General features: G+C 49.3%; 1 protein-coding gene across 1 annotated transcript; it reads right to left on the bottom strand.

The window, feature by feature from the left end:
* Positions 1 to 4023: 4023 nt before the first annotated feature.
* ATP7B (ATPase copper transporting beta) lies at positions 4024 to 59799 on the bottom strand. The gene is given in 22 exon segments (XM_082675750.1): positions 4024 to 6241; positions 6244 to 6460; positions 6929 to 7031; positions 8104 to 8221; positions 8320 to 8523; positions 9973 to 10115; positions 11397 to 11540; positions 12709 to 12877; positions 14215 to 14397; positions 16380 to 16574; positions 19573 to 19707; positions 20279 to 20433; positions 20535 to 20662; positions 27005 to 27096; positions 27819 to 28052; positions 29139 to 29313; positions 31018 to 31094; positions 33127 to 33288; positions 34824 to 34987; positions 36770 to 37027; positions 42656 to 43844; positions 59688 to 59799. Coding segments are annotated over 21 exon segments (4371 nt in total). The 5' UTR covers positions 43800 to 43844; positions 59688 to 59799; the 3' UTR covers positions 4024 to 6070.
* Between the last annotated feature and the right edge of the window lie 6853 nt (positions 59800 to 66652).

The raw sequence follows: 66652 nt of genomic DNA on the forward strand, positions 1-66652 counted from the left end.
GCAGTGAGAAGCCCGCGCACCACAACAAAGAGTAGCCCCTGCTCAACATGACTAGAGAAAGCCCGCATGCAGCAACCAAGACCCAATGCCACATTTCCCCAAAGAAGATACAGACTGCCAACAAACACATGAAAGGATGCTCAACATCATTAATGATTAGAGAAATGCAAATCAAACTACAGTGAGATATCATCTCACACCAGTCAGAATGGCCATCATCAAAAAATTCTACAAACAATAAATGCTGGAGAGGGTGTGGAGAAAAGGGAACCCTCTTGTACTGTTGGTGGGAATGTAAATTGATACAGCCACTATGGAGAACAGTATGGAGGTTCCTTAAAAAACTAAAAATAGAACTACCATACGACCCAGCAATCCCACTACTGGGCATATACCCTAAGAAAACCATAATTCAAAAAAAGTCATGTACCAAAATGTTCATCGCAGCTCAGGACATGGAAGCAACCTAAGTGTCCATCAACAGATGAATGGATAAAGACGTGGCACATATATACAATGGAATATTACTCAGCCATAAAAAGAAAAGAAATTGAGTTATTTGTAGTGAGGTGGATGGACATAGAGTCTGTCATACAGAGTGAAGTAGGTCAGAAAGAGAAAAACAAATACCGTATGCTAACACATATATATGCAATCTCAAAAAAAATAAAAAGGTCATGAAGAACATAGGGGCAAGATGGGAATAAAGATGCAGACCTACTAGAGAATGGACTTGAGGACATGGGGAGGGGGAAGGGTAAGCTGGGACGAAGTGAGAGAGTGGCATGGACATACATACACTACCAAATGTAAAATAGCTAGTGGGAAGCAGCCACATAGCACAGGGAGATCAGCTCGGTGCTTTGTGACCACCTAGAGGGGTGGGATAGGGAGGGTGGGAGGGAGGGAGATGCAACAGGGAAGAGATATGGGGATATATGTATATGTATAGCTGATTCACTCTGTTATAAAGCAGAAACTAACACACCATTGTAAAGCAATTATACTCCAATAAAGATGTTAAAAAAAAAAAGACCCAATGCAGCCATAAATAAATAAATAAATAACTCTATTTTTTTAAAAAAGATCTAAACTTGCAGGAATATTATATGACGCTAAGGCACACGTGACAACAAAGGAATGTCACTGCTGAGTCATCCCACTGATGTACTCTGCACCACTAAGAGCAAATTTGAGAAGGCTCAAACCCTGGGCTGCAAGTACAGATATAAACACATCGTAGAGGCACCCAGTGCCAGAGCTAACTCCAGCCTCCCGCTCTGCCCCATCACCCACATTTTCATTATGATGATGTCTATTTGAATTTCCAGATGCTTCCAAAAACTGACCAGGAGAATGTGGGCTCTGGCTATAGACTGGGAAGTTGTTTTGGTCAGAGAGACACCTGGTGGCTCTTGAGATAAACCACACTGGCCTGCCAAAGAACACTTCTCGTGTCCCACGCCAGGCACCAAGGGGGGGAGGCGAGGAAGCCCAGCCTCTCCTGCTAAGGAGAGTACCCAGCATCACCTTTGCAGGGAGTGGGTAGCCCAGAGGGGCACACGGGCTTTGCGGCCGGAGCAAATGGGCTTGAACACTCAGCCTGACTCTTGTCTCCTGGACAGTCAGCTTGACTGTTGAAATGGGGCAGGGACGCAAGTATCTCTTCACACCACTGTGAGCACCAGCTGGGCCAAAAGTGATGGCCCCAACTGTGACACCCACAGTATTTGAACGCTGTCTGTCCCCTGAACTTCCGGGTACCTGGGTGGCCATCAGTTCACAACAGGGCCCCTACAGCACCTCTGTGCTCAGACGGTTTTAACGTGGTCAGGGAGCTGGGTCCCCCATGAGCAGATAGGCTTCGCTCTCTCAGTGCCCCAGTGCTGTCCCCTCACAAAGGACACCCCTCCATGAAATCATGTCCATGGGGTTTCCTTTTTGGGGGTGGTGGTATTATGGCAGCCTCTTCCCCCCTTTATAAATTTCTGCATGCTTCAGTTTTTGCTACAAGCAGTTTCATGTTTATATAAAGAAGAAATGATTGCCATTTCCTTTTCAGTGGAAAAAAATGTTAAATTTCCATTAGCTCTTGTTTTCATCTTAGCCCTTAGGTGATTTTCCATCAGTTTATTTATTTTTTTAATCTTTTTGAACAGAGTAAAGGAGACTCTGGGATTTCACAGCGTTATTTAACATTCTCATATTCTATCCTGTAATTTCAGCCGTTGTCATTGTCTTTACACAAAGGAACACGGCAGACAAGCAGACATCTCCCTCTGGAAGGCACCAAAACAGTGGTGCTCATGTCTCTGCCCAAGCGGAGGTTGAAAATGAAGAAGGGAGGGTGGTTTCATTCCTAAGAGCTCCGCAATCCTTTCCAATACCAACTCAGCTTTCCCACACATCAAGGTAATCTGAAGGGGAAACCGAGCGTCAGCACGACTGGCTGCCTAAAGCATTTCTTCGTGTATGCTACTCCTTACTTTCTTTTAAAACAAAAGATGCAGTGAAGAAAAAGTTGTATGCAAATAAAACTTTTCTCACTCCAGAAGAATTTTATACACATTAGGGAACTTAGCTGCTGAAGTATCATCATGAATTTTTCAAAGCAAAAAAAAAAAATCCTTCTGTAATTCAAACCTTTTTCTAATCCACCTATTTGATTGGCTGAGTTTGGCTTACGCTGGATTTTCTTAAAATAAAGGTCATTTTTTTATTAGTCTTGGTTCCACAGTAAACCAGCAAAACAATTTGGGGACCGATTTTTGGACATGTCAATTTCCAGGTGCCGTTGTTTAAGAGAAAGAGAAAATCTAGAATTATTACATTCATTTATTTAATAGGTGATCCTATCACAATTCTTCACTAAGGTCTTAAAGGCTGAAAAGTTATCAGGAATGGACAGATGTTATGATTTATTCGGGTGCATGTGGAATCCTATCAGGGAAATTTGCTCAAGTTTTAGAAAACATCTATTTTCTAAAGAAATGGACTCAATCTTCCCTTTCCACAACGGGACGTGCATACGACATGAAATTCCCATAGCCAGGCCTCCAGAAAAGGCGTCCAGCAAGCCGGGTGTCAAGTCCTAAGGCTGTGCTGGAGGGCACTTAGCGTAGCCCGTGCCTGGCTCTCCAGCTGTGCACTGACACCAAGCTGCCAGACAGTCACCTTAATGACTCTACAGAGAAGTGCTGGTATCAGGATGTGACAGAGGGGGAAATCTCTCAGTCTGATGAAGGATTAGGTCACCAGCATGTCTGTGGAACCTACAATCGGGGCAAAGTTCTGAAGTGTTACAGTTTCTGTTGGTGATGACAGCAAAATGTCTATTTCCCTTTTAAGGCAGGTGACCACACGTCCCAGTTTGCCTGGGTAGTCCCAGTTCAGGCCAGTTGCCCTGTCATAATTGTTAATAGCACCTCCTGTCACTCTTAAAAGTATCCTGGTTTGGATGACGAATGACACTGTCACTTCACCTCTAGGTACAGCTCCCCCCCCACACACACACAAGATGCCCACAGAGCCTTCCCAGCAGAGCACTTTGGTCCAGACTTTTCTACTACCCCTCCCACCCGATTCCTTCAGGGCCAAGGATCCCAAAATATAGCCGTTCTGATTAAATGTGTGCATTTGAGACCAGCCATTTGTAGACAATCGCCCTCAACCAGGGAAGTGCATATGATGGGGTCACCTAGGCCCGTGTCCGAACCAGCGGGACAGGTACCCTGAGGCGGTGCTTTCCAGAGCTCTCCCCACAGACCACTGAGGAAGGCCTTCGGGAGAGGGGCTCACACAGTGCTGGGATGGCCCATCAGAGGGCTCGGGCCACCCTCCTGGCCTCTCCACTGTTAAACCGCATTCTTTTCTCCCCCTGAAAAGGCACTGAGCAAAGCCAGCACCTCGAGGTTCTCACCAAAGATGGCGCTGCACTGGCTCCTACACGCTTCCCACTCGGAGCCAGCCAAAGGCAAATTTTTAGATGAATAGAAAAAGAAACTTTATTCTAATATAGCATGGGAAAGTTTTTGAAATAGGAATTCTTCTTTTCTGACCAAAACAAACTTATACTTTGAACATCTCTGAAAGGTTATTTTCTGTACAATTATATAAATATTTCCATGTCCCTATAAACATGACATCTATGGTCCTAAAAGCTTTTTGAAAAATCAATACAATTAGATTCTTTAGACAATGATTAGCCCAGTTAGAAAACAGGACACATTCCCCAAGCACAGCCAGGAGTAAAGAGAGGACACAATTGGGAACACAGAGCAGGAAGGGGCTGGGGAGGGGAGGGAAGACTGGAAACCATAAAAACACAACAAAACCCTGCACATCAACTTTAGAGGCTAAGACCCAGCAAAAACTAAATTATATGCAAATGGAAAGGAACCATCCAAAGGGAACATGACATGACCTCGCGGTCAGATCTCACCCCAAGTCAGCAAATATATCACCCGGCAGGTTCGGTCTTCCGGGAGCGCAAGGGCCTTTTTCTCGTTTATTCTTATCGAGCAAAATATTCAAGGTAGGGCCAAGTTAGAGAAAAGACTTCAGAGCCAACAGACGTAAATTCAGATCCCTCTTCTGCCACGTATACTGGCTGTGTGATCCTGGGTGGGATTCCTAGCTTCTCTGAGCCTGTTTCCCGCCTGTGAATTATCTAACTTCGCTGGCTTGTTGGGAGGATTAGAGGTAACTTATAAAAAGTGCTTATATCCCCCTGGAAAATAACTGACAATAACTAACTAAAATGCGTGTGATAAGGGCTTCACCTTGGAACTTAGAACAGGCTCTGCACTGCCTAGTCTAAGATTCTGATAGTACTAGTCTACCCCGCGTGGTCTGCCAATCACCACCAAGCTGAGTCCGCCATGGGCCCCACTGCTGCCCCTCCGATGCTGTGCAACCACAAAGGCCACTTAAAGTTCGAAACAGATGTTCTCTTGGGAAACTGTGGTCACCCCCTTCCCTAAGGCACCAGCTCTGCGTGCAGAAGTCAATGCGTGTGGAGGACTGAGATTTCCTCTCTTGTTTGGGTATCGTTTCCCCGGAGTGCTGTAGGCACTGGGGCAGCACTGACCTGACTCCCACAATGCACCACGTGGGGTGACAATCACATAGTGGGCCACGTAACTGAAGCCCCTGGAACGGAGCAAGCAGGTTCCTGCACCACATGCCTCCCTGGGTCCCCCCGGACCACCCCCACCCCACCCCAAGAAGCCGAATTTCTCAAGTCTCGGGCTCTGAGACCCTCCCTCCAGCTGGGCAGCGACAGTCAGCAACAGCACTGGATTCGGCGGCGTTGAGAAGCCAGGACTCCACGGAGAAGAGGGTCGTAAGCAACAAAGACCTCTCCTCACCCCGAGGACAAAGAAGCATGGCGGCTCTCTGGTGGCCGTGTGGGCAAGGGGTTCAGGAAGGAGCACATGAGCCCCCTGCAGAGCAGCCACGGGGACGTGAGGACATCAGCCCGGCCCTCAGACGACGGGGTGCCACAGTCCCAGGGTCAAGGACAGAAAAGGAAGAGATGGCGCCAGCAGAAAAGACGGGGACACCTGAGGTAAGTGGTGGTCTCGGATACGCGATGCACGTGGGTGTCGTCAAAAAGCGCCAGAGGGCTTCCCTGGTGGCGCAGTGGTTGAGAGTCCGCCTGCCGATGCAGGGGGCACAGGTTCGTGGCCCGGTCCGGGAGGATCCCACGTGCCGCAGAGCGGCTGGGCCCGTGAGCCATGGCCGCTGAGCCTGCGCATCTGGAGCCTGTGCTCCGCAACGGGAGAGGCCACAACAGTGAGAGACCCACGTACCGCAAAAAAAAAACCCAAAAAAACAAAAACCAAAAGAAACAAAAAGCGCCGGAGCCCGAGGTTTTAATGAATTCTGTGGACAGGCCCAGCTAAGTTTTTGGACCCAACGAAATCGTCCTCGTTTCACAGGCAGTCATCCCAAACGCTACGGCACAGGATGCGAGGAGGGCTGGCTGTCCCTTCTCGAGGCCAGCAAGGTTTCCAATGAGCCCGTGGAACCCCGGCAGCGTGGTCCACAAGCCGCGGGGAGGGGTGATCTAGAACGTCCAGGGCTGGCGAGGGGCTCTGCCGCCTGCTGCTGCTGCTGTCAGGCTGGAGCCTCGGCCACACAGGGAGGGGGGCCGGGCGGGGGCCACAACCGCCTGCGGCTTTCGGACGCACGGCTCCTCGTCCCGGTCACTCAGGAGCGGAGGCCACTTGCTCCCCGCTCGTCGCCGGCCGCGGTGCCGTGCCGGGACAGCCCGTCAGACTTGAGGGAGGACAGGGACACTTGGCTGATGTAGCGGACCTGGTCCCAGGGCGCGGCCCGTGGGGAGTCGCGCCGCCGGTTGTCCATGCCGATGTGCACACTGACCTGGGACTCGGTCAGGGGCTTCATGCGGCCGTGCGCCTGCGCCTCATACCACGCCAGCTCCGGCTTCCTGTAGCTGCAAAGCAAGAATCCAAGAGCACCTGAGCCATTCTGGACACACAGCCTTTTTCTGTAAAGCCCGGTGAAGGCCTCTCATGAAGTCTTTAATGACACGCAGTATCAGGGCCTCAAGGCTTTTAAAGGAAAGAAAGGCCACCAAATTCCCATGGCTCAGGGCAAGTTCCCAACTTAGAAGCTTTCTAGCCAAATGCCTGGTACACAGTAGGCTGTCATTAACTTTGTTAACTGAAAGCGTAAGTAAATAAAGATCCCTTTTAAAAAAGGAAAAATGATCACAGACAGGGATCCTACAGCTACCTCTCGACACAGACAGCCGTCGAGCAGAGTAACGGGAAGAAGCAGTGCGAGGTGACTGATCAGAGGCAAACTTGGCTCGCGGTGGACAAGCCGTTACACAAACACACGCCGGGCCCCGCTCGGGGCGCACACCCACCCCGCCCCCGGGCCCGCCGCGGGGACTCACCACTTGAGCTGCAGTGACGAGAGGACCACGGACACGGAGGAGGCAGCCATGGCCGCCGAGCCCATCCACGGCTGCAGCACGACGCCGATGGGCATGAAGACGCCTGGCCAAGAGGGGGACTACACTCAGGCCGCAGCCCAGGGCGGACAGCGAGGGGGGCCCAGCCTCGCCGCCCACCAGAAGCTCTCCTCAGGGCGGCTCGGAAGCCCCTGGGCTGGCCGCTGACTGCGTGCCCGTGGGCCTGAGGCGGGCGGTCTCAGAGCTGGGCGGGGGGGCGGGGGCACCGTCAAGGGGACTGTGGTCCCCTACCCACCCTGACCTTCCTGGGACCATCCAGACGTGCCCTCACCTGTTTGGGGGAAGCGCCAGGGGACAGGGCGCCCCAGGGACTTGCAGGTGCCACCATGTGGGGGCACCTCGGGGGTGTGAGCACCAGGGCAACACGCTGGCGACGACGGGCCCTCTCTCCACGGAAGGTCCTCCCTCAAGGGCGTCAAAGCACCTTGATGAGGGGCAACAAGACCAGGTCCTGGGACAGAGCCGCAAGCCCGGGAGGGGACCAGGTCCTGAGCCAGCCGCAGGGCAGGAATGCACCTGCCGGAGCCGGGCTGTGGCGGACACGCTGATCCACCGCGAGAGGCAGTGCCGACCGCTCGGACCCAACAGGGGAACGTGGGGTGCGGCAGTCACGTTTAAAAATAGGTCTTGGCCCATGTAGGCGCTTTCCTTGCAGGAGTCTTTGGAACAACTCTTCCCTCTCTGGTGACACAAGATACAGTGGGGGAGGGAGGACTTAGGGAGCAGACAATATCCATCTCTTCCCATGATTATTTCCGAGTCAGGATAAAACCTAGGCGGGATTAATTCTTAAGACAAAGTTCTAAAGCACTGATCCCGGGCTTAGCGTGTAACGGGTGCCCCATAACTGTTAATATTGATTATTTTTCAGACTGTATGTCTTAATAATGTTCCAGAAAACAGGGCCAAGGTAAATAGGGTTGAGCAACTTGGCCAGCTTTTCAGAGAGGCCAGCAGTGAACAGAAGGCTTGGGTTCTCCCTGCAGTTTCTCATTTACCTTTGGAGACTTACAAAGCGGAACATAATAAAATCAACTCTTTCTTCAAGGCTTCTGGCCACAACTAGGGCCAGAGGCAACAGGGCAGCGAGGGCCTACCTGCTGCAATGGGGATCCCGACCAGGTTGTAGATCAGTGCCAGCACCAGATTGAGTCGTATCCTCTGGACGGTCCTCTTGGAGAGGTGAATGCTGGCCACCACGTCGAGCAAGTCATTCTGCAGGAGAGGAGCACACGGTGAACTGCGAGCTCCGCTCTGCGGCCCTCGGCACTCCTGCTACGGGCAACAGCAAGGGGAGACGCAGCAGAGCTCACTCTGATGAGGACGACGTCAGCTGCCTCGATGGCCACGTCCGTGCCCGTCCCAATGGCGATGCCCACGTCGGCCTGGGCCAGGGCTGGGGAGTCGTTCACACCATCGCCCACCATGGCCACTCTCTTCCCCTCGTTCTGGAGCTCCTGGACCTTGGCCACCTTATGAGAAGGCAGCACCTCCGCAAAGACTTTGTTGATGCCAACCTGAAAGGAAAGAACAGCAGTCAATAAAAAAGCAAATGTACAATAACATCCGGTGTTGCCGAGCGGCAGGAACAGGAGCAGAAGCCCAGGAGCCCTCAGCCTCCAGGTCCCGTCACCAAGTCCTGCAGATGCCAGGTCGCACGGCAAATGTACCCCCTGCTCCCATCCCAACACCCTGCGGTGGTCTGGGACCCTCGCTGGCCTCCTGCCCACATCCTGCCCTCCCAGCACTCTTCTCCAGATGCCGTCCCGGTGACCTTTCCGAAACAGTAATCATTGGTCACGTTACTCTCCTGCTTCAAGGCCTCCAGCGGATCCCACTTCCCTTAGGACAACGTCCAAACTCCTCTGCCTGCCTCCCAAGATCCCCAGGTCAGGTCCTGCCTGTGCCCAGCTCCCTGCACCCCACCCCCCGGCCCCAGCGGGTCCCGCCTTGGCCTCTCCAACTCGCTGCTACCTTGCACCCGCAGGCGGTGCTCGTGCTGCCTGCTCTGTCCTGCAAAGGTCACTTTTCCTACCCCCAGCACCCCTTCTTCTTCATCTGACTCCTGCAGGCCTCCTCTCCCCTGGAAGGTGTCCCCGGCCCCCGCCAGGCTGAGGGGTAAGCTGGCAGCTCCCATGCGTCCCGTGCACTCTTCCACTGGAGCGCCCAGCACCTGGTTTACACTCGGTCCCTGGGCCACCCTCCCCACGGGACCGTGAGCTCCTCGAGGGCGGTGCCCTCTTCACTCCTCTCTGTCACAGGGGTGGCGCTTAGTAAGTGCTTGCTGAATGCAGGAACAAGTTTTAACGCGGGAGTGGGTGTACTCTCAGAAGGACGACTGACGGGGCACTGCCGCTCCCTTCCCAAGGAGCAATTCCTTCCCAAAAGCAGACAGCTTTACACACATGTCCGCAAGGGGTGGTATACAGTTGTCTGGAGTTTGCACTGGAGCCCTCCCCGCGAGGCAGGGCAGGCAGGCATGCGGTCGTGCTGCCCTCGTGGCCCAAAGTCAGACCCTAGCGCCGCAGAAGAACTGCCGGGACCCAGGGGCTTATCTGGTGCAGAGTGAGAAGAGCTGGGCCGGCAAAACACTCCCTTAATATAAAGGCTACAAGATTGTTTATTTCAGCCCTCAAGCCATGGTCTTTTATCCTCAGTGCAGCGGCTGGAAAATAAAGAATGCTGGGACAGCCTTTCCGGGGCTGCAGCCACCGTGCAGGGATGAATGCTGGCACCCAGGCCCCAGCAGCGTGATCTTTGGGGCAGCAGCAAGGTGGTCCCCTGTGGGACGTGCACGGCTCCGAGATCAAAGCGTGTGGAGAGAAAAGCCCCAGCGGGGGGGAGGACCAGAGCAAAGCTGAGTGCTCAACGCACTAGTGCTTACCTATCTTCCTTAAACTGCTTCTGCCAGCTTGAAATCGCTTGCAGTTTCAGATGTGGGAGACATCCCGGCCCCCAGCCCTTACCTGGGTGGCAATGGCTCTGGCTGTCTTGCGGTTGTCCCCCGTGATCAGAACCACATCCACGCCCATGCTCTTCAGTGTGTGCACGGCCAGGGCGGCCTCCTGCTTGACCGCATCTGCGATGGCGATCATGCCACAGAGCACACCTGTAGGAGACACCGCAGGTGAGCACACGTGGCAGCGCCCTGGGCAGCCTGAGAAGCAAGTAAGACTTCGTGATGCGGAACAGTTTTCCTAATACCGTGTTACACGCCCAAAGCAAAACACCAAATTGTACAACAGAATACGGTTTTGATTTTGTTTTTTTTTTTTTAATTTACATACATTTCCAGATGCGTACAAAAGTCTGGAAGGACTGTTAAAAAGTTAACAGTGGCTCTCTGAGGGGTAGGATAATGAGGGATTCCATTTTTTTTTTACAGCTCTCGGAATTTTCCAGATTTTCTGCAAGGAACATCTCTTCCTTTGCAGAGTGCCTGACTCATAATAACTCAATACCTGTTAGCTATTAAAACATGAGAAATACAACAAATGCTACTTAAAAAGTGACACATGTCCAAACAGCTAGAAAATCAATCCTTCCTTTCTGTCTCTTCCTACAGAAAACACTCTGTAGAATTTTTTTTTTTTTTTTTTTTTTGAGTGACTCTTTGGGTACTGACACAGGAAGGCATTCGAGGACTGGGGACTGAGGCATGACGGGAGCAGTGAGGGTGAGGATGTGTAAGAGGCACTTTTAATTGAGCCATTTCCAGCTTGACAAGCTGAGGGGGTGGTGCGTTTAAAGGACTCGGGGGAAGGCATGGCAGTGGGAGCCGGAAAAAAAGAGAGAGAGAGAGAGAGAGAGAGAGAGAGAGAGAATGAATATGGGAAAAGAGGAGCATTCAAAATACAGCAATTAAATTATTTCTTATTTGCATGTAGTTTTTACTTCTATTAGCAGAAACTAACAGTTACAAAGTGATTCTAATCTACCTGAGATGTAAAGCCCAGGATATAACCTGAGTACTAAGATACACACAATCTTGAGAAGCTCTGTGAAGGCTGCAGGGGATGTCAGTGTGTAAAGCATCTTAGAGTTAAACCTCTCAGGAAGTCAACTGCTGTTTCGCCTGCAGTGATGAATGAGAAAGGATGACTTTCAACTGCCAACCTGGGCAGATGCAAACGATGGTGGGGAAGACAGTTTAGAATCCCAAGAGCAAAGAGGCTGAAGCCATCTTCACTCTGGCGGCAAAGATGGAGGTGGCCAGAGGGGGCCTCAGGATTGACAATGAAGTGAAAAAAACGGCAAGACAGCCTTTTCGAAAATAGAACTAAAATTAACAGTGAGGAAGATTTACTTTAAAAAAAAAAAAAAGGACTCTATTTCTGCCTGACGTCTCCAGCTTCACTTGAGAGCAGAGGACAGGGGAGCAGAGCAGTACCGTCGATGGCCACCAGGATGGCCGTCTGGCCTTTCGTCTCGTGATCGGTCATCGCGTCGCTGACGTCGCTGGTGACGGTCAAGCCGTTGCGCCTCATCCACTCTCGGCTGCCGATCAGCACAGAGAAGGTCTGCGGGACCGCATCTGCTCAAGGGAGTGTGTGGTTATTCCCAAAGAGGCCAAGTTCACTGTGAGAAAGCACTAAAAACCATGGGATGGTTTCAACAGCAAAACGTCCACTTGATGGTTCTGGAAAAACCACAACCTAATAAACACCTCTTGAAAAACCACCCTTAAAGAACCAGGGGAAAAAGAATAACTAACATGCAGAACCGCGGTATGAATTAAAACATGTAAAGATGTTACAAACATATTACCGCATAGTGTACCTACTGGCCTTTAGGGGTATCTGCTGCTGCTGTTAGATTGGATTAGAATTAGGATTAGAAGCGGTTAGTTATTTGGTCAGCGCCGAAAGCCAGTGTGGACTAGACCCATCACTGCTTGGTACAGATGATGCAAGTGAATCAGCTAACAACCGGCCACCGTGTATGAAAGGTCTTGAAGCTATACCTCCTAAGAGGTCAGCTGAGTCCTGCACCTGTCACCTCTACCTTAGGTGTCACAGATAGACCAGTCCCTGGAAGGCAAAGGAAAGGTCATCCCAGGGCTTTAACTTGCCATAAGGTGGTAATAGCTTCTAACAAAATCTAAATCAAGATTTAACTACTAACATACTTAAGAGCAAACACTAGACATGGGTTTTTTGGTTTGGGGGCATTTCCACTCTCTTATGCTGATGGCTAGCACCCTTTGAATAAGAAAGGCCGTTATTCAAAGAGCAGCTGTCCCTCCAGTGCCCCTTCTTGACTTGGGCAGACCATTTCCGTTCACTTTCCCTGATGGCTGCCAGCTCTGTAAATACGTCACGTCCCATCAGAGTTGACCACATGGAGGTTTCCTGTTTAGGAGGAACAAAAGGAAGACTCCCATCTGCCTACTCTGTAGCTTACGAGTCTTATCCCAAGACTAACCTGGGCTAAGAAAGAGGAGACTCGAGACTAGGGAGCAGGTAAGCAATACTCCGTGACTCTAAGTCACACACTGCTTTTGCCTGCCATTAGCGTCAAGATTCAGTCACATCGAAGAACACGAGAGAAGCTGCAGGCTTCCCTGGGAGATGGCGTGCGGCGCACCAGCCCTGAGCCACCTTCTCCGCAGTCGGGAACACGGGGCAAGCCTGGCATGGCGCTCTCCATGGCTGGGTCCAGCCCCCGGCGGGCCAGGCAGCGGAAACCGAGGCCAGGGATACCTGTTTCCATGGGGATGCTGCTGACCCCGTTCAGGTGGGCGGTCGGTTGGCCACGTGGGCGCTCGCCCTGGGCCAGGATGCCCTCCACGTTGCTGACTTTACAGCCGATCCCACAGCCGGGCACCGCCTGGAAGTCCGTGCAGTATCCCAAGGTCTCTGTGCCAAGTTCCTGGGAAGGAAAGTGGGGGAGAGGAAGCAGAAAACAGGTGAGTCGAGAGGGAGTCAGGACAGAGGTGGGGGTGAGGCGGGGGGAGAGCAGCAGACACCAGGAATTTAGAGGGAAGGGAGGGACGGGAGGAGAACTTCCGGGAAAGGCGGAGAGATCGACGCTCAAGTCAGCTACTCTTTCTCTCTCATAGGACACAGTCATTTAAAACAGCCTCAACCCTCTCCTAGAGTTTGGATGCCTGGGGAGAGTGGACAGGTTGCAGTCCAGAAAGGAGAAAGGCAATTCACATCCAACACCCCAAATTAAGGGCTGGGGTCGGCGGGTGGGGTGGCGGGGATGAAGGTGCCAAAGGGAGGAAAGATTTTCTTTTTCTGTTGCAAATAATTCCATAAAAACGATGGAATAGGTAAGTGGTAACAAACTATTTTAAGGCCATCAAGGGATAATCGCCCATGGCCAGACCCTGGTGGGGAGGGCCGACGTGGCAGGAGAAGGGGAAGGGCTGGGTTTATTTGGGTAACAGAACCCAAAGGAAGGATGCCTGGGGGTGAGCAGAATTCTTTCTGAAACATCAGAAGGATGAGAGGGGAAATAGCCGCACCCTACTGTCCGGGAAGACTTGTCAGCTCTTCCCCAAGGCATCCATGTCACCTTCTACATTTACTGATAATTGTCCTGTTCAGACAGTTGACATGTTTTCAGGGCAGTATTCTGGCACGTCCTGCTGCCTCCACGCACAGACTGAAAACAGAGAAAGCTAACTAGGCCCTCTCACCTGCAGAGGTCAGAGGGGAAGGCTCCCCACTAACTGTGCCAACAGCCCACAGTCCTCTGGTCACTTCTGCTGCTTCCTCTCCGTCTCAGGAGTCCCCAGTGGATGGATTTCTCCCGACCTGGCTCCGAGACCCCCTTCGTTTTTGTATCCCTTTGCACGAAGCGCTCGTGCGGGACTGAATACGCCTGTCTTCCCCACCCGACCATCAACTCCCAGCCGGCAGAGCTCGCCTCTTATGAATTCTTACTCCCCTGAGCTCGAGATGCTCAGGAAATGCCTAATGAATGGCCATTAGCTCATAACACTGAACTGCTTTGTGAAGATCTGGAAACGTGACGAGGGACCTGCCGCTGTGCGCTGCATCCCCACCTGCTCCAGGGGGCCTGCTCAGCAGTTTCCAGACCACACGAGCCAAGCCCTCTGTGGAGGCAGCTGACGTGGGGGCCAGGGGCAGCGAGGAGGAAAGGCGTGTGAGGAGGAAGGAGCCCGGAGTCTTCCAGCCCAGCTGAGGAGAGCGGGGGAGCCGGGGAAGCGAGGGCCCAGCAACGCCCAGTCCACCTACCTCTTTACAGTATCTGGCGACTGCCACGCCCAGGGGGTGCTCACTGCTGGCCTCCGCAGTCCCCACCACAGCGAGCACCTTCCGGAGGGGCAGCGTGGCCACGTCCACGAGCAGAAGGACCCGCATGACTTTGGGGACCCCGTGGGTGATGGTGCCAGTTTTGTCAAACATCACAGTCTTTATCTGCCCAAAAAAACCACATCTCAGTGACCAAAACACAGATGGAAGGGACTCTCAGAGTCCTCACAATCTCGAGGCAGAACTTCACTCAACCCACCCCAAGCAGGTCACAATACACTCCTTCATGACACGCTACAGAATCCTCTGCGTCCATCCCAAGGCTCAACCACTCCCTCTGCCAAAACATTGTTTCCCTCTCTGCCCAGTTAAAAAAAAAAAATCCGCACTCCGGCTTAACCTGGACCAGGGTGAGCCAGAAGCTCTCACTCTGATGTAACAGGGAGGCATCACCGTGCAGTAACGCCGTGCGGCCTCCTCCTCGGGTCGGGTCAGGAGCGTGACCCTGAGGGGTCTGCCCACCTCCCGGTCCACCTCTATCTGCCGGGTCAACCACTGTTTCCTCCGGCCTGCATCAGTGCAAAAGCCTACGGAGAATAGTGTTCTCGAATTCCAAGTTCACAAAAGGAAGGGAGTGTTCCTTGGCCGTAGTAACAAGCAACCACAGAGCTAGTCTGGGGACCTGTCCCCCTCGGTCAGCGGCAGCTTGGCACTGGTCCCCACGGGTCTGGGCTCAGCCAGTCGGAAGCCGCCACACTCGGCGCCTGAGCTTGCGTGGCCGGAGCCCAGCAGTTCCCTCGCTCCACGCGCCCCTGGACCTGGTACAAGGTCAGCCCTTGTTGCACTCAGACTGCGTGCTGCAGGCTCGGTTCTCCCTCATTTAGCGAACAACAGCTCCGCTTCTTGTTTCTGACTGAGTGGGGCCTCCTCACCACGATTAACCAGCCTTCCTCTGACAGTCCTGGCCAGCTTCTAGTCCAGCCCCCGCTCCGCCGCCAGGACGGTCTTCCTGCAGGCGCTTCACCCCCGCCCCTGCCCCCGTGTGTCCCTGCTGCTCTTGGTTAAGCTCTGGACCGGGACTGAATAACCCTCCGAAGCCCTTCAGGGCCCCTCTCTCCCCTCCTTCCTCCTTCAGGACCCTCATCTCCTGTCAGTTTCTCTCTCTTTCTGGCCCTCATTTAGTTATTGAGAAAATAACTGTGGAGTGACTCCAACGTGCCAGGAGCGGGGCAAGATGCCGGGGACACAATGGCGGGGACATGTTCACGGTCTCCAGTCCTACGGAGTCTGGGACCAGGCAGCACGGCCCCCCCCCCGGGTCCTTTCCACGTGCTGGTCCCACGGCCGGGACACCCCTCCCAACCTCTGTTGTCAGCTGACAGGTCTCAGACCTCCCCTGAGCACCTGCACCAGCGCCCACCCCATCCAACACACACGGGTCTACGGTTAGGCCCCTGAGGAACTGTCCTCACGGCGTCTCACACTCTCCACGGTGCCTGCTGCTTGCTTGCTCCGTGTCTGTCTTTCCTGCCGGACAGGAAGGTCCTTGAGAGCCAGGGCCCAGCACAGGACCCACGCAGAGTAAACGCTCAACAGATACCGAAGAAATAAAGGGAGGATGGAAGGCTGGGGACTGCTGGGCTGAAGGGAGATTCTCCATAGACACTGCTACCTGCTACTCCACCCGAGGTCCCAGGACCCTCCCCGATCACGCGGAGACAGCGCAGCTCCTTTCCCCAGAGCCCGGCCCCCTGGCTGTGAGCCCGGAGCTGCACATCTTAGCTGCAGGCCTTTGGCAAGTCGCCCAGCCCACTCCTGCTGCGCTTCCCTCACCTGTAAAGTGGAAACAACCAGCACCCGCCTCAGGGCTGTCGATGAGATTAAATCAATATTTATACAGCACTTAGGTCTCTGACCGTGAGCTGCTGCCGGTCCTGTTGTCATTCCCCGTTAGTCCTGGCTTCCTGTTTTACTTAATTAGTAGTGCTACCCTCAGTCCTCTTTCAGGTTTTTCTCTGAATATGAAATTTAAACAGGTACTATTTTCACTAGGACTCTCTAAGTCAAAAAAGAAAAAAAAAAAATCATGCAGCATATACAGCTACAGAATCACCCCAGCCAAGACCTCGAAGGAAGCGGGGGCCAACCTTGTGGGCCAGCTCCAGAGGCTTGCCTCCCTTGATGAGTATGCCGTTCTGGGCGGCCACCCCCGTGCCCACCATGACGGCCGTGGGCGTGGCCAGGCCCAGAGAGCAGGGGCAGGCGATGCACAGCACCGTGATGGACGTCTGGAACGCAAACCGGAGGACCACCTCTGCCTGGGAGATATGCTTGCTGGACGTCTGACGAGAGGAAAGAGACAGAGGCAGGGTGGGAGTTAGAGGAGGCACCACACGTAATTCTGATCATATGAGAACATTCCACTCTGTCGGGGCCTATATGGGAGTAGTATCTAGAGAAGAGTGATACATGTAACTGATTCACTTTGCTGTACAGCAGAAAATGACACAACCATGTAAATCAACTCTACTCCAATAAAAATTAATTAAAAAAGAAAAAAAAAAAGAACATTCCAGTGCAGGTGGGGGACCTGAACTGGCGTGATGAGCTGGGCTCCAGGAGACACGGTGCGGCCCGCTCTGCTTTGCAGGTATCACGTGGTTCACTTTACTGCTCCAACCTGATCCTACAGGCTTTCCTCAGGGAAAGGCATTATGAGAGGAGAGAGGCACGTAAAAATTCCCGATAGGGGAAGAGCACAGGCTCTAGAATCGGACCACGTAGGTCTACATCCTGGCTCTGACACTCCGTGTCTTAGCTTCCTCACGTACAACATGGAGGTAATAATACCCAGCTCACAGGTTTTTGTAAGGATGAAATGAGGTAACATACATACAAATACATACAAACATAAATATACACAGTACAACACCTGACGTAGTAGGAGAGAGGAGTCTGAGAAAGTATAGCTATTACATTACCATTATTATTTTTATTATTATGAAAGCTTAAAAAAACTATAGCTCTCCAAGGAATCAACTCTAAGGTAATAATCATGTAGGAAAAGATACAAGGATATTTCTCACAGTGCTTTTTTCATAAAGGGAAAAAACTGGAAACAACCAATGGGGGATTGGTTAATTAAACTGCAGGTATGGTGTGCATAATGGAATATTATGCACATGTTAAAATGATGATGTATACATATTGACATGGAAAGATATCAGTAGGATTGCTGAATTTAAAAAAACAAGCATAAAATGGCATGTGTTGTGATTCAATTAGTGCAAAATTATCTGCCTATATCTCTAGATAGCCTTTCAACAATACTGGAAAGATGTTCACCAAAGTGCAGAAAAGTGCATATAGGGATGGGATTTGGAGCCATCTTTATTTTCTTCTATTTTCCACCACTGTTTCCTTTATAAAAATCCAAAACCAAAAAAATACAGGTCTCCTTCCCAGTTACCTGGTGACACATATTGGTATGATTATTTGCATCCTAACATCTTGAGTTACCTTGGTTTATCTTTCAAAATGGCTAGTATCTCTAGAGAAAAACTGAGAGATGCTGTATTCACTTAATTACAGTAAAATGCATGTTTTCTAAATCGAGGATATAGACCACAATCTCTTTAGATCCATCTACCCTCTATTCTTTGACTTTGAGAGGCAGATTCTAAAATAAGCTACATGATTAAGGGTCATTCAATTTTCACAGAAACAGTTTGATTTCGGTAGAAGGACATGCTGTTTAACACATAATGTGATTTTGTAGAGGTAAGGATGAAGTGTTGTGTTGTGTTTTGTTTTGTTTTTAACCTCCAGAGATTCTTGTCAAAATCACACCTGGCATTCTGAGAGGAGTGGGGTGGACTTCTAGAGGTTGACACGAACCCTGTCCCTACAGATGACTTGTACAGAGCAGAGTGACAACAATGTCTTAAAGGAACATGCAGTACCTCATTTGTCCGCATCCTCCCTGATATTGCAGATAAAAACAAAAGAAGTGAAAGTAAGATGGAAAGGTAGGGAACAGCAGGAAGCCAGATATTCCAACTTGTTTAGGATTGAGTTTCCCACAGCCACATGCCAATGAGCTGCTCTCCCACAAAAGCCAAAATTTTTGGCGGTCAGGTGCCATAAAAGCCACCGGCAAATTCTAGGAATACAGTCATAGGCTACTCTTAAAACACTGAAATCTCCCTAGATGTCAGAAAGTGTTTCACTTGGACATTTTAAGATAGGAAATTTGAGGGAGGAAAATCATATCTAAGTGAATGACAAGTACACCAAGAACATATGATATGCCTTTAACTACGGATAAAAAATTTTTTAAAAAGGAAAAAATGATCTATTCTGTATTTCCAGTTTCTTATTTTATGGCTCTAAGGTAAAATACATATTAGACTGTGCTAAGTATGAGATATTTTAAAAAATAAGGTAAAACAATTGTTCTACTCACTGGGCAGTTATCAAATACTACTCCAAGTGGGCCATTAGCTTTTTATGTCTCTCCAGGTTTCTCCAACTCAGCACTATTGACGTTTGGGGCCAGATAATTCTTTGTTGTGGGGACCTGTCCTGTGTGTTGTAGGATGTTTAACAGCATCCCTGGCTCCTATCATACACACTAAAGGCCAAGCAGCACCCCTCCTCAGCCACGACAACCAAAAGCATCTCCAGACGTCACCAAATCAAAACCACTGCCAGCTGCCAATCACTGATGTATGTGAGTTCTTACTGCTGAAGCAGAAAAGTTTTGTATTTTTTTTTGAATTTTGATAAAACTGTATTTCCTAAGATAGTATTCTTCGTCCACTTTTTAAACTCAAAGCTATATATTCCATTGCTTCATCTATAATGTTTAATAAATAATTATTAAAAAGCTATTAGTGTTACTTGGGAAGCTGCAAGGTTAGATGGTCTATATGGAGGTAGCCAGCAAAAAATCTATTTTTCTTAAAACTGGTCAAATAATATTATCATGCTATTGTGACTGACGTGACCTATCTTCTGTGATGTGTGCCTCATCACCTCAAAAATGGCCAATAGTGCAAAATGTAAATGCTTTAAGCATTACGCCTGAGAGCCACTGGTGTTTGAAATGATCTAACCAGAAAGCAAAAGGCATCTTTAGTGAAAACCCGCAGGAGTTGCGTAGTTGCATAGCCAGGATTGTCCTACCCTGGCTGAGGCTTTGCTGCCAATAAGTGAAGCAAGCAAATGAGATGTAATGGGTAATTAAAGCCCAATGAATTTAAGACATGAAAAAATAGGATTAATGGCAATCGATTATTTAAAACCCAACAAGCACGCTGCCCACAGCGTTCAACTTACAGGGAAGTATTTCTGAACAACACCGAAATCGATAAAGCCGATTGCAATCCATACCACCAACGTCAGAGTTGAAACGATGACAATAAATGGGACAAAGTACCCACTAAACCGGTCAGCCAGTTGCTGAATGGGTGCCTATGGAAACAAAACACGAAGACCGCGGGAAATTACAATCTCCAAAGACGCAAACCGCCGCAAGCATGGACAGGGACTGGGATTCCTGGCTCCCTCATTAACTACATTTATGAGTCAATCTCTCTACTCAGTAAAATCTGCCTGATTCTACGGGACTCTTGGAATAATTTCTAGAGAGAGGCAGCTGAAGTTATATTGCCTTTAAAATTCCTTCACGGGACTTCTCTCGTGGCGCAGTGGTTAAGCATCCACCTGCCGATGCAGGGGACACGAGTTCGAGCCCTGGTCCGGGAAGATCCCACATGCCGCGGAGCAACGAAGCCTGTGTGCCACAACGACTGAGCTCTGCGCTCTAGAGCCCGCGAGCCACAGCTACTGAAGCCCACGCGCCTAGAGCCCGCGCTCCACAACAGGAGAAGCCACTGCAATGAGGAGCCCATGCACCGCAACAAAGAGTAGCCCCCGCTCGTCGCAACTAGAGAAAGCTTGCGCGCAGCAACGAAGACCCAACATAAAAAATAAATGAATTTTTAAAATAAATAATAAATAAAAAATAAAATCCCTTCATTACCTTGGACATCTGAGCCTCTTCTACCAGCTTCACAATTTGAGCCAAGGTGGTGTCGTTGCCCACGTGGGTGGCAGTGATGAGCACGGAGCCGTGGGCGTTCATGGACCCGGCGATCACCGTGCTGCCGGGCTTCTTCGTGACGGGCATGGCCTCTCCTAGAGGTGGAGAGGAGACCAACGCCACGCGCTGAGCCCCGTCGGCATCCCTGGGGCCTGGCCAGGGTGCTGACGCCCACCCAGAGGGACGGAGTCCTCACCTGTGATGAGGGACTCGTCGGCCATGGTGCTGCCTTCCAGGACTCTCCCGTCCACTGGGAACTTGCCCCCGGGGACGACCTTGATGATGTCGTCACGCTGCACCAGCTCCATGGGCACCTGCTCCTCTCTGCAACAGACGCCACTCGGGTAACACTCGGGGACCGCGCACGGGAGCTCATCCTCCTGGCCTGTCACCCAGGTCGGGTTCTAGACAAACCGCCTGCTTTACACTGAGCGGCAGTAACCACTTTATCCGCCGTTTACAGACTGAGTCAAAACTGTGCAGCTGCTAAGTACCAGGTGCTGTCCTAGTTCCTGGGAAGCCGGCTGTGAGCAGGACAGCCAAGTCCCAACGCTCACGAGGGCAATTCTGTGGAGCTAACAGACAACAAGCAAGATGGTCCCGGGTCTTAAATAAGTGCTGTGCTGGCAACGATGTGACCGGAGGGCTTCCCTCGGTGGTGGCGGAGGAGGAGAGAAGTGGGAAGGCCCCATGCGAAGATGACATTTGAGCGGGACGACAAGAGGGCCCCATACACGGGGAAGGAAAACTCAAGAGAGAGGAAACAGCTAATGCAAAGGCCCAGAGGCGGGACAGAGGGGGCCTCTGATAAACAGGAAGCCAGCAAGCATGGCTGGAGGGACACGAGTGAAGCAGGCAGAACCCGGACCATGTCGGGTCTTGCAGGGCAAAGTGCAGGCTTTGGGCGTGAAGGTTTTCAGTGGGAAAGTAACATAAGCTGGTTCGCATTTTCAAGTCAGCTCTCTGGTTGCTGCATGAGAATGGGCTGTAGGGGCAACAGCAGAAACTGACAGAAGAGTTCGGCTGTGGCAGCAGTGGCCTGGGCTGGAGACAGAGGGAAGAGATGCCCGGGAACTCTGGGGGGCGTGATGTGTCAGCAAGATGTGTGTGTGCGCTGAGCGCATAAGAGGAGCAAGCATGAGCTCTTCGTTTCAGTTTGAGCAACTGGGTGGATGAGAAGTTGTTTAATGAGATGGAGACGCCTCAGAAGCGGCCACGGGAGGGAGAGGGAAGAGAAGGAGTGGAGAGGAGATGAAGATCTCTGTTCTCACGTGTCAGGTCCAAGATGCCTACTTGACTTCCAGTAGACATGTCAAGTCGGGAGAGCAGGGAGCTGAAGACTGGATTCGGGCTGAGACTAGAGGTCAAATGGGGAAGCTGTCACAATATAGATAGGATCTAAAGCCTGAAATGGTACGAGCTTCCTCAGGAGTGTGCCTGGAAGAGAGACCTGGGCCCTGGGACACGCGCATGTCGGGAGGCTGATCAGGCGGAAGGGCCAGCGAGGGATGGGGGCGGAAAAGGAGAGAGCGGGGCCTTCGGGAGGGAGCACCCATCGCACCGCATCGCATACGGCGAGGTCGTTACCTAGACGCAGATACGTGTAAAACTCATCACGCCGTACACTTGGGATTCGTGTACTTCAGTGAAGGTAAGTTATCTCTTAATAAAAAAAAAAAAAAGAGTATTTTAAAGGGACAGAAAAGGGGGTAGATGCTGGTGAGAGGCTGCAATGAGGATTAAATAAGAGCAGTGGTCGATTTGGTTCATGGAAATGACGTGATGTCTTTGGCAAAAGGGATCTCAGAGACCGGTGGAGGGACAAGGTTGGCTGGAACGGGCTGAGGAGAGGCTGGGAGGTGAGGAAACAAGAAAGCAGACGAAGACAACGTTCAAAAGAAGTTCTGTGTGAAAGAGAAGAGAAAACCAGCAGTAGAAGAGCGTGTGCATTAAGACAGGAAATTGTGAATTGTGAGTATGTGTGAACTGCCTGCTGGGGAGAACGGTCCCACAGAGAGCGAGAGAGACAGATGGGGGGACAGGAGGGGACGACAGGAATAGAGTCATCCAGGGAGCGAGGACGGCTTTGGCAGCATCTCTCTGACAGCGTCACAGGGACCAAATTTACTTAACTGTATATGTAACGCTGGCTCATGAACCAATGGGGAGAAAGTCAGACAAGCAGGGGCGTAGAGCAAGCGGGGCTCTGAGGTTATTTTATGCCTTCCTTTCATTCTACAAAGACTACATTTAAACTATCACAGAGAGAGGGTACAAAAAAGCCACCTTACTTGAGAAGGAAAACCAGACATGTATTGAGTGCAGGTGCTGTGCTCGATATTGACATGAATCCTCCCCAAACCACGTGAGGTAGGTGACAGTCACCCCTATTTGTTCCCAGGTTGACCTGAGATGCTGCCTGTGGGCACCGAGGGCAGGGCCCGCTGCACAGTCAGTGCTGGTGACTTTGACCATCACCTGACGGACGTGTTCACTGGTGACCGGCCTCTATGTACCAGGCACTGTGCTGGGCTGTGGTTACACACAGGACAAAACTCTCAGGTCTATGACCTAGTAACTAAAGTCAAGCTGGTTTATTTAAGTTCAGTAATGGCCACAATAAAAGAAAGGGAGCACGGAAAAGGAGAGACCTTTAAAGGGGAAGCAGGCAGCAGCCTGAGTCTTGAGTGCTGGGAACAGATGTGTAAATCTGTTTGGTGGCTGGGGGGACAATAAATGAAAAGAAGGGGAGGAGCTCTACAACTGAGAATATCCTCTGCTTCTTTTTAAAGTCTCCCAGAGATGGAGACGCCCAGGCTCCAAAACTCCCCTCCGAGGCCCATCTGCACAGCCTGGAGTTTACCGTCCACAGAGGTCTCCACGGCAAGAGAAGCCTGTGTTAACGAAGGAGCAACTGCTCCCGTAGAAAGGAGGTGACGACGGGGCTGTGGGCAGAGCCTCCTCTCCCATAACCTGACTCCTAAGCTTTAAAATGTTTGCTTAAAAATCGTGATTCTTGCCTCAAATGTCCACTGGGTGTCTTTCTAAGAAATCGTTAGTGAGGCTCATCTCCGCTTCATCTAACTTTGAATTTCCCCTTTGAATCTGAATTAACCATGTCTTTCTTACTCTGAGCAGCTGAGTTTATGGGGAACAGCCCTCTAGGGGGGCAGGTGGCTCCTTCTGGTGAATTCCCAGTCTCATTTCTGCTTCAGAAGCTCATGTCCCCCAAACGCCAAGCTGTGGGAAACAGTTTTTTCCGAGCATTTCTTCAGCTCTGAGGGTTTCTGCCGGCAGCCTGCTCACCTCACCTGTCCCCTCTTCTCTACTCTCCTGCCTCATCTAACACAAAGCAAAAAGACGAAGAAAAAACTTACAAGAGAAGGGCCACTGGGCTATATAACATGTATAATTCCGTTTTCCTAGTTATAAGAAACAGAACACTTCAACGTGGGAGATTGGGGACCCGCTGTGCAGGCCTCAGTGTCAAGCACACGCACATGTACGATGCATTTCTTTAACATCTGACAGTCATTTCATGCATTCAACTAGTGAGGATCTGAGCGCCTGCTATGTAGTCCCAGGACGACTGGAGGCACCAAGGGCTCCAGGCCCCAGAGGACAAGGCAGTCTGACCAGGGGACAAGGGGTCAGGCAAAGGGGAAGGAAGAAAGGCATTGGTTGGAGGGCGGGGGGGTGGGCGAGTGCAGGGGCGCCTCCTCCTGGGACCCGCCAGCGGGGTGGCCGGGAGGAGACGGAGGGACGTCAGGACCAGAGGCTGAGCCCAGGAGGCACAGGCGCAGATGCCAAGTCTCACGTGCGCGTCTAGGGATGCGGACTTTATCCTAAACCTCCGAAGGACTGGCAGCTACAGAGTATCACATCTGTGCCTCCAAGAGCTGGATGGTTTGCATGTGGAAAACATCAGGAAGGAGACAAGGCTGGAGCAGGAGGCCAGGGAGGGGCTGTTGCGGGGCTTTAGGGGAGAGAGCCCGGTGGCCTGAACAAGCACGGCAGCGGTGGGAGGGGCAGCGGCCGGGGCCACCAGAGCTTGTGGAGCCGGAATCAAGAGGACGGAGATCAGCTGTGTGGACGAGGGAAGGGAAGGGGTTGCAGAGGACGGCCACTGAGATCTGACGTAGGTTTGGGAATGAAGACACGAGGTCAGGGGACACAAAGACAACAGGGCCAACGCTGAAACCCCGACTATCACCCACATTTAAGGAATGAGGGGCGCGAAGAGAGTGCACAAAGGGAAACGCAAGTAGCAGCTAGGGAAGAAATTACCACCGATCATCTACGCAGATGCTCCTGTCACCCAAGACTCCGGGCGGAGAGGAAGGACACGTGCCTCTGGCAGAGGGACAGAGGGAGGGACGGGCTGAGTCCCTCTGAAAGGAGCCAGCTGAGGCGCAAAGCCCCGGTGGTCTGCAGGGGGCGCCGCAGACCTGTCCACGCCGGCAGAGGCCCAGGCCCTGCAGGAGGCTGCCTGGGGCCCCTGGCACAGCACATGCCACGTTACAGGAAGCGAGAGAGCGGCCCTGGCCCTGGCAGGGCAGGTGTGACCACGGCCCCGAGCACCCCGTCAGGAAGGTGGGGTAGGAGTGACCACTCCCACCTTTCTGACGGACACGAACTGCAAAACACAGGAGGGGACCCAGCTCCAAGCACGTGGCCTGTCTCAGGCAAAGCCAGAAGGAACTCTGGTCTTCTGGCTCCTAGCTTAAACAGTGATACCACCACACGTGATGGCAGAAGCCAGGCACACAATGTGGGAAAGAACCGGGAGATGCCAGGTGTGGCCCCGCCCTCCTTCCGCATCGCGGCCGGCCTGAGCCTTCTGGCAAAGACTCGCACCTCCTTGTACTCAGATCGGTGGAGCTGCCCGGGGGGTTGGCATCCTGCCGTCACAGGCCCTTCGAAATGAAAGGCAGAAAGTAAACGCAGCTGTTCATGGCTCAGTCCCCAATCCGAACGTCTGCACAGCTCAGGCACTCTCATGTCATTAATTTATGAGGAAAAAGGCAGCCAAGGTACACAACCATGAGAGCCACCAAAGCGGTCACAAGCCAGCCGCACTGTCACACGGGCTCCTCCCGGCCAGGAGACAGGGCAGCGGAGGCGTAGCAGGAGGCTGTGTCTCCAGGGGCCCAGCCCCCTCTCTGCTGCTCACCTGCCACGGACTCTGGACAAGGTACTTCCCTCCCGAGCTGGGCGCCCGAGGACAGGCGCCCCCTCACGAGGAAGCCACCAGGGTTACATTCGATTATCTATGCGCAGTGCTGGGTAGCATACGTGGCACACGGCAAACTCTCCCATCTCAGCCGTCACTACAATAATTCTGATTATTACTTAAAAACCAGTGTGCAGGCAAAGCCGGTGCTGCTGGGCTTGGTCAGCCTGAGCCTCGGAAACTTGCAGTCCTCACGTCTCACTCACTGGCCCACGGGCTCAACAGAGGTTCGCCCAGTGGCCCTCGGGAAGGAAGGGACCCGCCTTGGCCTCAGGGGCCTGTCTCTCGGAGACACAGCTAGGAAACCAGCAAGAGTGTGATGGACCTGTGGGTGCGCAGTGGGAGGGGCACCGATGGTCGCTTCAGTAGTGGGAGAGTTTGGAGTAGGTCACACTGGATGGTAAGAATCAGCAGAGACGGGGACACTGGAGATAGTAAGAATTCGACAGAGGATGGCTCTAAGCAGAGGCCCCGGCGGGGGGATGCCTCTTCTTCCACCGGTGCGGTGGGGAAAGGCAGCTTTGCAGGCTGAGTGACAGGAAACTGATGGGTTTCCCATCACAGTTTCTATTCTCAAGTCAGAAGTGAGATCACAGGCTAAAGGGGAAAGTGGTGGGTCCAGAGAGGATTCAGGAATGCGAGGGAGGCCTAGAAATAACCATTGCCTAGAAGAGGAAAACGAGGCTGACCGGAGAAGCACAGACGCCTTAATGTGTAAAAATGCCCACGTTATTACATACGCTTTAAGAGTGTAAAGAACACGGGCTCTGCAACCAGCAGCGTAGGTTCTGTCCTAATTCCACTACTTAATACCTGTGTGACCCTGGGCCAGTTGCATAGCCTCTCTGAACCTCAGTCTCTGCATCTGTACAGTAAGGGTAGTAAGAGTCCCTTCCTCATAAAGCTTTTTCTTGGATAGATTAAATGCAACCAGGTTAGTATAGCATCTGGCAAACAGTAAATGCCATGTAAGCCCCAGCAATGACGACAGTGAGCGTTATTGTTTTCAACGTCTGCCAACCTGATAGAGAAGAAAAATAGTTCTCCCATTTTTATTCTTCGGCAAGTTGAACCCTTATCTCTCAGCCTGTGCAAATCCTCCAGATCCTGTGGGCGAGACCCAGCTCATACTCCATGTTCTGTGAAGCTCTGCTTGACCACCACGAGCCTTCCTCTCCTAAGTTCCAGAAACACTGCCTGTACCTCTCACTCATCATCTAGCAAGCATACACCCCCTTGAACCCTTGCTCATCTTTTAGTATATAAATGCTTTGTTTACGTAACTGGACTGAGACGGGGCATCTTCCTAACATGTACTGTCTTTGCCGGCCCTCACCAGGTCTAGTGTCACATCCTTCACACGACAGGTGTGTGATGTGTAGCACACAGGGCTGATCTAAATCGATCAAGGACGTGTGACGAAGACAACGCACCTGATGATTAAGTTGTCCTCCCCAAGGGTCACGACGGTGGCTTCCGTGGCTTGTAGAGACATGAGTTTGGCGAGGGCTTCTGAAGTTTTGCTCTAAGAAATAACCAGAAGGTAGAATGAGAGCGATACTAAGCTGGCCTGTGCAAACCCAGACCATCAATCACAAGGCTGGTGTTAGAGAAAACCCCGCAAGAAAAGGCTGCCTCCGTAATGCGGCCCCTCTGCACGCCTGCGGGCTCTCCCGGGATGAGTGTCACTCACTGCCCGTCAACACGCAGCCGTGCCATCCCCGCGCTGAGTGTACAGTGCAACTGAGTTCTATGAATTACATTTCAGATTGAAGAAACAATGCCAGTCTGCCCAATGACTGTTTTCTTTTAGGTTCAATTTAATTTCTTTTAGGACCTGAGTCCCACTCTCTTATATTAGGATACACTGAAATCTGGGAACAAGGCAGGGTGCTAAAAATGGCACGACCCTATGGTGGAAATGTGGATTTCTAGACTAGGAAGCTACACACTCAGTTATGTACCAAGAGGTTCGGTACGAGCTCTGACCCGAAATCCAGGGTTCTTTCCACTGCACGATGCATCTGAACACAGGTTTTAATAATTAACCAGATTAGCTGGGATTTCAGAAGCAGAGACCAGTTTGGAGATTGGTGGTCAGAACACCTAATTATACGTAGCCTTCATGTTTCTTTAACCCTTGCCCTAGATTGTGTATGATTAGTAATTCTAAACATGGTGCTCAGATAAATTAAGGTTTGTGTTACTGAGGAAACAGTTCTTCCTTTAACCCGAGGCTGCAGTTACCTTTGCCACGTGTTCCAGCCACCGCCCCAGGGCAATGAACACGAAGAGCATGGGGGGCGTGTCAAAGAAGGTCACCGGGCTCCTCTCCGCCTTCTCGGCGATGGCCACCACCAGGATGACGAGGGAGTAGACGTAGGCGATGCTCGTGGCCAGCACGATGAGCACGTCCATGCTGGCCACCCTGTGTCTCAGAGATTTGTAGGCCTGCACGTAGAAGTACCAGCCCCCGAGGAACTGAAAGGTGGTGAGGGAGAGCGACCTTTGTGACAAGGGCCCTCGGGACTGTAAATACCCTGGGCTCCCCCTCAACGCTGACATGACTTTTTTCCTCCATAAGTGATGTGTACGAAATGTACTTCCTGATTCAGAGGACTTCTGACCACAGGAGTGGCTGATCCAGGGAGACCTTTAAGACCCAGAGCACTGGACAACCTAGATGTCCATCAGTAGGAGAATGCTGAAGATGGTGAAAGAAATCATGGTGCGTTCATACTGTGGACAGCGCTATGCGGTCCCTGAAGACAACGTGCTAGGCCCCTAACCGCTGGTGTGAGAGATGTACACAGTACGTGGTTAAGCGAAAAAGCCAGTTATAAATCAGTGTATCTAGTATTATCCTATTTCGGCCAAAAAAAAAGCCTGTGTCTATAGTATGTGAACATATACACACACATACATACGCATGTAAATATGTGTTTTTTTCTATGCAGATGAAGATCTGGAAAAACCAAATTGAGGCTATAAACACTTGCCCCCAGATAATCCTAATTAATATTAATTAATTCTAATATTAAGTCAGGAGTTTCATTTTCTATTCCAAAATAAATGGAAGGCACACTTCCCACTAGAAATACAGCTAGCTACTTAATGCGGTCCCCAGGGCAGAAGTGACACGAAGCCTGCCCCTTTTAAATCATGATTCCTCAGGACCACATTTCAGTCATTCAAGCCAAGACGTGGAAGAGAGCAGCATGGGCTCCAGGGTGGTCCAGCTGCTGCTTCTAACATCGAATTCAGCTGAACCATAAGCAAACAAGGCACACTGGATCTCCAAGCCTTGCCGCAGGGGGCTGCTGTTCCAGGGGAGTCTGGTCATCTGTGGAACTGCCCGTGAAACCAGGCTCTCTGTCATCCCCCGTGTTAGAGGACGCCCCCCAGCTGGTCATAAGACAAGAAAGCAGCAGCTGGCTGGGTGGTGGGAAAGCGGCAACGAAGCTGCACTTGGAGCGCTCTGAAGGGCTGTGCTGGCCTAAGAGGACAGAGCACCTGCTGGCCACACACAGGCACGCTGGGCAGGTGTGCCCACCCCCCGATACGCACCTGGACAAAGGTACACAAGATAAAGAAGACGAGGTTCAGGATGGACAGTCCCGGGATGATGTTGTGGTCCAGGAGCATAGACTCGTGGGGCTCGTGGCTGGGTATCAACATATAGATCATTAAACCCATGACAGGGATGCCAAACACCAGGCTGCACAGGAAAGACTTCTTCCACCTGGAAAGAAACACAGCAACACCGACATATCAGGTACCGCCGCTCACCTGGCTTCTGGCCCCGTCCCCTCCCGAGGACTTGGTTTGAGACTGGCCTCTGCCACATGTCTGGGACAGACCAGCAAGGGCTAAAGTGAAAGCAAGGCTCTCTCCCTACATCGGCCATCTGAGGGGAACATCAAAGGTCTAAACTTCACTGCAAGGATGCTCCAGAGATGTTTAGACACAGCCCCTGCCTGCCCGTGGCTGACGTGGCACCTGCAATCTACAGGTGAGGCAACCAGGGTCCAGAAACTGAGAATTCAGCCCCAAAGAGGTGGACCATCCTCAGCCTGTGGCTGCTACCGCTCTTTTTTCAAACCACAATCGTTTATAGACTCCCAAGAAAAAACCAGATAAAAGGAACATTTCATTAGTATAAACTTATACATTCAACTTTTAAACTATTAAAACAGAGTCAGTGTGAACAGTGCAGCTGCCTGGATGAAGTTTGAAATCGGGGTCACAGGTGACAGCCATGGTCTCACATCAACCTCACCAACCACAAAATTCCAACCAAGCGCTCGTGGAAGCTGTAGGAGGCGTAGCCTCACCACTGATCCGAAGACCACGGGCCTGCGAGATCGGAGTCTCACACTCCCAGGCCCCTGCCTCCAAGTGCTCTTGGAAGCTGTAGGAGGCATAGCCTCACCGCTGATCCGAAGACCACGGGCCTGCGAGATTGGAGTCTCACACTCCCAGGCCCCTGCCTCCAAGTGCTCTTGGAAGCTGTAGGAGGCATAGCCTCACCGCTGATCCGAAGACCACGGGCCTGCGAGATTGGAGTCTCACACTCCCAGGCCCCTGCCTCCAAGTGCTCTTGGAAGCTGTAGGAGGCATAGCCTCACCGCTGATCCGAAGACCACGGGCCTGCGAGATCGGAGTCTTACACTCCCAGGCCCCTGGCCCCAAGCCCCGAAAAGACCTCGTTTCCTACCCCACTCCTCTCAGACCGACAAACTTCCACTCATTCTTTGAGGCTCAGATCGTGTGTCCCCTGCTTGTTAGCTTCCCAGACTCCCCAGAACCCACCTGCATCATTGCTCACCCACTCTTCCCAGCCCAACCAAGGGCCCCTCTAAGGTAGGGGTGACACCTTATTCACCCCTAGCACCCGGCACAGTGCCCTGCATACAACAGCGGGCTTGTGTTTGTTGAATGAATGAGTGAACATCTGCAACAGTGAACGAGCTCAGGTCTCCTGCTTCCTGAGCCATTTTCTTTCCACTTGGCCGTAATTCCTGTCCTCGGATCCTAGATCTCGACCCACTCCAGTAAAGTCTTGAAATACTATAAAAGAAAGAACCCACTCTTCCCTTCCTCCCAACGTAAGTGCTGTCCAATCTGTTAGTGACCAGCCATAGGTAACTATTTAAATTAAAATTAGTTAAAATGAAGGGAAATTAAAAATTCACTTCCTGAGTCACACTGGCTGCATTTCATACTGGGCAGTGCAGATATAGAGCGTTTCTGTCACAGCAGAAGGTACCGTGGAACAGCGTTGTTTTAGAGGATTAACGTTACGAGGGTAAAGGCAACTAATTCAGCAGAAGGCGCCGTGGAAGGTGGAGGTAGCAGGGACACCAATTAGCACCGAATGAGGTAGAGGTGGGCCAGGGGAGAGGCAGCCCTTAGAGCTACAGTTTATCTTCTGTGTTCTACCTACTGCTTTATTTCCAGCTTGTGGTCCAAGTGATGAGCACTGGGGTTCCTCTGGGCCAGGGAGACATGAAAGCCGATTTCCTTGTTATTAGAAAGAGGAAACAAGAAAGAAGGTACTTGGTTAAAACAGGCATCGGTAGAAACCATTTTACATCTTTGGAAATAAGAAAGTTAACCTAGGGCTTCCCTGGTGGCGCAGTGGTTCAGAGTCTGCCTGCCAATGCGGGGGATGCGGGTTCGAGCCCTGGTCTGGGAGGATCCCACATGCCGCAGAGCGGCTGGGCCTGTGAGCCACAATTACTAGGCCTGCGCGTCTGAAGCCTGTGCTCCGCAACAACAGAGGCTGCGATGGTGGGAGGCCCGCGCACCGTGATGAGGGGTGGCCCCCGCTTGCCGCAACTAGGGAAGGCCCATGCGCGGAAACGAGTACCCAACGCAGCCATAAATAAATAAATAAATAAATACATTAAGAGAAAAAAAAGTTTTTTTTTTTTAAAAAAAAAGAAAGTTAATCTAAAACCGCCTCAGAGGACTGTATTGGTTTTTCCGCTCACGACTTCTGTCCCCACGTCACTGTACAGATCCCATCGGAGGTTCCAAGGCGACTGCTGCTCCTTCTGTGGGCAAAGGCAGCAGATGCCGGGAGGTGACTTAGCACACCCTGAGCTGATCGATGCTGAGTTATAAACTCGGGATCTGTGAGCTATGGACTCCCCAGTATCAAGAGTTATGTTGGAAGAAAGAGCATGTAAGGCCATCTAACGACAAATCCTTTACAACTAATACCGGCCTAATTACATCAGGAAAAGATGCCTCAGAGATGCAGGAATGGGGGCCAGACATTGGCAATACACCTCCAGTAAGAACAAGCAGGGGACTGCGGCGGGCTGGGCAGCTGGGTGGAGGCCAGCAAGGATTAGTGCCTCAGTTGACTGCTCTCCCTCATTAATGCCTTATCACTACTGTTCTGTAAGACCCGTGGGGTGGCAGAAACTGGATGCCCACTGAGCTTGGAACTAGGAGATCTGGGTTGGAGCACCAGCTCTGCAACCTTTAGCTGGGGACCAGGGATCAAAGCCTCCTAACCTCTCTGGGGGATCTCTCCTCATCTGATAAAGAAGCTGCATTGTCTGCCTCTAAGATTGAGGCACTGTTATCAACAGCAGTAGCAGTATTTGCACCTCAAAGAGCTCTGCATGGCCAGACAACAGACAGCATCTCTCTTAACACACACACACACACACACACACACACACACGAAAATTTAAAACAACTTGAAGCCTGCTATGAGATGTTTAATTTCATAAGGAATTTCATAAGCAGTAGTTTCTGCTAAACTTCACCATTCGTTGTTATGAGTTCATCTTGCTCGGTTTTGACCAGATATCTTGACCCATTCAGATCACCACTAATGCTCATCCTCTCCTGGTGTGATATGATACAGACCTGAGAGAGGACACAGAATGTCTGTGGACAAAGTGAGGGAACGATGGGGGTGGGAGTACAGAAAACCACTGTGATTGATTTTCCAAAGGAGAAATGACTAAACTCTCCACCTGTAAAGGAGGCCTAGTATAGTGGTCAAAGGCAGTGTAATTCTTCCCAACACCAACATTCCTTTGATCTGTAGATACGTGGCACAGATGTAAATATTACTTAAAAAACTTACAATTAGGCAATTTTTTTGGGGGGGGGGTGGTCACACTGCATGGCTTGTGGGATCTTAGTTCCCCAACCAGGGATCGAACCCAGACCGTCGGCAGTGAAACACTGGACAGCCAGGGAATTCCCACAATTAGGCAATTTAATACCATGTGCCAGGAATCTTGGCAATACTGCTGTTTCTCAGGGAATATCTGAAATTAAAAAAATAATAATGTCTTTTTCTCCCCATCTTTTTCTTACCCATTCACTGATTCCCCCTCAAATTATCTGATATTTTCTAAACGCTCACAAGTTGAGTCACATTATTTCCACGGGAAATCTTGCAGGATTTTAGATTAGGTGTTTTTTTTTTTTTTTGCTTAGCTATATTTTGCTCATTTTTCTATGATGATTATAAATCACTGTGTTTTAAAAGGTGGGTACAATAGTTTTTTGATAAATGATTTACCTCGATAATTTTGACAATATCCCGCGGACCGATCATTTCAGGATCAAACTTCACATGGGCTTTGCTGGTGGCAAGAGCCACAGAGGCGTAGGTGATGCCGTTTGTCCTTGTGAGCTTGGACTCTATGTTGTGAACACAGGACGTGCAGGTCATCCCCGTGATCTGCGGCAAAGATGACAAAGATCCCACTGACCCAGAGGATCCCACCAAAGGCACACAGGGAGCTGGGTTAACAGGCAGCCACCAGTCTGTCCTCCTTCCCAAGACGCTGGACTCACAACCCCCAGGTGCAAGATTTTCACCCCGGACATTCCCGCAGGAGCCTCGGGGATATGAACAGTGGTTCTTCCTCAACTCACGTACAGGCAACCAATCACTAAGCAGATGGCAAGGACCGAGGCCCCACTCACAGCTCTGCTAACAACGGGCTTTCACAGCACTCTACGCCCTGTGTTGGTTTTGCATTTCTGCCACCCCGTGCTGTGTGCACTGAGAAAGAAGTTCCAAGTGAGCCAGCCACCCCTGTACTATGCATTAGGCAAGCCGGACAACTCACTCTTCTGAGTATCAGTGGTCAGCACTTCCCAGAATACAAATTAAATACAGACATGAAATGCCTGAGCATGTGACGACAATACAACTATAGGACACTGTAATAAGAAAAAAAAAACATTGTTCAAAAAGATGTTTTCACCTGCCCCACTGATTGTCTTGCTCTAGGTTTCCACACCATAGTGTGCGCAGAGATGTGCACCTCGGGCCCCGGAGGTCTGACCCAGCGAGTACTACACTGTGCCCCTCTGCACACACCGAGGCCCATCCAGAGCAAAGGATGTGCTCTGCAAAGAACTCCACTTCTCAGGAGCTCAAAGTGCCACGTGTGTCCGCAGTACTTTTTCTTCAAACGTTTACTTACCTACCGCTAATGGCAGTGACTAAACATAGCAAGGAAGTTTTCACTTCGGTTAACAGCGTTATTCAATTCCTCGTGGATTCCTTCTAAGTCTCCCTTTATTTGCACAAAAAGAGCTTTGCGCAGAAGTGTTTGTGAACACGGTGTATTTGAAATACTAGAGCTATCTTCTGTCCTCGATGATTTGTTGACTAGAGCCGCTGGCAAGAGTGGGCAGACAGGAAACAATACCAGCGCCTCGTCCCTCCGCTCCCCAGCAGCCCTGGAAACAGCACCACCCCTGGCGTTCACCCCGGACTGAGCGCCTGGGGACACTCTGGTCACCAAGTACCTTATAGACACACCTGTGCCTACAAGGTGGCCCCGACTGCCTCACTCACTCCCATCCCGTCCCGGGGCCTCGAGACGCCTCTGGCATTCCAGCTTCCTCTCGGCCTCACGGGACGTGTTCCTGTTCGACTCCCTCGAGCCACAAGCTCAGGGCAGCTGCCGTCTCCAATTCCTCTTCCTCCAACGCCATTGCCTCCTCCTCCCGATACCCTGACGCGCCTGGCGGGACCTGGCGGGACGCGCGCCTGCGACTTTCTGACATAGTGGACATTCCTTCACAAAACGAGCAGGTCCTTGTCACTGGCTTCAAAGGAAAACCCAATAGCAACGAACAGGATACATACAAGAAGGGGGAACGTCCTGACCACAACCCCGGTTGCCGTCAGAAGGCCTCCGTGGGCTGTCTCAGGCCCGCACCCCCTGGCCCCCGCTCCAGCCCAGCCGCTGCGCTTACAATCAGCTCGAGGTCGCCGTCTGAGCCCGCGCAGTCCTCCATCACCTCTGCCTTGAAGCCCAGGTCCTGGATGAGCTGCGCTATCTCCAGGGGCTGGATAACTTCCGGGTTATACTTCACCTCTGCCTTTCCAGCCATCAACGCAACCAGTACTGAGAGAATCCCTGAAACCAGCAGGGCACAGCTGGAACACTCCAGGCAAGGCCTCGGGGGATGATGTGTTCAACATAAGCTAACAAAGAAAAACCTCTGCCCCAGAAGCTTCTAGAACAGTGGTTCTCACACTTGGCTGTGCATTAGGATCACCTGGGGTGGGGGCAGGGGGGAGGGCTTTTAACAATCACCTGACTGGTGATTAACTCTTAACCCAGACCAATTAAATCAGAATCTCTCAGGGTGGATACCAGGCATCTTTTTTGCCCTTTTTAAAGCTCCCCAGGTGATTCTCACACTTTGTTGGGCATATGACTCACCTTAGGCCCTGGTTAAAGCAAAAACGCTGGTTCAGTGGGTCTGGGGAGGGTGTGAGGTTCTGCAGGCCTGCCCGGCTCCCAGGCACGGCCCATACTGCTGGCCCGGCGGGCGCCGCTCTGAGGCAGGCTCTGGGGGACACAGGTGCGGGCACACACCTCAAAGCAAGGGACACAGGTGCGGGCACACACCTCAAAGCAAGGGACAGTGTCTGCACCAGGCAACTGCTGTCACATAACAGGTGTACTTTTTTCTCCACTTCCAGACACAGGAGAAAAAAATCACTTTCAAAAGTGGTTTTCCATACTCTTCTTCAGTTTTTAATCACTTTCAGGAAAGAAAAAGAAATCCCGCGGACTATCTTGCTACCACTGTTGTTTAGTTTAAGGGGGAAAGAAAGGCTCATTCACATAAATGAAAGGAATGATGTGCTTTAGAAAGAATGTCATAAAGGATAAATATGAGGGATTCAAGTCGGGAAGAGAATCATGGGCCCTGTGAGACACAGGTTAGCTTTTGAGCCGCCAGCCCACAGGCGACAGAGGAGCTCCTAGAACACCTTGGTTTGAGAGCCACCTTCTAGAGCGCCAGGAAGCTGCAGGCTTGATGAGCAGGAGGCGGGAAACATGTTATCCTTGAGCCGGACAGAAGGACCCACGTACGGAGCCACGGGAAGAGAGAAGGTGACCCCGGAGGCCGGCAGAGTCACGGTTAAGGTATTTTCCAAACAAAAAATTGGGACAGGATTTTCGCTGCACTCTCAGCTTTAAGAAACCAGATTGGTGGGCTTCCCTGGTGGCGCAGTGGTTGGGAGTCCGCCTGCCGACGCAGGGGACGCGGGTTCGTGCCCCGGTCCGGGAGGATCCCACATGCCGCAGAGCGGCTGGGCCCGTGAGCCATGGCCACTGAGCCTGCGCGTCCGGAGCCTGTGCTCCACAACGGGAGAGGCCACAACAGTGAGAGGCCCGCGTACCGGAAAAAAAAAAACAAAAAAACCAGATTGGCAATGTCGTTTAGAGGACAAAACTGTGGCATTTCCGCAACACGCTATGATTTACAATGACAACAGGACAGAATGCAGGCTATTTATGTGTTTGACCGTAAGAGGCTTTGGAAGGGAAAACCACAGACTACTACCAGGACAAGCTAGTTGGGGAGGCCACCCATGACAGTACCTTGACCTTTAAACCGGATTCCCCATGGCTAACTTACTCAGCAATCCATTTTATCTCAAACTAAGTACTTCTTGAAGAGCAGGACGCCAACTGCCCCAGAACATTAGACAAACATCTGTCCTGTCACACAATGAGCCGCTGCCAGGTGATCAGGGCTCCTGATCAATGCAGTCAGTGGAGATGCCCAAGGCCATCTCGTGCCAAGGGAACACCGCCCCACGCTGCTGACCGTGGCCTCCAGCAGTCTACACGCTACCATCCACAGCAGCATCCCAGCTCGGCGCGGTGGAGACCTCTTACCAGCTTCTTTCTGCAGGTTCCTCTCTATATTGGACACACAGGATGCGCAGGTCATGCCTCTGACCTGTAGAAAGCACTTCTGCGGGGCCGCGGTTTCGGAGGCCCGAGGGGACTTGGACACGAGGCCGGGGTTGTGGTTTGTAGGGAGACCCCCGGGCTGGGGAGTCCCGTTCTGCACGGACACAGGTGCACCAGCCGCCGTGTGCCCCGTGGCGCTCCCAGCACTGTGGTTCCCAGCGTGGGTGCTGGAACAGTTTTCTAGGATAGAACGTCACAAATCATTCAAATTAGAAGAATGGATAATTTTTTTTCCGGAACAGGAGGCTCAAGCTTGACAATGTTCAGATGAAAGTTCCTGGAGAAGATAAAGGGGGGTTGGTGTTTCCATCACCGTCTCTCCCTCCCCACAACCAGACGGAGGCACTCGATTCCATACATAGGAAAGCACGTCGATACTGCAAGGACAGAATGTTCCGGGTAGACGAGTGCTCTAATGAGACAATGGCGGTAAAGCAGTGGTAAGAACGCACCGGGCACCCTGCTAAGCACACGTCTGGCCTCCTTTAACTGTTAACATAGCCCTGTGGCAAGTACTACTACCATCCCCATTTTACAAGTGAAGAAAAGAGTTACAAGAAATTAAATGCTTTGCCCCAAACCCCTCAGGTATGAAGCAGGGAATCGAGCTTCTACGCCTGGCCACATCCTGGTTAACAGAGGTCCTCTCCCTCCCCGTGAGAATCAAAATGCCCCCAAACACCTCTATTGAGTCGCTGGCCCTTTTCTCGTCCTTTGTCTAGGTCCTACATACATTTTGGGCAGGAACCCTTTGTCAGCTGTACCCACTGCAAACACTGGCTCCCAGTCTGTGGTTTGCTTTCTCACCCTCATCTAACGGTATTTCTTTTGATAAAAGAAGTCCTTGACGTTAATGAAGCCCAACTTAGAGTCAACTACACCAACTTCAATGGTGAGTGCATCCTGTGCTCTATTAATAGATGTGTCCACCGCCACGCTGAAAATAGCCATGACATGCTCTCCTGGCACCTCTGTTATTTTAAATGAACCTCCACATTCAGGCCACCGATATACTTCAAATTAACTTCCGTGTAGGTCTGAGCTGATAGCCAAGGGTAATTTCTTTCCATTTGGACTTCCAGTAGTCCAGCTCCAATGATGAAAGTTCTCCTTTCCCCACCGAGTACCAGGGGTCAGGGAGCAGACATCTTTGGGGGCCATTACTCCACCCACCACGCATATATAGACCAATGTAACTAACCATCGACCAGATCAAGATACAGAAAATTTCATCACTCCAAAAAGTCACAGTTTTGTGATGACACAAAATACCTTGAAGAGTATGTAGGAAAAAATGACATCATTTGATGATGAACTCTCCTTACTTCAAAGTCCACAGCTGCAAAACATAGAAGCTCATTTTCTGGAAAGTGCTAAAACTACTTCCACTCACTTTAAGAGTGCAGTCGATGGACGAAGACCCTCCAGTGCTCTGGTCTTACAGCCCTCCACCTTCTGGATGCAGAGACCATCACCTCACCCAGCACAGCTCTGCTCTCCTGGACTTTGTCCTTCTTCAAAATGACTCCACCCCTTGGATGTCAGCTCTTAACATTCTAGCTCCCACCCCCACCAGACCCTCCTGCACCTGTCCAGCCCCTCCCTCTTTTTCCAGTCCATCACCACCTCCTGGATTCACTTGCCTTTCTACCCAAATATTGTTGTCAGCGATTTCAGTAGTATTCGTTAGACCTCCAGCACTGAGGTCTAACTCAACTAAATTCTGGGCTTCTGGAGATTGCTAAAAAAAAGTTTAAATAAATTAACAAAAACCCAAATAAGCCTACGCTACTGGGTCCTTTATCAACCTATGCCAACACTACGGGTGGGCATATAAATTGATTTGACTTTCTGGAAATCTATTTGACAGTATTATCAAGAACGGTACCTCTAATTGCTTGGCACTTAGTAGGGGCACAATAAATATTTGTGATGGAATGAAGTAATGCTGATACCCTGTGACCCAGCAATTATGCCTTCAGATATTTATCACAAGGAAATAATTAAGGACGTGCACAAAGGAGAAACAAATCACGTAGTCTGAAAACTGTCTTCACGGACAATTGTATTTACAGTCACAACAATCCTATCAGTATTATTTACAATGACATCCACACAAAATAGATGGGAAAAATAAAGAGGAAACGAAGTTATGGTACACCCATATGCTGGGAGGCCATGCGGCCGCTGAACATGGTACTGCAGACACACGGATGGACCCGTAAGTTATGTTTATGATAAGTCACAGGGCGAAAAAGAGATTACAAAACTATGTATGATACAAACCTATATATTTCTATATAAAAATGATATAGGCCCTGGGAAAAGTCCGGATGAGCAGCTATGAAATGAAGAACACTGTGTGCATTTTCAGGGAGAGCATTCCAGACACAGGGGACAGCAAGTACAAACCCTGAGGTGAGAACAAGCCTGGTAAGAGGAACTGAGTCAGGGCTAGAAAGGTGGTGGGTGAGGGAGCGGCTTAGGGACCACCATGAGGACTCTTCCACTCACAATACAAGACGGGATGGGCCAGGAGGGTCAGCAGCGCGACAGGATCGCTGTGAAAGCTGGTTGGGGACCGGGCTGGAAGGCAGGAAGCAGGGAGACCAGTTTGGACCCCCTTACAGGATCCAGGAGCAGAGGACGGTAGCCTGCACCAGGGTGCTGGCCTGTCTCTCCGCCTGGCATGCAGTCCTGCCCTTTCCTGCCTGTTCAGATCCTATCCATTCTTAAGTCCTATCCACGCCCAACTCCATGGTCACCCCTACATCATGTCCTTGGGAGCCCCACAAGTGGGATTCTTCTGAATCCCAAAAGCATCTGACCTACACCTTCCTTGTTACAACATTTATTCTAACCTGCCTTGGATGATACAAGGGGCCTCTGTGACCTGCTTCCCCGGGAGAGTGTGAACCGCTGTGGGCGGGTGCTGGACTGCCGCTGAGCACTTCACGGCAGCTGGCACAGGACCCGGGCCCCAGAAGACCCCCAGCACGTGCAGGGGTGAGGGAACCGTGCCCTGAAAGTGACATCACTCACTTATGAGGGTGAGAGGAACATGCTATACGTAACAGGTGAATTTTCCTCACTTTGTATTCATGTATCCCATCCATCCATCCATCCATCCATTCAAAAACTACTTACCATGCAAACAAGTGAAGAAATAACAGCTGCCTTCTACAACCTGGTCTAAATGTATTTTAGCTGTCAAGTAAGGGACTGAAACTCAATGCCTGTCTCTTGCCCGTATGCTCTCAGACCCTTTCCCTCCCTCCTTCCCCCTGCTCCACTACCAAGGGGCTGACCCCTGCAAACCACTTTTCCCAGGCTCCCTTGTCAACTGGTTTCTGATTAAATTTGGCACATGGAGGTACAAACAGGAAGCAACAGGACAGAAAGGAGGAGGACCCAAGTGTTTGCCATCTCTCCACCGGGGCCCCGGCTCCTGCCATAGCCTTGCCCTTGGCCAGTTCCCACCAGGCAAGCTCAGCCCCTGGGCTCGCGTAAACTAAACACCTGCCTTCCCTCAGACCCTCCCATCTGTGGGTGGTTTTCCTGTTTTCCCTCCCAGGTCCTGTTTGGTTTCTCAGCTCTGTCATCTCTCTCAAGAGTTCCCTCCTTCGGCTGACCTGAGACCCTGCCTGTCCCAGCCCGTTGTGTCCTTTCTCCTTCGTTTCCTTCACAAACCCCTACGTGTGCTGGGTGCTGCGGAGTCAAAGGAGAAACAAATCACATGGTTTGAAGACAGTCCTCAAGGAGCCCCGGGTCAATCCAGAATGGCCGACCAAATACAAATAATGCCTTTTGCGCATTTAAGTGGCTATAAAAGACAGTCACCAGCACACTTATGGTTTATCCTAAATTAAGACTGCCAGGTAAAATACAGGACATCCAGGTAAAATTGAATTTCAGATAAACAGTAATTTTTTAGTATGTCTCAAATACTGCACAGGACATACTAATATTAAAACGTTACTCATTGTTTATCTGAAATTGAAACTTAACTAGGTATCCTGTATTTTTTTTTTTTTTTGCAGTACGCGGGCCTCTCACTGTTGTGGCCTCTCCTGTTGCGGAGCACAGGCTCCAGACGCGCAGGCTCAGCAGCCATGGCTCACGGGCCCAGCCGCTCCGCGGCATGTGGGATCTTCCCGGACCGGGGCACGAACCTGTGTCCCCTGCATCGGCAGGCGGACTCTCAACCACTGCGCCACCAGGGAAGCCCGTCCTGTATTTTTATTTGCTAAATCTGGTTGCCTAAATACCTCTTGGGCTAAACATAATTCTCATAATTCTGGCTAATAAAAATCCCTGTTTTCTCTCCAGGTTTACGTAGTCAAGTTCAATTATTCTGCATTATACAGTTCAATGCAAATTTCTTTTTACTGCTGATAACTTGATTCCACTGTTTTAAGACTTTAAACCTTATACAAATATAGCAGATGGCGACTACATACTACATGTCTTAGCTTCTGAGTACAGGATTTACTGTTCCAGTTTCCTTATTGATTTTTGTTTAAAAAAACAAAACAAAACAAATCTCCTTCCTGAAACTTGGTACAAAGACAAAGCCCAGAATGGGGCCCAGTCGCTCCACATGACTCACCCGTTCCCCTTGGGGGTGGGTGGTGCAGGGGCCTAGGAAGGGCTCCTCGGGGTGGGGGGAGTGAGTGGGAGTCAGCCATGAGGGGCAGGACAGGGGGCCCGGCCGTGTCTCTGCCACCTCCCATGGCTCACTGGCTCACTCCCACCCCCCCCCCAGAGGGAGCCCTCCCTAGAAGCCCCCCTTCCCCCTCACAGGGCTGACACCTGCTGCCCCACGTGGTTTCCCCCTCCCTGCTACCACATAAGTTCTTGGGGTGGGGGTGGGGGAAGGTACCTCGCTGCTCAGCAGCCCACAGCTCACACAGACCTGGTGAGGGGCAGAAACACGAAGGACGCTAAGACAACTTGCTGGGCTCCCGAGTGAAGGCAATGGAGGGGAAAACAGGCAAGTGAGTGGCTGGCGGGTCAATGGGAGGGGGCCTGGGGACAGCCACCACCCTGGAAACTGTCTAGTGGCGTGGCATCAAGGTATGTGGGCACCTTGCTTTGGGAAGGCTGTCACACACACCCCCCCCTTCTCACAGCCATGGTCGGGGGTGGGTGGGAAGGGAAACCATCATCATATCCTTCCCTTCTTTCCCACTATCAACAGAATGGGCTCCAAGTGGTGAAACCAGGGTCCTGTTGTCTTTATTATTCTGTTTTGTTTAGCAGAGAAATCTCAGAGCAAATGATGATGTTTCCTTTGGAGAGAGAAGGGCCAGGTGTTCCCAAAGTACTCTTTTTAAAAAGAACACAGGGGCTTCCCTGGTGGCGCAGTGGTTAAGAATCCGCCTGCCAATACAGGGGACACGGGTTGTAGCTCTGGTCCGGGAAGATCCCACATGCCACGGAGCAACTAAGCCCGTGCGCCACAACTACTAAGCCTGCGGTCTAGAGCCCGTGCACCACAACTAGTGAAGCCCGCTCGCCACAACTACTGAGCCCACACGCTGCAACTCCTGAAGCCCTCGCACTCTAGGGCCCGTGTGTTGCAACTACTGAGCCCACGTGCTGCAACTACTGAAGCCCATGCTCCCAGAGCCTGTGCACTGCAACAAAGAGTAGCCCCCGCTCGCCGCAACTAGAGAAAGCCTGTGAGCAGCAACGAAGACCCAACACAGCCAAAAATAATAATTAAAAAAAAAAAAAGAACACAGAATCAGTGTTCTCTTCAGAAAAGAAGCTAAAAATCCAAGGAACTTAGCATCAACCACGTACCAGCCAGGACGGAGGCCTCGAATCCCATGTCCTCCACCGCAGCTCGGAGTTCTGCTGGGTGAGTTAGAGATGGATCGTAGAGAACCGTTCCTGTCCCTTCAGCCAAAGACACTGAGATACGCTGCACTCCCTCCCTCTGGGAAACCAGGCCCTCGATGGACTGGACGCAGGACTCACAGGTCATGCCAGCGATGGCCAGCACTGCAGCACAGCGCACGCCGGGCGCCTGGGGGCTCCTGGTGTCTGTCCCACTCCCTTCCGCTCCATCGGGTAGAGAGACTTTAAAGTTCCCGGGTGGCAGAGCCTCAATGGCCCTCTGCAGGGTCCCTGGGGAGATGCGGGAAGGGTCGTACTGGACTTGGGCAGTCCCGTTCTCCAGGGACACTTGGATACTCTGAACCCCTGGCTGCTGGCCAATATTTTCTTCGATGTTCAGGACACAAGACTTACAGTGCATTCCATCCACTCTCAGATACAGGGGCACCCCCTGGCTCCCCGAGGTCTCTGAGTTATTGCCATTCTGGTTAATGGAAGCCTGAGGGGCCTTTGGGTGGCTGCGCTGGAGCTGCCTGATGTCAATAGGTCCCAGGCTCACGGGGGCCACCTTGTTCTTGATGACGGCTTCAAACCCCATGTCGTTCACGTGGTCCCTGAGGTCTTGGGGTTGGATGAGGTAAGGCTGGTAAGTGATGACTGCCTCCTGGTTGCTGAGCGAGACGCGAACCCTCATGACGCCCTGCAGTTTCCCGATCTTACCTTCTATGGAGCTGACGCAGGACTGGCAGGTCATGCCCTCCACCCGAAGCTTGACCACAGCCTCCAGGGCAGGCGAGAACCTGGATGGCCGGGAGGCAGCCTTTCCCTCCGCCACAGTGGCCTGGAAGCCCATGTCCTCAATCTGACAGCAAACCTGAGGCAGGCTCAGGACTGAGGGCATGTACCTCACCATGGCGCTGCCCTGCTCCAGGGAAACCTTAACGCTCATGATACCTTTCAGACTAGACACCCTGCCCTCGATGGACTTCACACACGACTGGCAGGTCATGCCCACGATGCTGATGGTGCCGGTGGCCGTCTGAGAAGCGTGCACGCCATCCAGGCCGTCCTCGTAGCCATTGTTGTCAAAGGCAAAACTCTGCTTCATCGTTGGCTCCCAGGTTCGAGCAGGCCAGGAAATCTTAGGCAGGATCTAAAAGGAAGAGAAAGAACATTTTTTATCCTTAAAACTAAACATTTTCTAAAATCTCCCAGCTTGTGTGGCACCGAGAAAATGGAAAACAATACCACTGGTGTCCAAACATCCCAAGAGTATGAGAACATTAAAAAAGGGGAGGAAATCTATAAAGACATTACTTATCATATGAAAGGGTTCAGAGGGGTTCCTTCTAGCTCTGACTTTCTGTGATTCTGAACCCAGAAGTCAACTGCCCACCTTGGTAGAAGGCATGAAGGTTTCTGTGGGAAAGGAGAGCACGATGGGGCTGACCCGCACAGAACAAGCATGGCAGGCCTACGACAGAGGCAGAGAGCACAGCAGCCCACAGCAGAAGGGCACAGGTCCCACAAGACCTCCCCGACTCCGGCTGACACCTGAAATCTCCCCACTGGACTTGGTCCTTCCAGCTTAAACTCTGGACGTCCTGCTGGAATGCAAATACACAGAATAGGCCACACCCTAATTCTGCATCTCTTTCTAGGGGTGTCCATCTCATTCTCTTAGCAGGGGTTAGACTTAATAGCCATAGGGCACATGTTCCAAATGCAGACCTCCCAGCGCATGGGGCCAGACCACAGTGCCTGTGAAAAAAGGTCTCGAAGGACGCCCCTGGAGCCACGGAAGTGAGCACAGCAGTGCCAAGGGGACCAAGAGGAGGGGGAGGGGGAAAGCTGGAAGAACAGGAAGTTGGGCTGAACAAGGCACTTGCCTTGTTCTGCCTCGGCTGAGTCCCTGCCCCGCCGGGTGCTCAGGGCCGCTGGAGACATTACCTAAAAACGACACGTGCTTCACCAAATTAAACGGATTCATTTTCTTAGCGTATCACAGCTCAAGTGTAGTTTCCTGATGTCTTCTCATGATGTGGCCTCAGCCATTCTGTTAACAAAACTTCCCTTTCGCAGGGTCCCAGCCTCACCACTCTCTTAACTAGATATAGTTTTTATACTAGTACTATTACCTGCTTCAGGCATTTGGGCACAGGCCTTTGTATATGGCAACGGATAAAAAAGCATGTCACTCGACACCTACACAAGCCTACTCATCTTCAGCTGAAGCTCGATTACATGGATTGATCTTCTCTGTCCCTGTGCATAAAATGCTTATCTTTCCAACTTCAGATTTTGAGCAGCTTCACAAGATGAAAGTTTAAATAACTTTTAAAACAGACTATAAATATTCATTTGTATATCCACAGAGGAAATCACAAGCTAGTTTGGGATTAATAATTATAAGGAATTTAAAAAAATATTTTAAAATAGAGAAAAAGGGATAATTAAGTAATTTATGAGACAGTAACTCAAAAATTTGATGGATTCAAAAAACATACTGAAATTATCTATGGTGTAAATACAGAAATGTATATGATAAGGATGACATGGCATAACAGTATTAACGGACGACTGGGTAGACACCTGGGAAACCTATTTGGAAAAATATAAATTTGGAATCTACATATCAGAAGACAATTCAGACAGATCAAAGATGAAGACGTAAAAAGCAAAATAATAAAAGTACTAGATGAAGACATAGGAGAATATCTATTATAATCTCAGAGTGGGGAAAGCCTAAATATGACAAACCAAAAGCAAGAAAATCCAGAGCTATAAAATAAAAGTTTGGTATATCTAACCACAATAAGAGGAAAACAAATTGTTCAAACCAAGGCAGAAGATAAACCGAGAGAAAAAAAAGACTTGCTTTCACCTTAAGCAAATTAAGAGCTAATTCCTTTAATATATAAAGAGCGCCTTCGAAAAGAAAAAGGCCAACATTCCAACAGAAAAAAGAAGGCAGTTCATCAAAAAGGAAATGCAAATGGCTTCTCAATATATGAAAAGCAACATTAAAGGAGAAATATTAACATTCCCACCTCACATGTGAGGTTGACACGGTCTTCACCATTCAAGTTGGCACCCACTGACTCATTCCCCAGGGTTAGTGGGAATGTTACCTCTTGGGAAGGCAACTTGGCGATATCTATTAAAATAACAAATTCACATATTCTTTGACCCAGTGACTCTCTAAGAATTTAGGCAATAAATATATTTGTTTGCATGCAAAAGGAAGCATGCAACAAAGATATTAGATGCTACAACACATTGAAAACAACATAAATGTCCATCAATAGAGGCTGATAAATTACTGCACAAATGTACAATGGAATACTATCTAGCTCTTAAAAAGAATGAGGCAACTCTATAAACAGTGAAATAGACTGGTATCTAATATATGGTTCAGTGAAAACAGCAAGGCACAGAATATACAGCACATCTAGGAACTTCCCTGGTAGTCCAGTGGTAAAGAACTCATTTTACAATGCAGGGCACTAGGGTTCGATCCCTGGTCAGGGAACTAAGATCCCACATGCCACGGGGCCACTAAGCCCATGCACCACAACTACTGAGGTCGTGTGCCTCAACTAGAGCCTGTGAGCCGCAAACTAGAGAAAAGAAAACCTGCATGCCGTAACTAGAGAAAAGCCCACGCACCACAACGAAAGATCCCGCATGCCTCAACGAAGATCCTGCGTGCTGCAACCGAGACCCAAACGGCCAAAAATAAGTTAAATAAATAAATAATAGGTAAGCCTTTGACAAGAAAAAAGAATATATAGTGCATCTAGTATTTCGGTTATCTGCTGCTCAAGACAAACCAAACTTAGTGGCTTATGAAGACAGCTCACAGTTTTTCAACTTGGACAGGGTTTGGCAGGTAAAGCTCATCTCTGGGGTGGCTGAATGGGGCTGGAGGTTCCACTTGCAAGAAGATGGCTCATTCATCACATGGCTGGCAGGTTGAGGGTGGCTGCTGTTGGCAGGGACCTTGGCTCTCTTCCATGTAGCCTCTGCACGTGGCTAGGCTGGGTACCTCACCGTTGGGGGTTTCTGGGTTCTGAGAGGGAGTGTCACAGTAGTTAGCATTCACAGAGAACAAGTCCCAGTGTGCAAGCACTTAGCAAGCCTCTGCTTGCATCATACCTGCTAATCCACCATTGTCCAAAGCCAGTCACGTGGCCAAGCTCAGTCAATAAGGAAGAGAGTTACATAAGTGCTTACATACAAGGAAGTGGAGTTCACTGGGAGGACCACCAAAATAAGTCTATCACAGCATGCTAGCACTGTTTGTGAGAGAAAAAGAATACAACACACGCAGATGTTTATGCAAGTATGGAGTTACCTTTGGAAGAACACATAAGAAGCTGGCACAGAGTTTGTGGACTGGGCAGCTGAAGGGGTCAGGCAGCTGGGGTACAGGAGTGGGAAGGAAGAGTTACTTTTCACTGTACACCTTACTGTACAATGTACACGTGTTACCGAATTCTAGAACATGATTAATTTAAACATTAAGTTAAAATAATGTGAGAATAAAGGAGATCCGCAGCAGTGACTTGATTGTAACTGGTATGAATTAAATACTTATTTAACTGAAAAAAGATGCAGGTCAGGGGGAAAGACTGTGGTTAAGACTGTGCACTTCCACTGCAGGGGGCCTGGGTTCAATCCCTGGTCCAGGAACTAACACCCTGCATGCCACATGGTGTGACCAAAAAAAAAAAAAAAAAAGATACAGGAAAAACTAAGAAGCTATTCTAAAGATATTTAGATACTTCAATACAGTATCTTAGTAAAGCAGAAATTACCTCCTTATAAGACATAACTCTCAATCACCCAGTCTGTTGGAAAAACAAATCCCTAATGATTTACTACCCAACTTATGTTTCTTGGTCCCAGGTCGAGCTACAACTCACCAAACCCAAGCCACAAAGCTGGCTCTTAATCCCTGGATTATCGATTCTATGTTCCTGCTAAAGGAGTCTGCAGAAGTGTTGGAAGCTATTTGTTTGTAGCAAATAATACTCAGAGGTCTCCCTTCTACACAGGCAAGCTTCTAAAGACAAGCAGTTACAGAAGACAAAGCTTTGCAAATAACATAACTTTATGAAACACCAGCGTACCTGCTGGTTTAGGAGCAATCTCATAACAGTTGTTGGGTATCTGGATCGTTTTTAAGTGTACGCACATACTGTGCTTTTAATTCCGTTCTTCAATGAAGACAATCTCTGGGGTGGGGAAAAACTCCCCTACTGAGTTCAAAGAAACAAACATGTCTAGGTTTAAGGGCTCATCAGAAGCAATGGACATTGGAGAGTGGGCCCAGGGTACAGACTGTGTGTCCAGGGAAAACGTGGTAGAATTCCCAGTGTTGTCTACGTCCCACTAAATTATACACTCCTTGAGGACAAACACTGGGGACTTCTTCTGCAGGCCCAACATCAGGCGGCTGGCTTCTGAATTTTCAATAAACTATTAGTACGGTAGGCATGAGGTTGAGAAGCGCCTGGAAACACCAGAGAAGAGGGTAATTCCACAGAGAGGAATCCAAAAATGAATTGCGATTCTTTGCCACCTCTCTAGGCGGCCTGGTCACATGGAATTTGCTGAGAGTACCAGGGCTTTTAAACAAAAAGATAGGGAAAGGTATATAAACTCTTGATTTGCTAAGATGGAGCCAGGAAAGGAAAATAAGAGAGGCCAGTCTAGTATGAAGAAATTGGAAATGGGGTGGTATGTTTTAATGAACGTTTTCAAAGCCAGACTGAAATTGCAAAGCCCAGAAATGACGTGCCTGGTAGAAAATGGCTGTGATCACAAATCAAAGAGCAATGCTACTACACGTACAAGGGAAGAACCACTCGCCACTTCTGAGCTCCCTTAGTTACAGGTGGATCCCCAACATCCTTAAACTGGACACCACTCACCCACTTATCCTGAGACTTCTTTCACTTTGTTTTTGTTTTTGTTTTTTTTGCTGTACATGCGCCTCTCACTGTTGTGGCCTTTCCCGTCGCGGAGCACAGGCTCCAGACGCGCAGGCCCAGCGGCCATGGCGCACGGGCGCAGCCGCTCCGCAGCATGTGGGATCCTCCTGGACCGGGGCACGAACCCGTGTCCCCTGCATCGGCAGGCAGACCCCCAGCCACTGTGCCACCAGGGAAGCCCGACTTCTTTCACTTTGAAGGATATGGAACACCCTTAACAACTTATGAGGCAAAAATATTATACGTGCCTGCAACTTTTCCAGTATATAACCTCCACCCCATACAACCCTATACACCTGAACTTTCATGGAATTCAACATACAGAAAGGTCCTGATTTTTTCATATGTACACAGACCCAATAGTAGCAAGTAGTTAATGATTCTCGGCGTTACTTTATGAGGATGGCATTTCATATCCCTACTGCTCAAGATAATTCTGTAAGTAGATATTCTTATCACCATTTTACTGCTGAAACAGACTCAGAGGTTCATCCAAGGTTATTTAAATAACGGAGCTGGGATCTAAATCCAGCCCAAAGTCCAGCAGGCTTTCTATTTCTTTTAAAAAAATTCGAAGGTTACTTTTTCTTTTTAGCCATGTTAATTGGGGAAGAGACTACAATACCGAAGAGCAAAATGAAGAAAACAGAAAAACAGCCACATACTACTATAGGGGAGCAGAACTTACCACCCTAAAATGCATCTCTTTGGCATACTGTCTTAAGCGAGTTATTTTCTGGTAAACAGCAGACACTGAAAGGGCTCTGAAAACCAAGTAGGAATTGCCTTTTTGTAAGAAACACTGATATTTGTAAGGGAAATCTCCATTTGTAAGGGTATGTCCCGCTCTGTCCCTGGAAGAGGAGGCTGACCAAATCTCTAGAAACTCGATTTATCAACGGAGAAGGAAGTGACTGAAATGTGGACCACAATCACCCTTGTTTACTGTGCTTTTCCTGGTAACTTCCCCTAACCGACCCTCCCCACTCTCAACATCCTCTTCTGTCTTTGGCTGAGGATGCCATTTAAGGTGTGGGCTTCGGCCACCTTGGTGAGTTCATTTTTCTTGGTCTCTCCCATGTACTCATGTTATTAAACTTATGTTTGACTTTCTCCTATTAATCTGTCTCTTGTCAACTTCATTCTTAGACCAGCCAGAAGAACCCAGAAAGGTAGAGGAAAGCGTCTTCCTCCCAACACTACCTATCAGGTAACAACAGGCTACATCCAGGTGAGTGAGCACAGCATGGAGGTGAGGGTGTGGCTAAGATCACTGGTCGGCCTGGGTCTGGGCCTGGCCTGCAACCCGTAGTATCTGTTCTATTCTCTTTTTTTCTTTTTTTAAAATTTAATTTATTTTTGGCTGCGTTGGGTCTTTGTTGCTGCGCCCGGGCTTTCTCTAGTTGTGGCGAGCGGGGGCTACTCTTCGTTGCAGTGCATGGGTTTCTCACTGTGGTGGCTTCTCTTGTTGCAGATCACGGGCTCTAGGCACACAGGCTTCAGTAGTTGTGCCTCGCGGGCTCTAGAGCGCAGGCTCAGTAGTTGTGGCACATGGGCTTAGTTGCTCCGCGGCATGTGGGATCTTCCTGGACCAGGGATCGAACCCATGGCAGGTGGATTCTTAACCACTGTGCCACCAGTGAAGTCCCTCTGCTCTATTTGTACCTGAGAATTCTCTGAGCTTCAGAGATACACGGGGAAGAAGGTTCAGAAGTGACTGACTCAAGAAAAGATCCCACCCAAACCACACCAGGCAAATGGGTGCCGGTCTCTAAGACCCCGAAAGACCTCCACTGAAGAAGAATCAATGTACCCATGTTAAACCTGTACTTACATAGATTTAAGCAAATACATACTTAGGTATTAATACATAAAATTGAGGTTATCTACGGGTGAGTTATGACGTTCTGATTTTTCACTATCTGTATATACTTTCCAATTAGTAAAACCTGAAAGAAAAAACAGACAAGTACTATTTTTTTTTTTTTTTTTTTTTTGTGGTACGCGGGCCTCTCACTGTTGTGGCCTCTCCCGCCACGGAGCACAGGCTCCGGACGTGCAGGCTCAGCGGCCATGGCTCATGGGCCTAGCCACTCCGCGGCATGTGGGATCTTCCTGGACCGGGGCACGAACCCGTGTCCCCTGCATCGGCAGGCGGACTCTCAACCACTGTGCCACCAGGGAAGCCCAAGTACTACTTTTATACCAGAAAACAAATGTGGTTTTTCAGTTTCTCTAAGGCAAGGAAGAAAATGTTTTGTTAAACCACACTGACATAAGCAGCGATAACATTATCATTGTGATAAAGATGACAGCAATGATGAACAGATGACATATTTCTACATGGCTTTATCCTCTAAAGAACGTTTTCACATCTATGTGTTTAAATATCGGCCATTCCGATTTGCTGTGAACTTCTTGAAGGGATGTCCGACGGTCTTGGGTAGGAGTTCCAGCCTTGGCTGAGCAAATCCAAGCCTCAGGTTTCTTAGGTGTAAAAGGAGGTAACAATAACGCCCATCCCAGTTCTGCAGGGAGGTCTGAATGCTAAGAAGTCTTAAAAGGCTAACGCCATAAATGTTTGAAAATGACTGACTATGAAGACAAACATGGCCTCATTCGATCTTCAAAAGCGGTCCAGAGAAGTAGGCAGGGAACTTGTTATTCTCCACCGTTTTACTGATAAGAACTAATCACTAAAACTCGTGTACATATTCCCCCACGCCCACCTCAACCCCTTCTAACTGTCCTTTAACACTGGCTCACAGAGGTCCAGAAAGAACTTCCAGTGAGAATTACTTACAGTTTGTCTACTGAAAAAACAAGCCACAACTCAGGCATTAGTTCAAACACCGAAGAGGGCGCACAGTGTGCCTGGACCATGTGGGCTCCAGCCTGACCTCTGGCCGCAGGGCTACCCCCAGCCCTGCTGTTCACTGTGCACTTTCTGGGAAATTCCACACAAATGACCATTTACTGCCTGTTTCTCTCTCTTGACCACGATGAGGAAAAATATAAACCCTCGCTGAAAAACTGAAGGCACTGTATCATTATTTGCCCAGGAGAAAAAAAGAGAATAAAATTAACAACAAATAAATTAACAAATTAACAACAAATAAAATTAACAACCTCAACACATACAGACAACATAGCTTGTTTTCCACGCACAAAAAAAATAAAATTTAGAAATTCACAAACTCTAAGACCTCTCCAAGAAGCACTTCCCAATAGTACCTCAGAAACCCCGTTTGCAATCTCACTCCACACAGCTTCACTATCAGCCGTTTCCGTTGCTTTTTTTTTTTTACATCTTTATTGGAGTATAATTGCTTTACAATGGTGTGTTAGTTTGTGCTTCATAACAAAGTGAATCAGTTATACATACACATATGTTCCCATATCTCTTCCCTCTTGCATCTCCCTCCCTCCCACCCTCCCTATCCCACCCCTCTAGGTGGTCACAAAGCACTGAGCTGATCTCCCTGTGCTATGCGGCTGCTTCCCACTAGCTATCTATTTTACGTTTGGTAGTGTATATATGTCCATGCCACTCTCTCACTTTGTCACAGCTTACCCTTCCCCCTTCCCATATCCTCAAGTCCATTCTCTAGTAGGTCTACACCTATTGTAACAATTATTCCATCAGACATTTATCAATTAACGGCATTTTTTTCTGCTTCAGAATCTTCTCTGATAACACTCTATATTTCAAGCCTCTCCCAAACAAAGAAATTTTAAATAGCAGGCCTGTCACTATCAAGCAACTGTCATCATCTTAGAACATTTTTTTACATTTGAATGAAATAGTCTGAGTGAGAACCATAAGGTCATAATTCCCTAGTCATTTCCCAGAATGATGGTAAGATCATGATATGACTTTTTCATGATATGATCTTTTCACGATATGAAAAGACCTACGTTAGATATACGCAATGTTATGACTGGTTAGAAGAAAATATCACACAAACAATGTTAAGTTAACTCAGGTATTTATATTATGTGATGGAAGTCAACGAACTTGGGATTATTCTTCTTGTTAATTATTATTATTGATAAATTGCACATGGTCATCAGATTTGATGAAATAATGTCGTTATTTTATCACAAAGAAATGTATACTAGAATGGTTAATGAAGGTGGTGGTTTCTACCTAGAATTATAGGTATGACCAGCTGTACAGAAAACAAATATTCCTTTGAAAGACTTAGGTATAAACAATATTTATAATTTATGCTAATCTACAAATGCACGATAGGAACTTGCTACTTAAAATAATCCTCAGAAAAAGAAATGTAAGTGGTTGATAAACCATTTCAAAAATAATAATAATATATGGTCAATTAATATTTGATAAGGGAGCCAAGAATACTTTACAGAGAAAAGGCAGTCTTTTCAATAAGTGGTGCTGAGAAACTGGGCATTCACATGTAGAATGAAAGAATGAAATTGGGACCCTGTCTTACACCACTCACAAAGATTAACTCTAATGGGTTAGAGACTTAAGTGCAATACCAGAAACCATAAAACTTCTAGAAGAAAACATAGGGGAGAAAAGCTCCTTGACATGAGTCTCAGCAATGATTTTTTGGATATGATACGGAAAGCGCAGGCAGCCAAACAAAAAATAAACAAGTGGGACTACATCAAACTACAAAGCTTCTACACAGCAAAAGAAACAATCCACAAAATTAAAAGACGGCCTACAGAATGGAATAAAATATTTGCAAACCATATTCAAAATACATAAAGAATTCATACAACTGGGCTTCCCTGGTGACGCAGTGCTTAAGAGTCTGCCTGTCAGTGCAGGGGACACGGATTTGAGTGCTGGTCCGAGAAGATCCCACAAGCCGCGGAGCAACTAAGCCCATGCACCACAACTACTGAGCCTGTGCTCTAGAGCCGGTGAGCCACAACTACTGAGCCCACATGCCAAAAGTACTGAAGCCTGCACACCCAGGACCCGTGCTCCGCAACAAGAGAAGCCACCGCAATGAGAAGCCCGCGCACCGCAACGAAGAGTAGCCCCCGCTGGCCGCAACTAGAGAAAGCCCGCGCGCAGCAATGAAGACCCAACACAGCCAAAAATAAATAAATAAAATAATTTAAATAAAGAATTCATACAACTCAATAGCAAAAAAAATTAATCCAATTAAAAACAGGAAGAGGAACTGAATAGACATTTTCCCAAAGACATACAAATAGCCAATAGATGCATATAAAGGTGATAAACATCACCAATCATCAGAGAAATGCAAATCAAAACCACAATGAGATATGACTTCATACCTGTTAGAATGGTTATCATCAAAAAGGCAAGAGATACCACCATATGAGCCAGCAATCCCACTACTGTGCATATACCCCGAGAAAACCATAATTCAAAGAGTCATGTACCACAATGTTCACTGCAGCACTATTTACAATAGCCAGGACATGGAAGCAACCTAAGTGTCCATCAACAGATGAATGGATAAAGAAGATGTGGCACATATATACAATGGAATATTAGCCATAAAAAGAAAGAAATTGAGTTATTTGTAGTGAGGTGGATGGACCTAGAGCCTGTCATACAGAGTGAAGTAAGTCCGAAAGAGAAAAACAAATACTGTATGCTAACACATATATATGGAATCTAAAAAAAAAAAAAGGTTCTCATGAACCAAGGGGCAGGATAGGAATAAAGACACAGACGTAGAGAATGGACTTGAGGACACAGGGAAGGGGAAGGGTAAGCTGGGACGAAGTGAGAGAGTGGCATGGACATATATACACTACCAAATGTAAAATAGATAGCTAGTGGGAAGCAGCCACATAGCACAGGGAGACCAGCTCGGTGCTTTATGACCACCTAGAGGGGTGGGATAGGGAGGGTGGGCGTGAGATGCAAGAGGTAGGAGATATGGGGATATATGTAAAAGTATAGCTGATTCACTTTGTTGTACAGCAGAAACTAACACAACATTGTAAAGCAATTATATTCCAATAAAGATTTTTTTTTAAAAAAAGGCAAGAGATAACAAATGCTAGTGAGGATGTGGAAAAAAGGGAACCCTTGTGCAACGTTGGTGGGAATATAAATTGTTACAGCTACAATGGAAAACAGTATGGAGGTTCCTCAAAAAATTGAAAATAGAACTACCATATAATCCAGCAATTCCACTCCTGGGTATTTATTTAAAGGAAATGAAAACACTGTGTTGAAGAGATATATGCACCCCCACGTTCACAGCAGCGTTATTTACAATAGCAAAGAGGGCTTCCCTGGTGGCGCAGTGGTTGAGAGTCCGCCTGCCGATGCAGGGGACATGGGTTCGTGCCCCGGTCCGGGAAGATCCCACGTGCCGCGGAGCAGCTGGGCCCATGAGCCATGGCCGCTGAGCCTGCGCGTCCGGAGCCTGTGCTCTGAGGCCGCAACAGTGAGAGGCCCGCGTACCGCAAAAAAAAAAAAAAAAAAAAAACAATAGCAAAGACATGGAAACAACCTAAGTGTCCATCAATAGATGAATGGATATAGAAAATGTGGTGTATATATACACAATGGAATATTATTTAGCCATAAAAAAGGAAATCCCACCATTTGTGACAACATGGATGGACCTTGGGGGCATTATGCTAAATCAGACAGAGAAAGACAAATACTGTATGACCTCACTTATATGTGGATCTAAAACAAAAAGAAAGAAAAAAAAAACTCAGAAAAAGAGATCAGATTTGTGGTTACCTGAGGCGGCGGAGGGGAGGGGGAATAGGATGAAGGTGGTCAAAAGCTACAAACTTCCAGTTATAAGACAAATAAATACTAGGGATGTAATGCACAACATGACGGCTATAGTTAACACTGCTGTATGGTATGTATGCAAGTTGTTATGAGGGTAAATCCTGAGTTCTCATCACAAGAAAAAAACACATTTTTTCCCTTTTTTTTAGAAAACTCTATATGAGATGATGGATGTCACTCACTATATGAGATGATGTTGGTAGAACACAACCTTTTTGAGAGCAATGAAGCAATATCTGTCAAAATATTAAATGCCCATTGCCTTTGTCCCAGTAATTCCACTTCTGGGTTTTTCATCATATAGATATACAGTGACATGAGAATGTCCATTGGTACACTCACTAGTGAAAACGTGGAAACCATCTAAATATTCGTCTATAGAGAACAGGTTACATAAAGTATCCATCCAATAGAATTTTATGTAGTGGCTTTTTAAAAAAGGTGAATTTACATGTATTGACATGGAAAGACATCCCTGGTAGATTAAAGGGGGGAAAAGTTGCAGAACCGTGTAAGAGTATACACTGTTCCCTGTTTTTCTAGAGGAAGAGATCCACATTTCTATACGTTGTTATGATGTTTATATCCAGTAGACACTAACTTTAGGGGAAAATAGAGAAATACAAGTTCTCTAGAAGAGTGAATAATACTATAGTACGGTTGATGATGATTCCATGACAATTTGCTAGTGACATCTTTAAGTGACTAGATCACTCCCTTCAGCTATTTTTTTCCTTTACTCAGCAGGGGTACGCCTGTGCCAGCTGGGCTGTCTTGGTTTCATTTAGGCAAAAATAAAACCCAGCCTGACCACCCTCACCCAGCACAGACTCCTGTAGGTTGCTTTCTAAAATGGTTAAGCCCACAACCCAACACTCTCATCACAGTCATCAATCAGTTCAGTGTTTCCAACATCAGCCCTCCCTCCTGCCACAGAAATCACTTCCGGTTCTTGTATTTGTTCACTCACTCAACAGCTTACTTATTACCGTAGACTAATACACTGCCCGATGTGGAAGAGAAAGACACATAACACGGCGGCCTAGCTTGGCAACAGCCGTCAGGAAGGCCATGGGTAAGAAGGCCCAGGCAGGCAGTGCTGAGCAGAAAGGGGCATATTCCCTACACCCTCCAGCTGGATCGAGGACCAGGAATCTCTGCTGCCCACAACTCCCCAAAGGGGTTCTGAGAGGTAGGAGCCTGTTTCTTTCCAGGCCATTGTCCTGGGCCTGAGAGGAAACAAGAGCCCCGGGGAGGCCTGCAGACGCAGGGCCAGAAGAGCCAGGCCAGGGCGTTGAGGCCCCCGCCTTCTCCTCTTTGGTGAGCGCGCTCCTGGCGGGGTGGGGTGGTGGTGGAGTAACTGCCTGGGAAACCCACCAGGCATGGCCTGGCCCACAGAGCCTGCTCACACCAGCGAAGAGGAGAATCTAACATAGGTGGGAGGGAGGGATGGCCTCTCCAGACCAGTTACGCCTTTCAGAAAGGCACTTCCCCCTCTGTCCAAAACACAGAAGAAACTGACCCCTTGCCCAACATCACATCTTCATTCTAAACCGCATAGAACATACTCTACGTGGTATGAGAAATGTAAACACAAGCACACAAATCCGCTAACCACAAACACAATTTTGAAATGTTTTCTTCAGAGCAGCTACCTGCATCTTTTGTGAACAATGCATAACCTAAAAGCTAACTTTTCATTCACCATGGATTAGCAGCTCTGCAATACTCAGATGTTTTCAAACCCTATCTCACCCAACATGTTAAATACTTCCCTGTCCCAACAGAAAAGCAAGGGGCCTGTCCTCAGACAGACCTGGTATTAAATCCTTCAGGCAGATTAACTAACCTTTTTTTTTTTTTAAATTAATTTATTTATTTATTTTTGGCTGCGTTGGGTCTTCATTGCTGCACATGGGCTTTCTCTAGTTGGCGGCGAGCGGGGGCTACTCTTCGTTGCGGTGCGCAGGCTTCTCATTGCGGTGGCTTCTCTTGTTGCGGAGCATGGGCCCTAGGCGCGCGGGCTTCAGTAGTTGTGGCACACGGGCTCAGTAGTTGTGGCTCGTGAGCTTAGTTGCTCTGCGGCCTGTGGGATCTTCCCCAACCAGGGATCAAACCTGTGTTCCCTGCATTGGCAGGAGGATCCTTAACCACTGCGCCACCAGGGAAGTCCCCAGATTACCTAACCTCTTGATCTCAGGTTTCTGTCTGTTAAAGGAGGATAGTGATTAAATGAGGTGACAAGTCCCTTCCACATACCAAGTACTAAATAAGACAGCTCTCAAGTAGACCCAGAGTTTGATTTATAGCAGACTTTGAGTCAATACACTGTAACAGTGAACAAATACTCAATTGTAACTGACATTTAGTTTGGTTCTTATCTTAAACCAGCTACTACAAATTTCCCATTTGAGGGTAATTAATTTAAATTATATAATGTATATGCATGTGTATGTGTATGTGTGTGTGTGTGTGTGTATGTGTGTATATATATATCCACAAAATATTAAGTAAAAAATAGAAGGTATATAGTACTACGTACACATACACAAACTCACGTATACACATTCACATGTGTAGTGGCAAAATGGCTGAAGTATGTGGCTGTTTTCATTTTCTTTACATTTTTCCATATTCCCCTTGCCTCATGTTAAATTTGTTTTGTAGAATGAGCAGGTGTTACTTTTACAATCAGAACTTCAGAAAAAAATAGTTGCAATTGTGCTCAGATGGATTAACTGGCTGACAGAGTTCTACCAGACATTCAGAGAGCACCAAACACATCTCCGAGCTGGGAGTCCTGCTGAAGATCATTTCGGCAGAGATGATACCATTGTGCGTTTACACAGTACTCGACAAGGTGCTTTCACGTCCCAGAGAGGCAGGACTTCTCATTCCAGTAACCTGAAGCTGGAGGAGTCCAAGGCTCACCTGCCAGGTCCCACAGGCCAGCAAGGGCGCAGATCTGCACCTGACTCTCTTGCAGCCACAGCCTCTACCCAGAGCCCTCTTTCTGAAGGGCTCCCCGGCCAGGTTCAGGTTGCTTTCCTCGTCACATGAGGTTGGAAGTGGCCATTAAAAACCATTAGAATATTTCACATTCAAATACCTCAGATATAGGCTGAATTTTGTCAAGTAGTAGTTTGAACATTTTAAAGAAATGCTCTCAAAAAAAAAAAAAAAAGGAGGGCTTCCCTGGTGGCGCAGTGGTTGAGAGTCCGCCTGCCAATGCAGGGGACACGGGTTCGTGCCCCGGTCCGGGAAGATCCCACATGCCGCAGAGCGGCTGGGTCCGTGAGCCACGGCTGCTGAGCCTGCGCTCCGCAATGGGAGAGGCCACAACAGTGAGAGGCCCCCTTACCACAAAAAATTTAAAAAAAAAAAAAAAAGAAGAAAGGAATATTCTCAAGCATTTTACAAAAAAAAAAAAATTATTTTGCTATCTTAAGACATTCAACTAGAAACATAAAAGTTGACTGTGTACTGCATAAATGGATGTTCATAAGTCTCCTTCAACATACAAACATCTCTTGCATAGTACATTTCAAAAATCTCTACTCACAAAATTTCCCTTACTTTTAAAGACTTTTTAAACAATTAACACCAGAAGAAACAAAAATAACTCTTCAAGGAGCAAAAAGGACTTACGAAAACTTCCCTTTATATCTAAGTAGTATTTTTTTTTTCCATCTACTCATGTCAATGAAAAGGACCCCACACAGACCACCAGTCCCACCCAGAAATGCTGCTGCAGCACCATTTTTACAAAGCGTTAGTTGCACTGCCCTGCTTTTGAACATGACCTGACGTTTGGGTTAACAAACCCTTCGTTTGCTTAAGAAGAGCGGGTTCATTGGGCAGCAACACTTTCAAAATGTTTATTTAGCTGAAATGTGAAGATTAACAAAATAAGGTAAACACGTTAAAAAATAAAAAGGGGGAAAAGATCCACTTTTGTCTGATTTGCGTTTTGGGAAACTTGTGCACCACAGACGTTTACAAAATATCCTGAAACTAAGAAGCAACAAAACCCAAGATTTATCCACCATGAACTTAATCCCTGGAAAATTCCCCTGGACCCCTGGCTCACTCCCTACCCCAGAGCTGCTTGCTCCTGGCCCCTCTGACATGAGACACGCGGGAAACCTCCATCTATAACCTGGAGCTTTTATAAGAAGCCCTCCTGGCTTTTCAGCCCTTCTCCAACGGCACTCACCTGCTTGGAACTGACCTCCTGTGTTTTATTCAAAACTTTCTGTGAAAATTCTCCCTTCTCTGATGGGGGAGAGCATTCCTCCTCCGAAATCACTGGCCTGGAGGAGCCCGTGACCCTAGGGCTCCTCCTGAAGGACCACCGCTTGTGGACAGACAGCAGGGTCACCTGAGGGTCACCCAGAGTCACCAGGAAGGACGGCTCAGGGCTCCCGGGCATCTGGCCCCCAGCTCTCTCCATCGCTGTGTTCACAGTCACACCTTCACCTCGCACAACAGCAGTTCACCTTCTCCAGGCTATCTGGTCATGTTAGAAGAAAACGCTCGAAAAGCGTCCCCCTAACTAGCAGAGGGGAGGCTAACTCGGAGGCCCAGTCGCGCAGGTTCCCCTCTGCCCCGAGCCAGCCCGGGAGAGGATGCCAGCCAAGCCTTCAGGAACTTAAGCAGGCTGCACACCGCTGTATAAATATTTGCTCTTGTTTATTTACCCCTATCAAACCAATTGGCATCCTCTCACTCGTCCATGGCATCTGGCACTGGGGATGTTTGCACACGGCCCTACGCGTACCCAGTGCCGCTAGGACACCCGGCCGGCGCGTACAGGAGCCCAGCACGCAATCACGTCCCCACACTGAGCAGTTTCCTTTTGGCCCTGTGCACTCCCCAAGAGACCAGCCTGGAGGCAGGGGAGAAATGTCACTTCCTTTTACTACCAAACTTCGAGCGCTTTCTTGGAATAACTTCAGTTGCCTCTTCCATGGCTCCAGCACTGGTGGGGTGCAGATCACTAGGGGAGAAAAGTATTTCCCAGGCAACATGACTTGCTTTTTCAAGAAGGTGTAAGAGAGTTCCATGTCTCCTGCAGCTCTGTTCTCCCTTGGACCAACAGCTTGACTTCACTAAGAGCTGACTGCAGAAACTCACGGGCAAACAAGACTCATCCGTATTTTATATGCGGCAGAACCGTCGGGAACTAAGTCACAGTTTAGGCTTCTGAGGCTACCCGCTGCTCCACACGAGGATTAAGGGTGGCGTAGACAGTGGGGCAATTGGGGAGCCTCGTGCTGTGTTGGGCAGCCCCGCCTACCTTCCCACCCTCACCCACTCAGACACAGGAAGGAGGCGACCTCATCCCCCATGGGAGGAACAGCTCTGCCAGCCGCCAGCCCTGGCAGCACCTCCTACGGCAGGGACGTGCAGGGTGTCCACACTGAGGACGGAATTCAGTCAGTTGGGAAAACAGTTACTCTGTGTCCTGGCTTACTCCCCCCAGCTGAATGTGCCCTTAGTCGGGGAAGAGGGGGTTGCGGGGGCGTGCACCAGAAGAGGGCGTTTGGAACCACGCCCCCTTCTGCTCAAGGCCACTGCAGGCTCTGCCTCTTTATGGGTTGCCTACAATCACCCCTCCTCCCCCATTAAAACTGCCATCGCTGCCCCCCAAGAACTCCTGGCCAAGAGACCTGTTCTCTCTGAGAGAAGGCGGGCTCACCCCGGGTCCATTCCTCACGGGTCAGTCCTTCAAGACTCTTCCTTATTCTTCCGCCTCTCATTTAGTCCGTGGAGATGTAACAACTTGTTTGCTTCCACTTCTGAAACACGCTCAGGGCAGCCAGTTCCCAACTCTGTCTGAGTTGCCTTATCTTCCATGTGTTCAAAAAAGAATCCACCTCCACTTCCAAGAAATGCCATTCAAATCAGTGACCCAAAAAGGAAAGGCATGCTTGATGCCAAGGACCTTGGCCCCCAAACCCATGCAGGGGTCAGCGTAGATGAGCCTGGCGTACCCGTGATCACTCAAATCCTACTTCCTTACCTATGGCTTTCATGTTTCCTGATAGGATCTGTCAGGAGCTATGTATGCCTGCTGACCCCCTCACATTTCCTTTATTAGGCATCATAAGTGTGTTTCCATCTCTTTGAACACCAGATTAAAAAATTTTTTTTTTACCATTTTGGGCGGAAATCCTCCTCAAAGGTCATTTATCTTTCTGTTATCTTTACAAATATGAGTTACTACTCTTAGTTCAATTTTTCCTTGGTGATACGGGATCGTTATCTGCTTCTGTGCTGTAGCTATTAATAGCTAACAAGGAAAGTATGTTGGCCTCATATGTTCTAAGTGCTTTTCAATAGTCTACCCCGTTAGCACAATAACTGTGGAAAATTTGAATACTTTACTGCAAAATAATTTTAATTCTCCTACATGGTCACTCAGACTCAGAACACAGCCAGAAGAAGGAGGCTGGGCCAGGTTAGGCTGTAAAGGGTAGGAAGTTTAGACTTTATCCTGTGGATAGGGGAGAACCACCAGTTTTGAAGCAGAGGACTTACATGATTACATTTGTGATTTAGAAATAGGTTGGGCAGGCATGAGAACTCAGAGGAGGGGGGGATTATAGAGTTACAAGGAGCAGAGAAAAGGAATAGCAGAGCCGGATTAATAGCAGAGGAGGCCCTCAGGGCTCTGAGATCAAGAGATCACAGCAGGTGACGCCAGTTTGGCAGAGAGGAGGTGGAACTGGGTGGGGGGCAATTCTGGGGATGGAAATGGTGGATTCGCCCTGGTTCCTTTGGAATCTAAGGGACCCACAAAACAACCAGGACATGAGCCAGGTTCCCAGACTAGAGAATCAAGTCCAAACCCCACTTTCTGGCACCTCCCCTTTCCTCGTACCTGACCCCTAGGTTCCCGCCCCTTCCCCAGCTAATCCTCCTTATCCCTTAAGTCCTGCCTCTCAGGGAGTCGCCTCCACCCAGCCTGGAGGGGCTCCCTCCCTTATCTGAATTCCAGTATCACTAAAGCCAGCACCACAGACCTGGCAGGTATTATTGGGGAACCAGCCTTCTCCCGCCACTGAGGATGCACTCAGCTAAGTCCACAGTTGGCCAAGCATGCACTCAGAACCAGGTGTTTGTCGAAAGCCTGCTTTCGGTTTTAAGGTTCGTTGGATTCACTGGCAAAATAACCGCTCATTACACAAAAATAAACAGCTTTAATCAATTCTTTAATGAAAGGTGATTAAACTTAATTTTAATATACAATCATTAGAAGGAAAGCAATAAGAATATTAGAGACACACAACAGAGTACACATCACTGAATTGGGCCGACACCTACTTCCAGATCCAAAGAGCAGCTGGGAAGTCCCGAGGGACAGCAATCTGGAGCCCCAGTTGGGAAGGGTCCCGGGCGGTGCGTCCACCCCACGGGTGAGACTTCAGATTGGAGTTCTGGGGGCTTCCGTTTATAATCCCAGGCCGCAAATGGATATCATCAGTTTGCGTGCAAAAATGCAGCTCTGGACACACGTTGGCAATGCTGTTGGTTTCACCATGTGAGTCACGAGATTTTCCAGACCCCGCAGGGCTGGCCAGGTCCCCAGGGCTCAAGAAATTCCAAGACCCACTCCCTTTCTGATCGTAAGGGCCACCTGACTTGCTAGCAGCAATTGTTAGGTGTGCAAGCAAGCACAGTCCAGGTAGGGCCACAGGTCGGGCAGAGGCCTGCTTCTGCCTCTGAAACCTGAACGAGACTACTTCATTAATTTTCCCAACACGAGGAAACATGTAAGCTCCTGGAAGACAAGGTCCTTATGTCTTATCTGCCCATAGATTTAACGAGGTGATGAACAAGTATCCGATGTCAAACACACGCTCACTGCGTTGGACTACAGACTGGATCTTCATGGTGTTCGTGGAGGATTTTCATCCGCAACACGATGCACCCCTTCTAGAACTACCAGGCTTCAAGTGTCTCCATGCACTAAAATATTTTGCCTCCCACCTGTACAAAGATTTTCAGCAACTTTCCAAAGTACAATGCATCTTGTTTCTCTCCTACCCACCTCCCCAGGCTCTGTGAATCTTTTCTGTTTAAAAAGAAAAATCGCTTTGGCGTCCCCTAAGCAATCCTATTATTACCCGAGAAGCCTGGGCCCAGAGGCAGATGGGCGGCTCCTGTTTCCGTGAAACTCGGGGGACAAAGGACCCCGCTTGGAGGAGGTGCATCTGGCTCAAATATTTCAGCATTCACCAAGATTACCTGGCTCCACCCAGGGGGAGGCTTCTCACAAAGAGCCCTGGGTCAGTCCTCCCAAGGCCGGCAGAGGAGCCGGATGCCGTGATGGGACAGGAGGACAGAACCTGACACTAAGCTGTGTGCCGGGAAGCAGCGGCCCGGAACGTTCCCATAACACCCCAGAGGCCGACAGCCAGATATTTACGTGCTCCGTGCAAAGGAAGACACAAGAGACACTTTCTGCCCTCGGGAGTTTATTAGCAAGTTCGGAGAGAAGACCAGTAGCAGAGAGTGTTGAAGTAGAAAGAAACCACTCCGACAAGAGGTGCTGGGGGTGAAGGAGGACTTGCCAAGGGAAGGACGGGTGGGCTGTGGGGTCTGCTCCAAGCGCCCCCGGGAACTGGCCATTCTGAGACTGAAACTAGGCGCAGCGTGACAGCAGGACAGCAAACAAAAACAGCTACAAAACGCCACCTAGGCAAGCTCCCCGGAGGCAGTGATCTTCAACAAAACCGCAAGTGGCTCAACAGCCCAGAGGGAAAAAATGACAATAGCTCCACATTAGGAAGAGACTGCATGGGGCCAAAGAGAGAAACACGGAGACTCTATCAAAGAGTCAAAGCCAGCCCTCGGACTCCCGCAGGGAATCGCAGGGAATCACACGTACCTTCAACTTCCTTGGCTGCCCTCCTTACCTGGGGCCAACGCTGCTCACCTCTAAGTTCCCACACTCTCCAGGTCTGTCTCCTCGGAGCTCCACAAGGATAAAATACAACACGCCCCCAGGCTGGCTGGCCACGCTCTGATGCCTGACCACTAACCTGGAGAAGCCTTGGTGCCACCGGCAGTCCAGCTCCATCTCCCTGGTCCTCACCCTCCAGGCCCGGGTCTCACACCCTCCCTGCCCCTCAGACCTCCACTCCCACCCCCACCCTCCATCTCCAATGACCAGCCTGACCCCTGCTTCCTGAAACAAAGGATCAGAAAACAACCTGCAGACATCTCAACCATCCACCCACCTGATTAGAGCCTGCTGAGCTGTGAGGAGCCCAAGGTCAGCCTCCAGGTACCCACAGCTCCTGGTTTCCCTCCTACCCACCCCCCACCCCCGCACAAGAGACCAGTCCCCAGACCTCGGAGGGCTGCAGTGGCTCCCAGCTCAGCCCTTGGCTTTCTTCCCTGTCTGTACTCCTTGTGATCTCATTCAGTCCAGTAGAAATACCACCTTACAGGGACTTCCCTGGTGGTCCAGTGGTTAAGAATCCACCTTCCAATGCAGGGGACGTGGGTTCAATCTCTGGTCCGGGAACCACATGTCGCACGGCAACTAAGCCCACGTGCTCTAGAGCCCACGGGCCACAAGTACTGAGGTCGCGCACCACAACAAAGATCCCACGTGCCGCAACTAAGACCCGATGCAGCCAAATAAATAAATAAATATTTTTTTAAAAAAGAAAGAAAGAAATACCACCTATAGGCAGTAACTCCCAAACTCCACACTTATGGACCCAAAAGCTTAACTAACACCTCCTGTTAGATATTTAATATGCATCTCAAATGTTAACTTGTCTAAAACTGAGCTCCCGATATGATGTCCCTACAGAAAAAAAATGTCGCCTGCCATTCAAGTTCTAGAAGGATCAAGCCATAAGCAGCCGCAGTAACCCACCGAAAGCGCCTGCTGCTGGGAATTCAGACTGGAGAAAAACAGGAAACATGCTGTGTTTTGGATATGCTGGCCCGAGACAGTTAAGATGCATATCTAAGGAAAAATTTCAATGAGCCCAGATTCTTGCATCTTCCCGTACAAAGAAAAGCACTAAAATCATTAACTTGAGAAGTCTGTGCTCTGTGATTAGCTGTGACCTTTTTATATTTGACTACATGTTTTTTCCAGCAAAAAATTCATATATATATCCTGGCTCTTCCCTTGCCTCTTTGGAACAGTTCCTCAGAGTAAAGTGAGAGGCTGTCTCCTGGTCTAGAGAATTCAGTATGGTCCCCGAATAACACTGCAATTCACTGCTCTCACACTGTGTATTTTTTTTAGTCCACATACCCTCTTCCTGCTTCTTCCAGTCTTCCCCATCTTAGTATATGGCAACTCCTTCCTTCCACTCGCTCAGGAAAGAAAACCTTGCATTCATCCTGGATGAGAATCATCTCGTCCTTTCAAATTCACCTATAAGTAAGTGTTCAGCAAATCCTGTCAGTTCTATCTCCGAAATACATTCAGCACCCAACCACTTCTCAGCAGCCCCACTACAACGAGGTCCAGGCCACCACCAGCACATCTCACCCGCATTACTAAAATAATCTCAGTGACCTCCTGGCTTCTGCTTTTACCTCCTAAAGTCAATTCTCAAAACAAAAGCCAGAGGAACACTCTCAGGGTAGAAATGATGAGGTTCCCCTAAAAACCCTCCAGGGGGTTTTCACGTACTTAGAGAAAAACCTAAAATCCTTACAATGACCTAGAAGAACTGTGGAGTTGGCCCCTCCCTCTCCCTTTCAGCCTATCCTCACACGCCTCACTCCTCTGCTAAGACCATTCTGATGCTGCTGGTCCTGGCACAAAGGCACGCTCCTGCCTCAGGGCCTTTGTCCCGACTGCACCCCCTGCTTACAAATATCCCTGCCCCAAACCCCTGTATCCAGACGACTCACTTCCTCTCCTAATGTCCCTGCTCCAATGTCACCTTCTCAGGGGCCTCCTCAACTATCCTGGGTACAGTTTCAAACATTCCCACTTCCTATGGTCCTTTCCTACTTATTTTTCTCCAGAGTGCTCAACTACTGCCTGATATAATAACATATATTTTGTCGATTTGTTTACTAACTCCCCAATTAGGATGTAAGTTTCACAAGTGTAGGAACTGTCTATTTTCTTCACTCACCGCTATATACCCAGCACGAAAACAGTGCTTGTGTGTTAAAGTTTCTCAATGACTA

This window comes from Grampus griseus (assembly GCF_964374135.1).
Source record: "Grampus griseus genome assembly, chromosome: 18".
Classification (NCBI taxonomy): Eukaryota; Metazoa; Chordata; class Mammalia; order Artiodactyla; family Delphinidae; genus Grampus; species Grampus griseus.